Below are 72,089 nucleotides of genomic sequence, written 5' to 3'. Positions count from 1 at the left end.
GTTGTCGCCTGGGTCTGAGGCTGACCTGGCCACACCCACAGAAGCACTGAACCTCTCTGAACTTGTGATTCTCACTCCTAAAATGAAAAGAGAAGCTGGGACTTTACTGTACTTGTAAATACTCCTTTAGTTCTAAAATCTAGGGCTTTAGAACCTCTCCACTTCTGGGTGACTCCCTTCCCATCAGCTGGGATTCAGTGGTGGCCTTCAGTGGGGTTGGTGACAGAACTCTGAGGACTGGGTACAGCTGGGAGGCCTGACTAGAAACACAACCCAGGGTGGTAACAGCAGCTGGCAGAGCAGGAAGTATGCTCTGGGGAGCCCTTACCCAGAGGCAAGTTCCAGGGCCACAAAACCCTCAGGGCTTTTGGTGTGTTTCCAAAGGACTGGCCCTGGGTGGGAGTTTGTTGTCTGGCTTACTTGGAGGGACTGTGGTCATCCTGTCAATCTCCCATCGTGGTCACCATGATAAGGTGAACGTCACAGCTCCCCTATCCTAACCACCCCAAGACCAAAGGACTCCTCTTCAGACTCAGCTGCTCAGAAGAGTGACACCCAGTAACTGCAATGGCCACTGTGAATCCTCCCTGAGGGCAGTGCAGGGGCGGGGTGTGACTGATGAGCTGGAGCTCCTTCCCAGCCACAGCGGGCAGGACTGGGAGGGGCTGACCTCTTTGCCCACTGCCATGCGTTGCCTTTCAGCAAAAATATGCCAAGATGAAAGCGAAGATCAAGTTACAGGGCAACCAATAGAGACACTGGGTAAACGAGGGAAGAGATTTCACATGGGCCATGGTTGACACGTTTTCTTATTTGTGGCTTGCGGTGGACAGACTCAGGAGGAGCAGGTCAGAGGGCAGATCACCAGTGGGGACACATTCCAGCCGGTCTTTCAAGTGGCGTTTGTTCTCCGAATGTTACACTGGAAAGGGATAATTGGAGGGTCTGGGTAAGCAGGCGAGGGAATCAGAGCTTCTCTCAAGGAAGATAAAAGCAACGAGGCGGCTCTCAGCTCGGGAAGCCGGCCGCCCTGTTTCTGCAAAAATAGGCCCTCTACCATGGAGGAGCAGAAATCTAAACCTCCTTAAATCCCCTCAAATGTTTTGAATAGAACAAACACCCATTTCATGAAAGAAATACATTATCAAAGATCCCAGCAACAGGAGACACTAGCTGCTTGGTCACCTAAGTGTTTTTGGAAAAGGAAAAGAACTATTCAGCATTAAAGATTCAGGAATGTCTGTTGACATATTAAGGAAACAACCTCAGGGGACAGCTGACAAGGCTCCAAGAAGCATCACCAAGGGAACAGTGACGCAAATGCGTTCCGTTTTTTACAGGCTGGCAGGCTGCCAGGCTCCCTGGCCAGCCGGCTGATGTAATGCTAATCCCTATCTGGGTTAGTGTTGCTTAGATAGCAGCTCAGCGGCTCCGTCAGCTGCAGTCAACAGCAGCTCTTTTTATAGAAGATAGTAAAAAAAAAAAAAAAAGTACATGTATATAGAGGGAGATAACTCCAAATTCTGATGCGTGGAAAACCTGCATGTTAGGGAAAAACTGGGAAAGGAAAAGAAAGGAGAGGCCAAGCCTTAAGTTAGCATACTCAGGTGTTTCTGCGTGGAGGAAGTCTAATGTTGTTTCCTAACACAAGCTCGTATGCTTTTAAGCATAACTAAGCAGCAGGTCTAATTCCCAGCTGAGCTAAATAATGATGAGAGAAAACAGTAGACGTGAGGTGGGAATGTGGAAGTAATGACCTTTTTCATCACTGAATAAATGGGCTGATTCCCTTTCTCCTTATGTGTAAAGTATCGCTTCTTAAAAACTTCTTGCTTTGCTTTGAGATTGCTCCTTTTCAGTTATTTGATAATAAATAACAAGAATAACAGTTATGCAGATTTTAATCGTTCTGGGATGGAGTGCTTATGTGAAGTGTCTCCTGTAAGGTGTCAAGGGGCCCCTTTCCATCTCTGTCTTAGCCATGGTGATTTTAGCTGGCCAAGAGCATCAAGGAACACACTTTAAAAACTCACCTCAATTACGTGTAGGGTTATTTATTTGCTGGGTTATGTTTAGATGGAAGGACCAATGTTGCCCTATAGAAGATCAGTACCAAACACATAACTGGTTTCAAGATTTTCAGAACACAAATCATGAAACCTACCCCCCATCCCCTCCAAAAAATACAGCCCTGGGAGATGGAAGACAAGCTCCACTACAGATAGCAGAGTTATTTTATTAATAACAAATGGGTGTTATGGCGATGACATGGAGAGAAGTCCTTAAAAATGCAATGACATGCTAAAAATGACATTTTATTAATCTTTTGCATGTATATGGCACATCTCTTTCGAGGTAAGTTTGATTGCTTTGTTTTGTTTTCAACTTATGGGAAGTTTAAATATAAATTTAGGTCTATAAGCCACCTGATTTTATACGAAAAAGGAGTAGGCATGTACAAGTTTTTCTGCAAGGAGTGCTCATAAGGTTTCCTTAACTTCTCAAAGGGGTCCAAAAGTCACCCCTCCACCAAGGTACCAGGTTACAACCGATGAATTCTAAGGAGTTAAAATCCTTTAGAAATTGGATCTCAATTATCCTCCACCTTCTGATGAGATAATTGGGAAACTGAGAGGCTAAGTTGCTTGCCCAAGGTCAAAGAACCAGACAGTCTATTATTATCCAGGCCACTGGATCAGCCAGCCTCCGTGTGTGGGTTTCTGTGGCATGTCCATTAGTCAGGGACACCCTGGTGGAGCAGTGCTTCCTGAGAGAAGGGCAGAGGAGCTCAGGACACTCCTGATGAGCTCAGTTTCAACTCAGCAGACACACACAGCTCAAGAGCAGCACCGGGTCCACCCTTTCTCCCCAGGTCTTGCCAGTTGCCCAAGAGTCCCTTCAATCCAGCCAAGGCGAAGCTCAAGATGCCACCATGGTATCCTGGCATCCTCACAGTCCTGCCTGTGAATGGACACTTAGCATGGACTTTCTTCCATCAGGCAGTGTTGGCTTTAGAAACTCTAATCTGTTCATGTTTGGCAGAAAGGATACAGAACAGGAAGCGAGTGTGCACAGATTGGAATTCCCCCGTGCTATTGAAAAGAAGATGTAGATTCAGCTCTCCAGACTCGTGACCCTGTCCTTTCCATGTGGACGGGGCCTGTGCAGTCGAGAGACACAGTCCTGCACTCTGATCGCAAGTCTTTGTGCCCACAGGAGAGCCCCTCTCCTGCTTCCGCTTCCCTAAGGGGCTGAGAAAGAGCACACTGCAAGCGGGAAGACCTTGACTCTTCTAAGAAGTAGTAATATTTAAAGTCATTTTTACAGTTATAAAACAGTATCTGCTTAGTGTAGGAAATTTTGGGGGGAAAAAAGTAAAAATAAGAGGAAGAAAAAAGTCTGCAGTGCCATCTCTGCCAGATATCATTCTAAGTAAATAGCTTGGCCCTCAGGATCGAGCCCCCACTTTCTCACTGTACTCTGAGCATGCCAGGAAGACAAGACTGATGAAACCTTTCTCATCTGCCTTGTGGGGCACCCAAATAAGTTTATGGATTTGAAAATGATTGGTTAATCCCCCAAATCGATAGCACACGGGTAAGGGACTTGTACTGTTACCCTTAGAGGTTTCTCTGCCCCATCCTACTCACAGTTGCTAAAAGCAATCCCCTAACACACTGCTTCCCATGATAACTGCCTGCTTTAGAATTTTCCATAGCTGGATATGGTGGAGTATGTCTGTGAACCCAGCACCTGGGAAACTGAGGCAGAAAGATAAAGAATTCAAGCTCAGCCTGGGTAATTTAACAACTTAACCAGCCAGTGTTGCAAAATAAAAATGAGAAAAAAATAAGGCTGGGGCCATAGCTCAATTTGAAGGCCTGGAGTTTATCACCAATTACCCACGAGTTTGCCATAGTTCCCTAGGACTGTGATTTAACCCTGAGATCCCTGGAAAGATCTCTAGGTGCTGTCTCAACTCAGAACTTGATTTTGCTTCTCACTGATCTTTGGCACAAACTACTCAAGTAAATCTGAAGATCTGGCACACACATTGCTGGTTTTGTATTCTGAAACTCCCTTTATGCTTTCTCTCTCAAATGACAACTCAGCCCACCTCAAAATGCAGATCATGTCTAATGCTTCATTTAAGATCACTTCCATCCATCAAACAATCCATCAGGGAAAATGGGGTAATCCAAAAGAAACTTCTCAAATACATGGAAATTACATGACGTGTCACTTAAATTTGCATCCATCTTCTGATTTTTCTTCCCCAAACTTTTGTTTTCATTCTCTGCATCCTTTCCCAAAATGCTTGGAAAATAGATTTTACAAAACATTGGACATGAATGTCATTTGTTGTGTATGGATTTGCTAAGAAATAGAGTTTACCACAGATGTTATTTTATCCACATATCCTACTCAATCTGTCATACATTTACTGTGTTTTATAAATATATGGCATATTTTGAAATATATTGTTCACATATCTTGCATGTTTTCCATTAAAGGCATGCTAAAAATATAAGGATTAGTTTGTCAATATGGCTTTCAAAAACAACAAAAACCTCTCAGTCTAAAATTCTAAGAAAGTCCATAGTTGAGGACAAGTAGTTACTTCACTTCCCGTTTCTTTGCTCTATTTACACACATCTCTGCCTCACATGTAATTAGTACTTGAAGATCTCAGATACCAAAATATCCAATGTGTGACCCAAAAGCAGGGTGGGTTACTCACATTGCTTCATATTCTAAATGTGTGTTAATTTTGATACAGGGATGCAAGAGAAAGAATCCAGGCTTGGCTGGGCATTGTAGCCCAAGACTGTAATTCCAGCAACTTGGGAGGCTAAGGGAGGAAGGTAGCAAGTTTGAGGCTAGTCTGGGAGACTTAGTGAATCCTCTCACAACATAAAAATAGAAAAGGATCTGGGTATGGTGGCGTACAGCTGGAATCCTAGCACTCTGGCAAGGCTGAGCAAGGAGGATTACAATTTTAAGCCCAGTTTGAGCAATTTAGCAATTTAGTGAGAACTTGTCTCAAAATCTAAAGAAAAAATTTTTACAAAGGGAAACAGTACAAAGATAGTGGGTTCAATCCCCAGGACAGCAATAGACAAACAAATAAGTAAAACATAGAGCTGGGACTGCAGCTTGGTGGTAGAGTCCTTGCATGCCTAGCATACACGAAGCCCTGGGTTCTACCTCCAGTCTGGGGAAAAGGAAGGAAAGGAAGAAAGAAAAAGAAAAAGAAAAAAAGAAAGGAAGAAGGAAAGGCAGAAAGATACAGAGAGATGGAGAGAATCTAGGCTTTCTCCTAAGTGAAGGTCTTCTCTGATGAGGCAGTAACATTGCGTGCGACAGCGCTGTTGAGATGTGTCCACTGGCCAAAAGCTTTGAGGTTTGCAGATCATAAGCCAAGCTGACTCCATAGCGTTGAAAACACTTGTTAGCTTTTTGTGGAAACAGCAACCACCCTGGACTGACACTGAACTGCTGCAGCTCCCTGGAAAGTTCAGAACACAGGCTCACCCTTGTGTCTATGATATTTGGGAGCACTGAGGAGAAGCATAGGAGTTATGCAGGGTAGAAACTAAATATCATTAAAAAAATAAGAACAAACCTATTTGCCCTTTCTAAGTCGAAAGAATAAGGTAATGGTTAAAGTGGGGAAACCAGTAACCTTCCTTTGATGCTTTTCATTTTTAGATTATCTTCATTTTTATAAAGTACATCTGTCATTTCTTTTAAGTAAGGGCAAAATTATCCTAAAAAATCCAAAGCATAGATTTCACATTTTCAATAAAAATAACCATTGCAATGATAACCATTGCTATTACAGGAGCATTGTTTGTCGCATATTTACTTCCTGCATGAATCTAATCTTGGTGCATTAGTAGCTGAGGTCTTCCATTGCAGGACAGAAGTCTGTCCAGCAGGCTGCAGAGCTATATCTCAGCCTGGATTGGGGAGGATTCTCACTTGGTGCTCTGATCATGCACTGCCTTTGGGCATCTGGCAGAGGCACAGAGGACTAGGGTAGAGTATCTCTGACCCAGAACTCAACTTTGGCTTACAGCTTTGGAGGGTACTTTGAAGAGGCTTTGTGTGCGTAGGAAACACACTTACCTACTTGACAGGAAAGACTCAGGCTTTCCCAAGAATGTTTCCCTGGTGGTGACTGAAAAACCCCAAAAGACTGCTTCTCTGGGCTGTGACCACACATGCACCCATAGAGACAGCAGCGTATCATTAAATGCTGGCCCCGTCACTGTCTGCGTCAGGACAGTATGACCTTTGTGCTCACCATTTGTTCTTTCCGGCCCACTCAGCCCATTGCCTCAACTTGTCTGCTCAGCAGCCCGGAAGGCAAGGCGGGACTCTCCTCACCTCTTACATGGGGAGAGGGCACTTTGCCTTCCCAGGAGGACCTTGAACCTGGATTTCCCAACTCACTTTTTTCCCCTTTTACTCACCTGCTTTTCTTTTTTTTTTTTTTTTTTTTTTTCTCTTTAAATTATTATTATTTTTTTAATTTTTTATTTAAAGAAAAGGAAACAAAAGAATATATGGAGATTTTAAAAAAGGGTAGAAATGATACAAACTTACAGAAAAACAAACGGTAAGAAATTGCTGGTTGATAAGTTACACATTGTCATCTTAGAAGTAGCTGTTCATGTTATGGAATTAAAGCATTTAGAATGACATTCATAAAGTGACACTACCAACCCTTCTGCTCTATGATCAAACAAGAGCTCAGTAATATGGTTATCAGTCCTACACATTTGTTTTACTTCTCAAAGAGGGTAAGATTAAACATATCAAAACAGAACATAGCAGTTAAAAAAACAATTTAAAGAAATACAGATTTCATAGGAAGCCCACTGGAGATCTTGATTGTCTATCTAACTGTCTCTAGTTTTTTACAAATAGTTGTCTCCATCTTCATCCACCTTATATACTTAGTGTATACTATAGAACTAATCAAATCATTGAAGACTTTTTAGGTCCTCAAGTACCAAATTAGGGAAGACAATAGTAACTACCAACTCATCTCTCTTACTCTTTGTGATAGCTGTCCCCATCTCTACATATGCTGAAATTGAACTCAAGAAACCAGTCCAATGTCATTCTAATCAGCAAACATTAGTATTGCTAGAATTTCTATCATAATGCTACTAAATTAGCCTCGGGTTTCTTAGTGTCTCTTCCTCAGAGTATCTGTTCATTACATCTTACATTATATAATCTGTTCCCATAAATAATTAAAAAGAAAAAAAAGAACCCATGTGTGAATTTCTACATATATATCTATCCTCTCTGTGTTATAGGGAATACCAAGTCATAACAAGACAGCAAAACAATTTCCTAGAAAAACATGCAATGGATAAAACATTTAAGACCACAATATAGATGATCTTCCATAGTTACTATGTTTCCTCTTGTTATTTTCAATAGATTTGACCACCACACTGGCTTATTATAGTTAAATATAGTATCACCTATTTTTATAAAAACTTAACTTTGGCAGCATTGTAGGGTTTGGAAGCTGTTACTAATTAATACCAGTATGGATATTCTTTACAACTTGTCATCCTCAGAGTAGTTGCCTCTACTTTTAGGGTTGATACTGACAAGCATACCAATTTCAAATAAAATCAGCCATGGCCAACCCATAGACTTACGATTCAGATTCAATTAAGATCAGTCATAGTAAGACAATGTAAGTATTATAGGATTTCAGTTTAAGTTAATAGGAAAGTAAGGATAGTTACCATGGTATAGCCTGCTATTTTTGGGTCAAGATGTCTGTGTCCTCAAATCTGACATGAGCAGACAGACCAGAACAAATTAAATTCAATCTAAATATGGCACTAGGGCTACTGTGTCTTTTAAATCATTATACACCATTAGCAATGACCTCTGCTTTTTTTTTTAAATATAGTTTCAGAGCTGTCTATACTAAAGACTAGCTTACCGTCCCTGCCTCATGTCTGCTACTCCACTTTTCTGCTATAATTTGTCCACCTTATTCCCTCATTCCATTGTCTGCCCCGTTCACTGAGGCCTCTCTGCCACTGTTGCTGGAATCCTGGTATCTCTTCCTCTCTTTCTCTATAATGTCCTTCAGCGCTCTCTGTAGGGTTGGATTGGTGGCCACGAACTCCCACAGTTCCTCCTTGTCTTGAAAGTATCTTATTTCTTCATTAATTTTTAGAGAGAGTTTTGCTGGATATATGAACTTTGGTTGCATATTTTTTTCTTTCAGGACTTGGAATATTTCTCCCCACTCCCTTCTTGACTTAAGAGTTTGTGTTGATAAGTCTGCTGTTATTTTGATAGATTTCCCATTATAGGTAACCTGCATCTTTTCTCTGGCTGCTTTTAATATTCTGTTTTTTTGGTGGATTTCTGGGATCTCGATTATTATATGTCTAGGCGTAGATCTGTTTTGGTTGTAGGTAACTGGTGTTCTGTATGCTTCTTTTATCTGGATATCACTTCTTTTTGCTATATATGGGAAATTTTGCTTTAATATCTCTGTGAATATTTTTTGTATTTCATTTTTGGATGTTCCTGCTTCCTCACTCACATTCTTTATTCTTAGGTTATGTATCTTTTTGTCATCTTCCAGTTTTAGAATTGCTTCTTTCTGGTTCCTTGTTATTTTTAAGAGGCTTTTTCTTTCACGTTCATATGTCCTAAATCTCTCTTCAAGTTTCAGAAGGCTGTCTTTAGTTTCTGTCAAGGCATTTTGCCAATGTTCAATGGAGTTTTTAGTTTCCTGATATTCTCTTTGGATCTGTTTCATGTATTCTAGGTTACGCTTAAATTCTTCTTCAGATGCTTCTCTTTCTTTTCTGATTTCCTCAGTTCTTCCATCTGTGTTCTCTTGGGCGGGGCTTGTCATTTCTTTAATTAATCTCTTTATATCGTGCCTCACTTGGATCAGGAGTACAGCTTTAAATTCCTCTATGAGATCATGTAGGTACTTTTTAATTTCGGCTGATGCTGTGTCGAGTAGTGGATTGTTACTGTGCTTGTTCTCTTCAGTGTTTAGTTCTCCTGGGCTTATTTTCTCCTGTTGGGCAGCTGGAGATTTTTTTTTATTTTTATCTCTTGTCATGTTTCTGGTTTCTTTCAGACTGTCCTGGAGTTCTCTGGCCCTCTCCGAATTGCTTAGGGCCTTTCAGAAGCGTGCTGGCTTGAGTTTTTGCTGTCCTCCCCAATTTACTGTTATCTGGGGTAGACTGGGATGCAGGGGTGGTACAGGCTAGTCTCTAGCCTCTGTGCCAGTTAGTTCCTAAATTAGGCTGTGCTTTCTGGTTGTCACTGAGTTGTGACTATTTTGTATCCGCTCATTGGGCCCCAAGCAGAGGCTTGGTTTAGCCCCAGTATCTCCTGCCAGTTCTCTTTGTACCAGAAGCAGCTGACTAATGTCACTATGGCACAGGGTCCTGCCCAAATCTCAGCTGTTCTCTTCCAGACCTCTCTGTGTCAGGAGCACCAGCACAGCAGAACTGCCCAAACTCAAGATGTCTCCCACCAGTTCTCTGGATGAGGCTGAAGCCAACACGTACTCAGGCTCTGCCCAATTCCAAGATGCCTTCCACTAGCCCTCCCTACAGGGGGCTCAGTGACGCCACTGAGCTGTAGGTTCTGCCCAACTGTAAAATGGCTGCCACCAGACTCTGTGTTATTGATGTTCCCGTGGTGGTGGGCACTGTCCCGTTCCAAGATGTTCTCTGGCCAACCCTGGCAGTCGCAGGGTCTCCAGTACTCACCAGGGTCCACGCCGCCCACCTTTCCCACGTTCCCGGCAGAGCGCGGATCGGTCAGAGATCCGCGCAGCGTGCACTCCCGGTACAGCACAGAACGGTCAGAAATCCGCGCAGCGCCTGGTACAGTGCAGAGTGGTCAGGAATCCGCGCTGCGTGCACTCCCGGCTCAGTGCGGAACCGTCGGAAACCCGCGCGGTGTGCACTTGCGGCACGGTGCGGAGCAGTCAGAAATCCGCGCTGCGTGCACTCCCTGTATGGCGTGGAGGGGTCAGAAATCCGCGCTGCGTGCAGCCCCGGCTCAGTGCAGAACTGTCGGAAACCCGCGCGGCGTGCAGTCGCGGCGCGGAGCAGTCAGAAATCCGCCCTGCGTGCACTCCCGGTACGGTGTGGAAGGGTCAGAAACCCGCGCGGCGTGCCCTCCCAGCACAGTGCGGAGCAGCGTTTGGCTTTGGAGCTCGAGAGTCTTTCACAATCTCCTCTGGTGTAGCTGGGCAGCCAAAAGCCAACACAGCTTTTCCTGTTGCGTCCATGGGTTAAACTGTTGATTTAAAGGTGCGGGATTTGCATCTTCCCGTTTTCAGCCTTCACAGTCTCAGCACGACTTTAAATCCTCCAGCTGCACTGTCTTGGTTAATACGAATCGTTATCCATTTGTCTGGCCCTCTCCATGTTGTGATATTCTAGCTTTTAATATGATTTCTCCGGAGAGACTCTCCGCCCGATCCTCTAGTTAGCTGCCATTTTCTCGTTCACCTGCTTTTCTTTTGACGGCTACTGGTCCACACTTCTCTCCACACCATTCCACTGAGACCCACTGAAGAAAAAAAGTGATCTTTCTTAGGGTGTGCTCCACAGGAAATTTTGTGTTTTAAAAACATTAACTGGTTTCCAATCACTAAATTCTCCATGCCCATTAATTATTTTTCTGGTGTACACCTATTGCTCTGCTAAGCATAGGATAGAACAAAGAGTATGCAAGATAAACTTCCTGTTCATAAGTAGCTCATTGTGGTCAGCAGAATTCTAACACGGCACCCTTTCCATGTCCCACTACCTCTGTGATTCCCTCCTCTTGAGAATGATCCGGACCTCAATTTGCTTCTCACCAATAGGATATAGCAATGGTGAGGTGTTACAGATTCCATGATTATGTCATGTTATAAGGCAAAGGTGAAGGTGTTTTGCAGATGTAATTGAAAGCTCCAATGCATTGACTTTGAATTAATCAACTAGGATACTATTCCAAGGACCTAATCAGTGAGCTGTTTAAAAGGAGATCAGGGTGGGTATGTAGCTCAGTGGTGGAGTGCTTGCCTGGCATGCTCTGGATTCAACATCCAGTATGACAAAAACAAGCAAGCAAGCAAGCAAATAAAGAATCACACTTCCATCTGAAACAGGGGGTTCTCTTTCTTCCTTGCTGACCTTTAAGAAGCAAACTGCCCACGCGATGTCTCTAACTCCAAGAGAGTGAATTGCACGCTGGGAGCTGTGGCAAGGACCCTGAGCTCACACAAGACCCTGTCCCCAAGTGACATGTCTCTGTGAGTCCCTGAGCAGAGGCCTAGCCAAGTGTCCCTAGCCTCCTGGCCCTGGACTTGGGGACATGACCTTTGGGACTGCTGCTTAAACTGCTTGTGACAGAGTACTTGCCATTTAGAAGAGAGCTGCTACTCAACTTTGTTCAGTGTGTATAAAATCCAAATTTGTAAAAGAAAAACTATTTAGCTAGTGGGAGCATTTGGGTAAATGAAGTAAAGGTGACATGCAACACTAACAATTATGCCCTGATCAGAAAACCAGTGTGGCATTTAGCAACAATGGTGATAGCTGAATTCCTCTTCCCCTTGTCTCACACACACACTTGGTTTTTTTTTGTCTTTTTCATTTTTATCGGTACCGGGGATTGAACTCACGACCGCCTGCTTGCAAGGCAGGTGCTTATGCCGCTGAGCTAAATCCCCAGCCCCCTCACACACATACTTGCTCAGCTGACTGCCACTGGGGGACCCTACTGCTCACACCAAGACGCTTTCAGATGCATCGGATAACAACTTCAAGGCAGCATTTTAAATTTCTCTCACAGGTAGAGCTGTGACCTGGACAAAAAGAAGTGCAGAATCACAGGAAGATCTTTCTCTACAACGCAGGCTTTCCCAACCTACCTACACTGTTGCTAAGCACCAGGACTCTTCAAGGCATTGCTTGGCACTCAGAAGGCCATGGAAAGCACACAGTAGACATTCGGCAAATGTTAAATGTAAAAAACTGGCACTCATACTTGAGAATAATCTTCACTTTCAATGTCACATAAAATAGTTAATCTGAGCTGGGTGTGGTGGTGAATGCCTGTAATCCCATCACTGCAGAGGCAGGAGGTTTGCAAATTTAAGCTCAGCCTATGTAATTTAGCAAGACCTTGTTTTATAAAACATAAAAAGGGTCAGGAATGTAGCTTAGTGTGAAGGCTTTGAATTCAGTCTACTGTAATTTAAAAAACAAGAATGTCTATTAACCAATTATCAGTGGATTTGACTAGGAAGCTTGCATTTTAGTGATTCTTTTTCATATTAACCTTATTAACAAAGTATGGAATTTTCTGGCAGTTGTGGTAGCTGGAGGGTAGGATGCAGGAGAGCAGGGCAGAGATGGATGGGGTAACACAGAAACCCTGGCCATGCTCAGGCCTGGTCTGTAGAAGTGACAATTCAGCTGGGAAGACAACAGAGGTGGAACAGCACAGTACTGACAGAGCCCTTGTGCAGAGGGGAGATGTTGAAATTTGCTTAAAATATAAAAGAGAAGGGAAGGCAGCTGCCTAGAGGCAGGACTGTGGCCATGCGGGAGCATCACAGAGCCCCTGAGCTCGGGTCCAGCATTTTCCAGGCATGTGAACTTGGTCAGGCGTGTGACCTGCTCAGGCTGGGTGGGATGATTTTGGCTCTTACCTCATGGTGGCCACTTCAAGGACCCTGTAAGACATGAGGCACTGTCTATAGAAAATACAGTGTATGTTTAAGTGAAATTTACTACAGTAAAAGATGCCTTGCTATTCTCAGAACACTCTGCTTTGCTTTCAGACACATCCCATTATTCTTGCCACTTCTGAAGCAGTTCTGGAAGTTCTCTTTCATGAATGTCTTTAATTCCATTGCCACGACTGCCTCTATGTTCCAGAAAAATCATAAAAACTTATATTTCACGGTCATTTTGACTTTGGAGAGGAATCAAAGTCACATGGTGCCAAATCTGGTAAGTGGATGAGGACACTATCACGGTTTCACAAGCCTGCCTTTCTCTTGGATGGCACTTGGCAGCAGCGTGCACCGTGACTCTGATCACACCTCTTAAAGACACTCACGAAAGAGGACTTCCTGAACTGCCTCAGAAGTGGTGAGAAGGAGGGCATTCATGTGTTTGAAGCAAGGGGATGCCTTTTTAGGGGAGTTAATGGCAACATATCTTTTATGGTAATTTTAAAAAATTAAACATTCACTATATTTGTTGATCACTTCTTACAGTTCATGCAGAGACACTAAGAGATAAAAAAGTGTGCAGTAGATATTTCTGTGTAAGTACTGCATGCTAACTGATTGCGCCATGGAGCTCCTACAATAGATATTTCTGATTACTGTTTGCAGAGGTAAACTGAAGCGCTAAGTGACATGGGAACTTGTTGGAGGTTCCACTATCTGCAGACTGTGTCATAGATCTTCATCCTGGAAAATTCTATGCTTGTCTTTAGGATCCCACTCACGCCAACGCCCAGGGAGGAAGCGGCGCTGGGCAGGGGCTGTCTGTTGTTGGTCATTGTCCTTGCCTGTGAAGTCACTGGCAGTGGCTTTGTCCTCTTCTCCACCTTTCTACTTCTCCTTGTCAGCTTTCTCCTCCCAGGCCCAGCAGTGGCTTTCTGTGCTCTCTTTTGTTGGTTCGTCTCTGGGGGACCTCAGCCATCTTGCGGTACAGATCTGTCCCTGTATTCTGGGAGCATGGGTGTTGGTGGCTGAACGGAATAGCACTGACTGGGGAGCCTGAACAAGGAGAAAGGAGGGAGCCCCTCCAGCTGAATGGAATCCAAACCCAAAGCTCTGGGCTGAAGTGAGGAGGCTGGCGCAGAGTGTCTGCAGGAACCGGGGCACAAAACCCTTCCTGGCTGACTCCCCTGACTCCGAGCTTCCTCCAGCTCCACAACAAAGGTCCAGGATCACAAGGAGAGGAAACTGAGAAAATGTGTCCTGTGCTCCAAATTCAAGCCAAGAACAGGACAGACACTGGGAGCCAAATAGAAATGAGGCCAAGAGTGCTTTCTTGGGGCCCTGGCTCCCCACCCCCTGCCCGACAAATGCCAAAACCTGGTTAACTGCTTAGTGTGAACGCCAGTTCTGGGAGACAGTTCACTCTGGGAAAGGAAATGTAATCAACACTGGTTACCTCACCTCCATTCTTAGGACAATATAGAGAAACACACATTCACAGTGAAAGCTACCCATTGATCACTGAGAGAAGGAAAAGGGTGAGACAGAGGGAGAGAGAGAGTGAGAGAGAGAGAGAGAGAGAGAGAGAGAGAGAGAGAGAAAACAGTGCAATACTTTAAGAATTAATTAAAGAGGTCACCCTACATACTGCAGGAATCAGTGGAATCAGTTCTTGTCTCTCCCTGCTCACCCCAGTGAACCCCAAGATTGCATTATGCAAGCTGTTTCCACCCATATTTGCTACGTTGTGCATAGTAGTTTGATAAATTTCTTCTACAGCTTGGACTGAAAAGTAACAACCCACACTTGCACAGAGCTTTATGGTTTGCAAAGCAATTGCATAATTGTCATGACGTTTTGTCCTTTGTGACTGTGCTATATAGGAGGTATTCCTGTCCCCAGTTCAGAGGACAAAAAGATACCAGGATCGAAGTCAAAATTAGATGCCAAATCCCATGACTTCTCTTTCTGTGTACTGAGCTCATCACGGCCTGGGAGAAGGGTGATGTGCAGGTACAACCTTTCTCCCAACAGAAAGGGAAACTGAGGCACTGTCTAGCATAATGGCTTAACATGAAGGCACAATTGAAATCATGAGCTCTTAGTTTGAACACATCTCAGAGTTTTGCTTTACTAAGATGCATGATTTTCGAGGATAAAAAGCCCTCCAAACACCAAAGGACAGGGCTGTGACTCAGAGGCACCATGGAGAGGCCGAATCCAGATGGCACGACACCAGTGAGCTCGGGAAGGATCTCCGTTTGCTGGGTCTCATAGTGTGCTTATGTGATTATCTCATCTTGGCTATCATCTGCGCCTTACGAATAATGTCATTTCAGGGCTTCTGGAGTAGAGCTTGGAGCTGCAGGCCCACAAACAGTCCTGGGCAGAGTATGAGTAATCGTGAACATCTGAATCACAAGAGAAGACCCGTCTCCCTTTGGAATCAGAACTACATGATGAAACATTGCTGAGCCCTGTGAGGAGACAGCACAGGCAGGACCTGCTGCCCTGAGGGCTGGCTGCTTCTCTGTTGCTTGCTTTTTCCCCTTGGCTTGCTTGGTACACCCTCTGGGGCCCGCCCTCCACTTAGGAAGTTGCCTGCAGGGCTGGCAGTCTGGGGGATTGGGAGCAGGAGGCTGAGCTCCACGGTGAAGGTGCCTGCAAGCAGCCTGGCATCTCAGCCCCAGAGAGGCACCTTTGCTTGTGGGGTGACTCTCTACTTTAAGCACAAATCTCAGTGAACAGACATGCCATAAACAGCGTGGGTGTGTTCTCTCCTGCCAAACCCTTTTGTTGTACTTAACTGTTTTTCCTACATAGATATTAGGCTGTCTCCATGATGCGAGACATCCTTCCTTTCTAGAATTTCCAGGAAGCATAGTTGGCTCCCACACATTAGATTTAATGTAATTCAAACCAAGGTTTGAGGCCATCTCTCCCAATTCAGGAAAAGTTGTGATCTTGGCAATCCAAATGGAAAAAGACACACACACAAAATATGGTAGTGGATTCTTTGGGTGTTTTTCTCATTTAGATTGTGTGTGTGTATTTCATAAGGCACATAGGAGAATTAAGCTCAAAAAGCAACTGCTTGGAGAGATAGGAACTCTTGTAATTCATGTTGTGCATAATGGATTTGGCAGGCCCAAGCACAGAAATTTCCAGAAGTGTTTGCGTGGCAGCAATTCGTAGCCAATTCACATTTTTTAGCTGTTCTGGCCAGCTTCCCGGCCTGCAGAAAAAGTCTTGTATCTCCCCAAGATTGGCTGGCCCCACTGATGAGTTTCCAAACTGCACAGCAACATTGGATGAGCTTATTTTCAAGTGCCAAAAAACTCCTGCTACTTATATTGTTACTAAATACCAGATGTGCTTAATAAAGAGCAAGCAGAGCCAAACCTAGGGTAATCAAATAACCTATCATTAACATTTTCTAAAAACAAAAAATGCAATTGGAACACCAGATTACTGTTTTTCTTTGTTTGCTTTACGCCCTATTACTGGAACCCCTGGAGTGACAGGAACAGGACACAGGCGGGGAGGCCCGCTCTGAAGATGCTGTTTACAATTGCACCCCACACACATCTGAAACATGTGTGAGAAAGTCAAGGCTGCACAGATTTCCCCTGGGTTCTGGTCCTCACGACACCCTCTCCCCAACACCCACACCCACACCCACATACACCCCCCCCCCACACACACAGATAGACAGACACAGATAGACAGACACAAACACTGACATCCCCCTACCCTGCCACAGACACAGACAGACAGACACAAATACAGAGACACACCCACACTGACATCCACACACAGACACACTCACTTGTGCGCATGTGCACAGAGCGAAGAGGCCCTCTGGACTGAGACTGTTGCAGGCTATAAAGCACCGAAAGGTTGAGAAGTGAAGGAATTTGCCCTGAAAGGAGAGATGAGCAGAGGAAGGCAAGAGGGAAGCGTCAGGGAGTTGGTAAGAGCTGGAAGCCATTGCTGCTCTGGGAGAAAATGTAGTGTTCTAAAAGGCTCGAAGAGACAAGGGGAAGCTGTGAAGCTTCGCCTGTTTCAACTGAGAAATCTTAAAGTATTTGTTCATACAAAAGTCTCCAATTCCCTTTGCCAGCCTGTTATTACCTTTTTTTGGTGGGGGAGGGGAAAGATAAGTTTCCTGGGAACCCAGTGGGAAAAGATGGGCTAGAAGATTTTTGTCTTTCACTCCATGTGAGGTCATCCCGTGCCACCAATAAGATGAGGGTTCTTTTGTTCATTAGGGATGAAAATCATGAATTGGCAAAGTGCAGCTCTGTTGGCAGATCTCTGCTCTGAGTGGTGTAATACTGGTGGCCTCCAGGCCTCAGTATTACAGATTTGGTCCCCAAGTGCTCTCAGCTCCCAGCTCCTAGTTTATGGTTTCCAGCAGCTCCCGGTTATCTTCCAGCTCCTCAGCAGCTGGCTCACAGCCCCTTTGGTAGCTTTCTGGCTTCAACTGCCTCTATGGGGTTCTCTACCAGTCTCTACTGTAAGGTCTCTGGAACTTTTCAGAGTTGGAAGCCTCTAGTATTACCAGTGTGTTTTGATGTGATCTGCTCTGTCCACATTGCGTGAGATACGAATTCCAAGTAGGTGGACAGGGTCACCCAAGAGAGGCTTTATTGGTACCTGTGCTAAGCACGGGGGGGGGTGGGGGTGGGGTGGCAGCCAGGAGGGAGCCCCTTTCACTGAGCCCGGATGGTGAGGAGCTGCTGACATAGTATAGGATCGGGCCACACATATGCAGTTTCTGCATTTGCAGATCTGCTTCAGAACTTTAACAGTAACAGAGCTAGGTTGGACTAGGACATCAGGGTTCATCTGGAACAGGCCCAAGGTTCAAGCTTGCTGTGGCTCTGGGAGGTTTCCTGGAGCAGTGGGAGTGGAAAAGGTATCACTATCCACCAAGCCTAGCTCCTGGCCTAGAGGCCCTACAGTTCCCCAGTGATGATGGGAGCCCCAGGGGAGGTAGCCTGGCCACTCCTGGAGAAGGGTGTGATGGATGCAATTTGTCCCGGCCCCTTCTGGCCATCAGAAGGAAGAGCAGAGGGCACCCTCTTGCTTTTCCACCTCATATGTTACCTGGGCTCCACCCTTGCCCATCTCTACCACAGCGATGGTGAATCTGTTAGAGCTTTCAACGACACAGACAGCCTACTACAGCATGTGTGCCATTGGCTCGCCACTGCTGCTCTAGGGCCTTCATTCACCCCTGTCACCCGCTTCTCTGTCCTTCCTCCTCAAACTCCCAGATCCAAAGAACATCCCTCTCACCCCAGAGAAGGTGGGTAGCCTTGGTAGATGATGAGCAGAGGTGTTTAGAGGCAATGAGAGAGAGAGAGAGAAAGAGAGAGAAAGACAGAGAGAGAGAGAGAGAGAGAGAGAGAGAGAGAGATGGAATATGACAAAATGAAATTTTTAGATGGGATCTTGTGATAAGAAATCCTAGAGCCAGAAGTTCTTTTGAAAATATTTGTTATCTGTATGTATGTAATAAAGGAGCCCTTAGAGGGTTCTTTACTACAAGTACATTATAATACAACTGTGCCTCGAATGCTGTGTGCCAAGCCAAACTCTGGGCGGGCAGACACAGTGTTTCTCTGTGGTGAGAAACCATGAGGGGATAAGCCAGCCTGCTCTGCTTAGCAATGAAGGCTTTGAAAATGTTTGGTTGGAGTGGAAGTGAATTGTAAAATCATGTGATGTCTACCACCCCTTCTGAACTCGCCATAGTCCCATGTGCTTTGCACTCCAGATGTGATTTTGGAAAGTGCAGTGTGAATCCATATGTGACACAGAACTTAGTTTTATATGTCCCAGTGATAATCCCGAGGTCCCAGGGAAGAGGTTGGAAAGGGTAGAACGCGACCTCATGCCCTGTCCCTGGCCCAGACGAGATACCATTAGTATCCGCTTCTTTCCTTTTCTCTGCTGGGATGTTGAAAGGAAAGGGCTGTCTCAGAGAAAGGTCAGAGCAGGGCTGTTTTGTTCCCTGACATGCCGGAGGAAACCGCCCAGGCGACACTCCGCAGAGGGCAAGTGACGGCTGAGTCTCCAGAGCAGCACAGCCCATCTCCTTGGAGCTGTTTATGTTGCATAACTCAAATAAACACAGCCGTGCTGTAGCTGCTCCTGGTGGGACCAGGACAGGGAGCAGCAGACAAAGGGCATCTCTTTCAGAAACAGCTCCTTTAAAATAGTAAAAGTATTAATACTCGGGATACACCAATATAATCCAGCACAGTAGCATGAGAACATTAAACAAAGGCGTTGCTCAAATTAGGACTTCAAAGGTTCCTTTGTTTTATTTAGTGAAGGAAATAAGCCCTAATCAGAGCCCTAGAGAGGCCTAGAAATTGATTCCAGATTTTGTTTGCAGGGTAGGAAGAGGAGAGATCCCTGTGGATTGTCTCGGCACAGGGAGGTGCAGGAGAGGTGGCCAGGAGTGTGTCCGCTGCTTTCTTAGCCATTCAAGGGCCTTCTGAGACTCCAGGTCCTTCTCAGCCCAGGTGATGCAGGGCTTCCCCTGCCTTTTGGAAGCTTTGGGCAGCCGACACAGTCTGTGTGAAGAATGAAAAAACATTATCCACTGCGGGCCCCAAGCCTACCGAAAGCCCTTGCTGAAGTTGAAAGCAGGCGAGACCCTGGGAAGCCTCTTTCATCAGCACCCTGCAGTCTCTAGGGAGGGCAGCCTCTTCGTCGTCTGGGATAAGAATAGAAATACAAATTGAGAGCACTGCTCTTAGCTGGGGTTGATGGCATCGGCTGCCAACAGTTGTCCCATTAGTAGGCTATGGGGACATGCGAGGGAATAGTCTTTCCACGAAGCTTGTGTTTAAAAATGCATCTTTCTTCAAAGCTGGCCCCGGGGGTGGATGAGGCCTGGGAGACTTCTCTCTGCGCTGATCAGGTGCAAACATACTCTGTGATTTGCTGAGGCTCACTTACTTCTGTGGGCGGGTTGGGGTTAGGTGACAACAACAGGGACCCTGTGTCACAGCAAGTTAACGTTTTAGACAACTTCTAGATGAAAGCCATGCTTCAAAACTCTTCCCTCCAGGGAGCCCACCGGGTACCCAGGGGGCCAGGAGTGAAGGAGGAGGTGGCTCCCGTGGTGTTTCACTGCAGAAGTCTGGCACCTCCCTTCCACAAGTGTGTCCCTGAGACATGGCTTTGCTGCTAGCTTCCTTTTTCTCAAAAGCAGTACCATTCCTCTCCACCTCCCATGGCTGTTTTGGAGTAATAGTTAATAGGTTAGTGAGAAGCACTTGGCAATGACGTTCAGGCCCCAGTGCTGAGTGATCTAATGATTTCTCCCTCACACCAGCCTCAGGCACACAGTACCCTGTCATCCCTTCCATGCTGTGCTGACAGATGGCTCTGTGGGCCCAGAGATGGTCTGTACACAAAATGTCTCAGCACCTCCAGAGAGATTTGCTTTGCAGGAAACTCTGAAATCCTTGCAGGTCCTAACGTGTGCTCTGGCTAGAAACAACAGGTGATGAACTATGAGGCCAAGAGGTTGCCAGGACCCCCCATGGGCTCCTGCCTTTGGCATCTTTCTGGGGGAGATTCAAGTGAACAGATCAGCACAGAGGGTCAAGTGCAAGTCTGCCTCCATGAAGCCCTGGAGACTTTCTTCTTGAAAAACAACTGGGACAGTGTGACAGCTGTTAAAGGATGCCAAAGACAGAGGTCCTGGGGGAAGTTTCCCCAGAGATAGGCCAGCTTGCAGGAGTCTACTGTGAGTGACAGGAAAGAGGTGACAGGAGGAAGGTGGCCAGGCCCAGGTGAGTGTTCTAATTAGCCAGTGCAGAAGTACCAAGCTAAAGAAACTCTGGAATGGTCACTGAAGGAACGGTGTAAATTTAATAATAATAACAGATTATTACTGTTGTCTTTGGGGCTGTGGAGCAAAAGAGAGCCTGCAGGCTGTGGTGGCCCCTGTGAGAACCTGGAGAGTTTACCTGGAAATTCTCGACTCCCCTTCAGTGGTTCATCTGGGGTCTACAGAAGTAAAATGCAAATCAGATTCTATGTGGTAAAAAACAAGCGAACATTTAAATTAGAGTAAAATTTGCCACAGTAAAAGATGCATTGCCATTAATTCTCCTCAAAATATCTCCTTTCACTTCAAACACATTTATTCTATTGTTCTTGCTACTTTTTGAAGCTGTTCTGCTAGTCCTTTTTTGTTGGGTGTCTTTTGTTGCACCCTCGTTGCTACCTGGATATCTTGAACTGATTTGAAAATATGTACCTTTCATGGTCATTTAGACTTCTGGGAAGATCCAGAAGTTGCGTAGTGTTAGATTGGTGAATAAGGTGGATGAGGATTTCCTGCCTTTTGATTAGATGACATTTGGCAGCAGCATTCACTATATTTTTGATCAGGTTTCATGAAAACACTCACAAGAGAGGATTTCCAGAACTTCTCAGAAAGTGGTGAGAACAATGGATAAATATGTACCAAGGGAAGGGACTATTCTGAAGTAGATTAATGGCAATGTGTCTTTTACAATAATAAACATTTTAAATTTAAGCATTCACTGTATACTTTGATCATTCGTGTATAGATTCTAGGTAAATGTTTGCAACCACTTTAAATTCTAGTTGGTGATATGAGACGGTGTTCCTCATGGCAAGTGGGTGATGGCCAAGGAGAAAGGAGGGAACAAATCTCCACGTGGGGATGTGAAAGCAGATCACATTGGCCTGAGAGTCCTGCTTCTGGAAGGCTGGGGAAATTCCTTTCATGGATGCCACTGGACTTAGACCCAGCCACCTGGCTCTGGCTCCTGGCATAGCCCCTTCCTAACAGTGCTAATGGGGCTCATGTGCTAAGCTCCCTGAGACCCCAGGCCTCACTCTGGAGCTGGAGTCCACGATGCTCACCTGCCAGGTGGTTACGTTGTTCCCACCAGCAGCACAGTGCATGTCATCTGTAACAGCAAAGACTGAGTCTGGGTGACGATGAGGCCTCCGGCCTCTGAGAACACTCAATATGGGGATGGGTATCTTCAGGTCCCCTTCTGTCCCCTAGAGCAGGGATACAGAGCTAAAAAGTCAGCCTACCTTTGCCCTCTGCCACAGCCTCTTTCTGAGCTGGTCACAGAGCCAGGAAAGTGTCACCTATCATCTAGGACACCTGCTATCAGGCTCTGTGGCCTTCTCAGCAGCTCACCAGTTGGCAGATCTGCTTCCATTTCCCACGGGCTACACGGCTCTGGCTTCTGAGGGGCACTCCCTCTTCCTGTCCCCGGGGTAGCACCAGGGGCACTGAAGGCCCAGAAGGAGGAGATGAGCAGGGACCCCAGGCACCCGGAAGAAGGTGACTGGTTGTATTCCTTCTAGATGAATCTCCAGGCTTCAGCAGCCCTGGAAAGGCCCAGGCCTGCAGCAAACCTGTCTGCGTGGCGCTGTCTCAACATGCTCTTTGCAAAGTCAAGGTCTGCAGTGTAAACTTTGTTCTCCCTTCCCTTTCTCTGGTGATTCGCACATGCTGCTCTTTGCTGCCCTTCCTCTCTGCGTCTCTTTGGTGCTGAAACCTGAGGTCACCCACTCCAGAACACGCTATCTCTGTGGGAACAGGCCCGCAAGGCAGCCATCCCATGGCAGAGGGCAGCGCAGTGGGCGGCGCTGGCTCCCAAGCCTGCTGTGGCTTGGGCTTCTCAGTGGCACTATTTTTGGCAGATATTTTTAATCCTTGCTCTTTATCACAAGCCCGCCGGGCAGAGGACAGCAGAATTGCAAGCTTGAATGGGCTTGTTTGACAGGCCAGCTTTCACCCTAGATGCTGCTTCACACTTAAAAGGAGCTCTGGGAGGAACAGAGTAATTTCACACTAATTCCTCACCATAATTTGCTTTTGAGATCAGAACGTTGTGTGTCTATCTCCTCAACTGTGCGAGGGAGAAGATAGGTTGTGTGGGGTCACTGTGTTTGCAGTAGATGCACTGAAAGACCATCTTTGCTCCAGAGTCCCATCCTAGGCACACAGATCGACACTTCAAGTGAGCCTCTTGCAAGGACAATGAGTGTGCTCAAAGGGATTCATAATAAACTGCCAGCATGAGCAGAAATAAGGAGGCGCCTTTAATACAAAACCTTACATTCAACATCCCTGTGATTCAAGCCTTTCTTGGGATATCTTCCTCCTATAGGTTGTATTAGGTGGAGGAGTTGGAATAGATTTAGACAAACTCCAATGTAGGAGGATCTGAAAGGCTGGTTGGATCTGGTACTCGGGGACAGACCAGATCCAGCCACGGAAGGCAAAACTCAGCTTTGAAAAGGAGTTAATGGCTCCCAACCAAAAGGGAATAAAAGTCCACTGAGTCACAGAAAGTGGGTGAAGTTGTGCTTGGTGCCCTTGAAGGAAAAGGACAGAGGCTCAGAGCAAGGTCACTGAGCACAGCCTGCCAGGCCCACTTCAGCAGCAGAAAGCAATTGCTTTTCTTGCTTTACAAGTCTGCTCTGGGAGCCCCTAATCCCACCCCTCACCACCTCTCTCCACATGTGCTCCCGTGCTCTCACGGCCACTCTGCTTCCTCCAGAGGGTGGCCACCGGTGTGTCAGAGACTTCACCTTGCACCTCCCCTGGATTAGAAATTCTTGAGATCAGGAACAAGAAGCAGCCTCTGACTCCTTCTTAGGGATCAGTAACTACCTGGAACATTTTGAAGACTTGCCTACATTGCCTAGCAAACTTCAGAGAGGCTGACACTATCCAAAAGGGGGCCTTTCTAGGGGGCCCCTCCATCCTCTTCATTGAAACATCGGTGCCTGTTGGCCCCTGCACAGATTCTGTATGTGGTGTGATGGAAGAATGTAGTGAATGTTTAAATTTAAAAAATTATTACAGTAACAAATTCCTTGCCATTAGTCTCCCTCAACATACTTCCCCTTACTTCAAATACACTTACCTTGCCACTGTCAGAGACAGTTCTGGAAGTCCACTCTCACAGGTGTCTTTAGTTGTGTGCCATGGCTGCCTCAGAGTCCTGAATCAATTCAAAATATTTACCTTTCATGGTCATTTTGACTTTGGGGAAGAGCCAGAACTCACATGGTGCCCAATTCAGTGTATCAATGGATTAAGCCGCAGTGTGGTATTTTTAAGACTCTGCCCGGCCAGTGGATAGCGTTCACAAGCATCACATAAGGGCTTGGTCACATCTCACTAGGACTGTCATAAAAGATAACACCCAGAACTGCTTCAGAAAGCAACAAGAATGATGGGATATATTCAAAGAGAGGGATAGTATTTTGAGGGATTAGTGGCAATGTTGTTTATTGTAATAAATTTTAAAAGGTAAACATTCACTGTATATTCTGATCACACCATGCATTCTTCAGACCAGCAGAATTGAGAGCTTCGGAGCCTCTGTGAATTTTTGTGGCTGTGCCCCCAGCCTGGCTACTCTCATCTGTTCCCCCAGTTGTGTCTTTTTTTTTTTTTTGTCTTTTTCCTTTTTATTGGTACCAGGGATCGAATTCACAACTGCCTGCTTATAAGGCAGGTGCTTATGCCGCTGAGCTAAATCCCCAGCCCCTCCCAGTTGTGTCTTACTCTTTCAGCTCTGGGTCATGTTTTCCTTCTGAAACTGCCAGATAGGGCAAAGTAGGTGGTGAATCTGTCAGGACCCAAGGTTGCTGCTACACCTAGGGCAGCACGTGGCAGCCAGGGCAGCACGTGGTCCTGGGGTTAGCACTGCTTGGTTGACCAGTTGGCCTTTTCTCTTTGGTTGGGGGTACCTGAGGCCAGAATGCCATTCTTCTTCTCCACTGCTCCTGACTCCACTGGAGAATTATGGAATGCATGTACTTCCCACATCTAGTGGATCATAGGGCCCAAGCACACCACATAGGGACCAAACCAAAAGGAACACCCTTGTGCTCTGGGGCAAGCCAGCCAGGGCCTCTTGGTGAGCTAAGATACGAGTCCTCAGTTGTGATCTTGCTCTCTGGAAATCTGCCCTCATTGTGTTTACTTTTGGTGGTGGTGGTGGTGGTCTTTCCATTTCCTGTGTTTGAATCTCCATACAAATATCTTTTTGCTGCCTTCGTTTATCCCAATTGAGGGTGACTGATGACTCTCCAGATAGTGGGAGTGGAGGTATGTGGGGGTGCAGCTTGGGGTCAGAGGAGAGGGTGTGGGAGGCAGGGATGGGTAAAGGTCATAACGTGTCTACTCACTGAGCTGCAGCTTTGAGCCTTCAGGGTCCAGTGACAATGGGATGAGTTGTGTGACCTGAGACACGTTGCCAATGGCTCTGCTTGAGTTCTCTGGTCTCTGAGCTGAGGATGAAAGCTGGCTATGGTGAGGATCAAGGAGAAAATGGAAGTGAAGGTGTTTTGCAGGGTCCCAGGTCTTTTCTGAGACCATTGCTAAGGTATCTGGAAGAAAGCAATGGAGGGTTTGGGGGATGATGGTGCCTTAAAGATCCTGATAAATACGAGCTGCCTTTATAGAGTTGAGACTATCTATTAATCATACTTTAATTTCTGTAAAGTGGTGCACTGCTCTCTACTAAGGGCCTGTTAGCACACCAAGATTCACTGTGGTAGTGGTTAACTGTATGTCAACTTGGCTGGGCTAGGGTGCCAGATATGTGATCAAACATTATTCTGGGTGCTTCTGTGAGATTGTGATTCAAATAAGTGGGCTTTGAGTAAAGCAGATCACCTCCTGTAGAATGAATGGGCCCGGTTTAATCAGCTGAAGGCTGGAATAGAATGAAGAAAGAAGAAAGGGTGCCAGCAGACTTTACTTGCCAGATCAGCTCCTCTCTGGACCTCTAGCCTGTTGGTCTGCCATGCAGACTTTGGACTTGCTCACCTCCATAATCACAGGAGAAATCCTTATGTCATATTTTCTCTGTCTTTCTCCCTATCTGTCCCTTTTCCTCTCTGTGACCCCACATCACACAACAGACACACACAGTTTATCAAGTCTGCTTCTCTGGAGATCCTCACTGAAGCATCCTTAGAAATCTGGAGTCCTGAGATAGTTTTGGACTATGCTCTTGAACAGTCACAGTAAATGCGGGGTTTCCAGGGGTGCCACTAGCCTAAGCTTGCTGCTTCCCAGGGAAGCTACCGTAGTATCGAAGTGGGTGATTTGCCCCCATCATATGGTACTGGATGCCCCAGCCCTCTTTTGGGTGGGATCTGGGACTGGGAAAAGTGGAAGTCAGTTTCCTGAGCAGCTTGCACCAGAAGTGTTTTTCACATAAAACAGAGATCACCACCATCTTTACAAATGTGATTCCGGCCCCTCTGAGAGCTCACAGAGGAACTTGGTCTCAGTGTGGCAAGTTTTGTCCAGATGAGGGGCAGCGTTGGCATTCTAGTCCTCCAGGTGGAGAACTGGCTTGAATCATTGGGGGCCACAGAGTAGGTACTTCCAGGAATGACTCAGTCTCAGAGCCTTACAGTTTCACAGGCTGGGAGAAATCTAGCAGATCATGTGGGTTCAGTGCCCTCATTTTAAGAAAGACAAAACCCTAGTTTAAGTAAAATCTTCCATTCATCTGCAATCCCTGTTTGGGAGACCTAAATAAATGCTAACTAGAAGACTGGTTTGAAGAAAGCTTTGACTACAGCCAGGGTTCATTTTGCAAGATGTCTATCTGATTCATTCACTGACATCCGCATGCTTTCATCCATCTACTCCTTTCCCCAGTAAGAAGCTGAGGCACATACACAAAAGCTCAGCCTTGTTTTTCCTTACTCCTTCTCTTTCCTTTTTGTTTTTCTATCTGCATTCTAGCAGAGCTTGGTGCATGCATGGATGAAAGAGAAAGCCCACTTGCTGTCAGTATCCTGGTGATGCTTTGGAATTCTTTAAGTTCCTCCTCGCACGCCGTGGCGGGTACCACATCTGCCAGGACTTTGAATCCCTGACATTGAATATGTGAGAAGAGAGCTTTGTGGAAATATCCAAATTAGCAAAGGGCTGAATACGAGCCTTCCCTGTCCTCTTGGCATCTTCCAATGCCAGAGCTGGGGCAGCCAGATGAAAGCTAAGGACAAATAAATGTAAATAAACCATGCTTGGGAGCTGCAGCTTTCCCATTTCCTGTGGCCTGCGATGGGTCACTGAGTTAAGTATTACAGCTAACTATGAGGGGGACTGAGACAACCCAGGAGCAGTAGTGACGTTGGTTTTTACATGAGCTAAGAGAGGGGCAATTAAATCTTGTGCTTCAGGCCATACAAACTGATCTCCACAGGAGGGCAGGAAATAATTTAATTCTACCCCCACACCCCCCCTCACCCCTCCACAGCTTTGTATAATGGACTCAGTGCAGGACAGGGCAGACAGAGGGAAAGCTGGAAGATGTGTTCCAGGCACCAGGTATTAACCGCTGCACATACTGGGAGCTTGAACTTGATGGGCTGCGGGGCTGATCGGGTGCGGCAGATCCACAGCTTCTTACAGCGCCTCTCTGTCCTTGGTTTATTGCACACAATCTGTACAGGGGCTGTTTTCACACTTAATGGCAATACTGAATCACTATCTATTTCCCATCTTTGCCTGCAAAACAGCAACCCAGATCGAGGCTGTACCATAAATACCCGGCCCCATAAAGTCACTGCTGTAGAGATTTGCCTTTTTGTGTGTGTGCATCTGATTCACGAGTGCTTTGGCAGTCTTCCAGGCTAGAAGAAAGGGGGGAAAAACGGCCGAGCATCCCAGCAGCCTCATTCTGATCTGTGATGCTGAGCAACTCATTTCCACTTCACGGTCTCTGCTGAGCTATGCCTCGGGAAGACAAGTCCCAGCCGTGGCAGACAGGGAGGAGGAGGAGGAGCAGCGGGAAGAAGAGGAGGAGGAGGAGGAGGAGGAGGAGGAAGAGAAAGAAGGGGGCAGGCTAGGAGGGAGGACAGAGCAGGAGAGGGAGGGAGGGAAGATGAAAGCACAAAAGGGCTGTATTTATTAAGCTGTTTTTCTTTTAGTGAAAAGAAACATTTATCAGTGATTTCATATATCATGTGAGAGGTGGCTTCCTGCCAATTTCCAAGAATCCAAACAACCCACTGACATCATCTGCTAAATATAGCCCGGCCTTTGCTGGAGGTGAATAAATAATGTGGCTGGAAAGGAATAGGTTCTCCTCAGCTATGTGTTTATTATGGTCAGGCTGTCAGGCTTGTGTAATCAAAAGAATAATGTCCAGCTCCTAGGAGGCACAGCGGCTAAGCATCTTCAAACACTTTTGGCAGATGACTGATGATTCCCCTTCCTATCACCTCCCCAGGTCACCAGCTGAGCCTGGCCTTGGCAGGGATGGTAGGCACTTCCACTGTTGTATCTTCAAAGCCCTGACGTGTGTGTGTGTGTGTGTGTGTGTGTGTGTGTGTGTATGTGTGTGTGCATGCACGTGTGCTGGGGCACACTGTATTTCTATCTCTGCCCTGCCCTCCAAACCAGTAAAGGAAGATGGCTGGTTTTGTCAAAGGAAACGCACAGAATAAAGACAGACATTCATACCCACAGATGTGGCCGTGAGGTCTTCAGAAGTTAGGGTCGTCAGTGGAATTTGGTGTGAAGATGCCAAGGCTGTTGCTGTTTATTCTGTAAGTTTCCAGATAAGGGAGCTTGTCAGAGGGTGATCGGAGAACTGCCCTTACCCGCCAGGGCCAGGTACCTTTGATTCTAGAGGGTCCCTGAGTGCTTTGGGTTTAGGGGCTGGTGCCTGTCCTTCTGTCAGAAGCCACTTGAAGGATTAAGATTTCTAATGAAACCTTTGCCTCTTCTGCAGCCTCTCCATTTTTCTCCTGCCTCTCTCTCAGGGAAGAGGAGCCTTCTGGAGCTTGCATGTACTTCGAGGAAGGAGCAGCTCCAGAGAGAAGAAAATGGCAGGAAAATTAACACAGGGAGTTAAAGGGACTGTGCATCCCAATAGCTACGGGAAGGTGTTGGATCCTTATGAACATCTGCATGATTTCTCTTCACAGTCAGGGATACAATAGAGGTGGTTACTATGGAAACCAGTGTAAAGGCAGCACAGAGAAAGGAGTGTGCTGGCTAGAAGGAGGGGAGAGGGAAAGACACATAACATAACACTTCTAATCATCAAAGAGAAGTGCTATCGCACTCCTCGTTTCCCATGGGAGAAAATAAGTCAGGAAATGGGGCAATGCTGTGATCACAGGCAGGGTCTGGAACTATTTGGCACTATGATTCCTCCATTCTCTTCCCATAAACCTGAGTATTGAAACTGGGCACTTACTGTAAAGATCATCAGCTGGAAAAGTTATTTCCAAGCTGTTCAGGGTAGTTGGCTCTTCAGCAGACTGTCTGCTGTGCTTGGTCTGCCCATCGCCTTTGGGAACAGTCTTGGAGACAGTGGGTCATTTTTCTGTGGCACAGTTTCATCACTTGGCATCCTCTGCAGAGTGCCAAAGCATCTTACTCAGGAAAGAAATGATAGTGCTGCTTAAGGCAGAGATACTCCAGTGCTGGAAAAAATTGTGTCACTTTTGCCAGAGCCCAGAGGGGCCAGAGGGAGGCTGAAGTCAAAGCCATGTTCACTCCTTGCTGGCTTCATTCTTGTTTCTGTGTGGACGTCAGTGGGGAGGATGTCTTCTCAGGCCGAAGGGGCTTTAACCAGTCACTGGCTCTTTTCTGCAGACTCAAGCATGCAGTCCTTTCTCAGGCCAGTCTGTCCAAAAGTGCGATGCCAGCCACGTAGGTAATTCCAGACATTCTGTTGGCCATGCTCGAAAGGCAAAAGGAACAACAATGACAACAAAAAGTTTTAATAAAATTTATTTAAGCCAGTAAACCCGAAATATAATCATTTTAACAAAATCAATGTGGAAATTATTAAGGAGATATTTTATGGTTTTTTACATTAAATCTTTGAATGTCAGTGTATTTTCTAGCTGTAGTATATCTTAGTGAGCCACTTACATGAGATCAATAGCTGTGTGTGGCTCCTGTATTGATTGCTCAGCTCTAGACAAGGAGAGCACAAAGAAGCCAGAGTAGAGGGCTGGAGCTGGGCATGGTGGTACAGTGCTCAAAAGGGGTGGGAGTTGAGGCAGGAGGATCTCAAGTTTGAGCCCATGCTGGGAAACTTAGTGACTTAGCAAGATGCTGTCTTAAATTAAAAGAAAAAGAGCTGAGGAGGTAGCTCTGTGTGAAGGCTCCTGGTTTGATCCTCGGCACAAAACAAGAAGTAAAAATAAAAACAGGTCTTTAACTCAGGTAATGACTCTAACCACAGGCTTCGAGGTACTATGGAGCAACAATTATGCATGCATCTCTTCTTCTAACAGGTGGTCATTCTTAAATGCTTTTCTTTGCCGCTGGACAGAGGCCACCATGGAAATAAGATGAAACAGTTTCCAACTAACACTGCAATCTAGGGCCAGGACGAACCAGCTGACAACATATTCTTTCTTTCCAAGTGGGCAAGGTGATACAAGTACCATGTTAAAAAAGGTTTTTAACGTCTGAGTTTTCCTCGGGGTAGAAGGGACTACTATTAGATAGGGCACCAGTGGTTTTTAGGATAAGATCATAGCCAATACCAACTCTAGCACAGAATAGGTGTTGATGCAGAGAGCTCCCTTCCCATGCCTTAGCTGCCAGCTCTGGTTTTCCAGTCTCTCCTGAGTGTTCAATCTTCCCAAGTCCCCTGTGCAGGAGAAAACCAGAACTGTGCATTCTTTAGGTGATCAGAAAGCCTGAGTTTACTGCATAGTCACTGCAAGCTGGCAGTTGGGTGCTTTCCCTGTGCAGGAGGATACTAAGACTCACTTAGAAAAACTCCTGCTTTGGAGTTTTGGACATAGGCTACATGCTAAGACATTTAGAAAGATAATTAAAATATATCCTTTACCTCCTGAAGCTACGTTGGTCAATATAATAGTCATCAGCCATATATGGCTAATTAAATTTACATGAGTAAAATTTTAAAAACTCAGTTTTCCATCACAGTGGCTGCACATCAGGAGTTCAGTGTCACATATAGCGAGTGGGTCCTGACTGGGTAGTGCAGGTATAGTGTATCCAAAATCTCAGAAGGTTATACTTGGCAGGACCATTCTGGAACTCTGGTCATCCATTCAATATGCAGCTGTTTGAGATACAGAGACAAGAGGACAGTGTGAGCAAGCTGATCTAAAGCCAGCCAGGAGGGCTCGGACCTCTACTTCCCTGGTTTAGAGATATGTCAGTTTAGGAGGGTGTCTTAACCTCTCTGTGCTTTAGTTTCATCATTTGCAAGATGAGAATGTTCTTAATAGGACTTAATCCAGAGAGTGCTTGCATATATCAGGGATCTTCAATCCCAGGACCCTAGAATGATAATAGTTTGGGCCAGTTAGGAACCAGGCCACAATAGAAGGTGAACAGTGGGTTAGCAAATAAAACTTTGTCTGCATTTACAGCTGTTCCCCATAGCTCACCTGAGTTCTGCTTCTTGTCAGATGAACAGTGGTATTAGATTCTCATAGGAGCTTGAGCTCTACTGTGAATTGTGCATTTAAGGGATTTAGGTTGTATGTTCCTTATGAGAATCTAATGTGTGATGATCTGAGATGGAGCTGAGGCAGTGATGCTAGTGCTGGGAATGTAATTAGTATATATTACAATCATATACTAATAGAAAAAGAGCCTAACTCCTCATTCATAAAAAAATTGTCTTCCATCAAGCTGGCCTCTGGTGCCACAAAGTTTGGGAACTGTTTGTGTACAATAGTGCCTGGCATATTGTAACTTCTCAATAAATGATACCAAGTATTTCTAATCACATTAGCTTATTCCAATACTGGGGAGGGACAGGGTGATGCTGAGAAGTTGGAGGTGCCCTCTTTAACTTTAAAGCTTCTTGGGAGAGGTATTGTATCCCAAAAAATGAGCCCCCAAAATGGTGTCCAAAAATGGGCAAGAAGTCTTTTTTTTTTTTTTTTTTTACTGGTACCGGGGATTGAACTCACGCCTGCCTGCTTGCAAGGCAGGTGCTTATGCCACTGAGCTAAATCCCCAGCCCCAAGAAGTCTTTTTTAAAGAACAAGGAGCACTTTTATTTATTCTGGCACCAGTGACACGGTGCAGTTGGAGTTTGCAAGGCTGTGTAACTAGCTTAAAATTTTGACAGACTTTTATAGAAATGACAATTGCAAAGTAAATGATTTATGAATGTGGATGAGGAATGAGGAAATCCTTTGTTTCCCTTTGCTTGAGGACAGAGAAGATTCCCAGGAATTTATAGTCCTTTGTCAGCTAATTTCAGCACTTAATTTTAGATAACATCTGTCCTTTGCAGAGGGGAACAATGGTTAACATCTCAATCAGGTCATGCAGGAAGATGGCGCATACAGAACAGTATGATGGTGCTATAGTTATTTTATAACAATGTGGTCGGTGCCCCAGGGTGTCCAGTTGTAGAAAATAGTTGCATTTGCAAAGGGAATTAACAAATAATTTTGTCATATAACTTGGGCATTGGCAAACATAATGAAGCTCTTTTTTGATAGTGTACAGCAAGAGGTGAGGTAAAGAGTTTCTCTGGGTTCCAAGCCCTCATGATGTATTTGTTGGCCACCTCTTTGTATAGATTACTGCTGGAAATATAATGATGATGCCAGAGAATCTTCCACATAAAAGTCCCAGATCTGAAGAGGGAGAAAGGCCAAGCTGTCTGAGAAAGGGTGGTGAAAGATTCATGCTAAGTGCTTGAGCTAGGGGGAGGAGTCTAACCCAGGCAGGAGGCCCATGAAGATGACAACAGGTGACCTCTGTAGGACCTTGCACCAACAGGAAGTGGCAGAAGACAGCATGGAGGAGAAAGCAGGTCTTAGGAGTTGATCAAATTTATAAATCTTACACTGATTCTTCACAACAGTTAATTAGCTAGGTGACAAGAGGCTTATGAGCTGTGCTTAGCACTGCACAGAGCAGCCCCCAACCCCTGTGTAACCAGTGGCCTGGAGACTCAATCCCTGTGCTTACTGCACCACAGGAAACCTGGGAGATCAACCAAAGTGCTGCCCTCAGAGACAAACCCAAGCTGAAGAGTCGTGAAGATTGGCCCATTATTATTCTGGTCATTGATTGTTCCTACAAAGTTGAGATGTTAGTGTCTACCACAGTGGTTCATCTAAAGAGACCTAAACAAGTACAAGCTGTGGCAGCTCTAGAGCTAGGAAGGGCCCATTGGTCTAATGTGGAAACATCAAGGCCATATTTGCATGCAAACCAGGTCAAAAGAAAATCCAGGGCACATGTTTCTGGTGGAAGGGAAACAGAGCTGCCTGAGTCACCAGGCTGTCTGTGCTTTTTTTATTGAGCTCTAGTGGTAATGGGGTGCAGGAGGTGGTAGGAGATGTGCAGAGGGGAATAGAATGATTCTCCTGCGTGGCTGGAGCTGATGGCCAGGAGGGATTAGGCCAGCATTGCTCCCAGCTTCTACAGTTTCCCTTCCCGAGGCCCTGGAGGTCCCATAATTCAACTCTTGAATGGGTGTAGGATGGAATTCCAGCACACTTTATGGCCAAGGGCAGAAACACTGTACTTCCCTTTGGCCTTCTCTCTTCCCACCCTTTCCCACCTTTTCTGTTCTTGCTTAGGGCAGAAGAGGCCTTTCCCAGAAGTGCTTTTTGCCTTTCATCCAACAGGACGATGTTCAGATGGAAGTTCTCCAAGAGTGACCACAAACAGGTTTTTCTGGGTTTGTGCAAGGAAAGTCCCTGCATCCCAGGAAAGTCCTAAATCCTTGACCAGCTGGGCCTTCTGGTCACTTGCCCCATGTCCAATTATTGAGGGCTCAAAGTCAGCGTTTGATCTGTACAGAAGCCACATCAGGATCCATCCTTCAGTCCCAGCAAAGAGCTCTACATGTTTAAGTAAGCACAGGACAAGCAGAGTGTCGTCATTTATGCTGCCTCCTTCATTGCCTGACCAGGAGTTGGGTCTTGTCAGGAGACACAGAGCTGCCTGATCTACCATAGTGCAGATCTGAGCTCTGAGTGGTTGGAGGCCCAGGTGGTAATGGATAGATGCAGAGGAGGTGGTGCAGGAGGAGACATAACATCCTAACTGCTGAACTTGTGTGCAGTGGTGAGCTGGCAAATGCTCATTAGTTGACTCCCTGGGGCAGGTAGTAGAGTGAAGCCCTGGATTGAAGCCCTGCATCTGCCAATTTCTTTGGTGTAAACACTTCCATGGATGATTTTCAGCCTGCAATGTGATTCTACTGAGTGCTGCATCAGATGGAGGCTACAACTGATTCCCAAATCAAGGCAAGCTGAATGCTTGTACCCAGTGTGTAACTGACTATGCCCACTGAATGACACAGCCAACTCTCTGCAAAGCATCCAAGATGGAAGATTGTAGGGTGTTACAGTGAGGTTTAGAGATTTGGATATTTCCTGAATGCTGTTCATTGGTACCATAAGCTCACTTCCTCTGACATCGTCAGCATTCAGGTGAGCAGTCCCAAGAAATAGCAGCTGTAAGTGATGGGGGTCAGGTATGAGGAAATGAACAGATGTAATTGTGAGTGATTTGGGATGTCTTCTGAAGCAAGCTAAAGTTGCATTGAGTCTATTTTTTGGGTACAAATAATAGAGAAGGAGGGAAACTAAATGATACTCACTGAAAAACAAAATGGAAAAGGAGAGCAATTGTTGTTCTTCACCACTAGAAAACATTATTTATGTGGATATAACCCAGAATCAATTATTAAATGTCCCTTATAGATAAAGTATAACTTGTAGTCAACTGCAAAGAGGGTTATTTGTTTCACTTAATGATAAATCAAGTGGTGTTTGACCAATTTGATAAAGACAATAAGTCAAACTTAAATGGCTTGGCAGTTGGTGTTGCTCAAACTACAAATCTTATTAAGGAGCCTTTTATATTTAAAATATGCAAAATGCAAACAAAATTTAGTAATGAAAGTAAAACTAAATATTTAATGACATAATTAAGTCTTATTAATGGTATGTTCTTTATTTTGCAGATTAAATATTCACAACAATTATCATCTCTTTCATCTTTATTACTTAAGTGATACGTTTTTCATAATTATTTGTTAGGTATTTTCATTAACATTTGATGAATATTAATAGTTAAAATAAAAAGACAGTTTTTATTTCTGTTGCAATGACTTCATGGTGATAACAATATATAACTGTTTATAATGTGCTCTACTTGTTAATATTTAGATTACTGATTTTGTTGTCACATAATGGAAATGTGGATCTTTGTGGGTGACAAATGACAATCATCAGATTCTTCTATTATTCTTTATTTATTTAGTTAATCTACTATTTTAATATAGCTTCATTGTGGGAGAAATGTGAACTGCAAACTTACAACTAACTAGGAAGTCATATTTTAAGCTTAATTCCTGCTCTTGTGTTAATAATGACTCACATATGCTCTTGATATCCTCATTCATTTCCCATTTTTACCTCATTCACCTTGCAGTTTTGGTCCCTCAGAGTTTATACCTCCTTAGCACGTTATTCCTCCATGACTGTGAGGTTTAGGCTGATGGCTGCAAAGATATTTTCCTTCTGGGAAAAGAACTGGGGTTTTCCATCCTTGACAATACGAAGCAAATGCACAAGGCTCTCCTAATTTTCCAGTTGGGCAGTGACTGCTGAGAGTACGTGGGAATGGCTCCAAGGGACGTGGGCCAAGGATGTGGGATGCATGTGGTGACCATCCCTCCCTGGGCCAAGTGTGGCTGCCACGTTGCCTTCAGTGATACCCTCGAAAGCCCCACTGCAGGCTGGTGGCTCTTGCCAAGGCTTCTGAAAGCTGAAGTGATGCCTTTCAGGAAGATGAGGGTGATGTATTTGAGTCTAATAATCAGGCCCACAATCACACTTCAAAGCAGCCTCTGCATCCTGCTCAGCACTCTTTGATGGATGTGGGTGCAAGCATTAGAGTCCAGACAGAGATGGTGCTAATCAGAACAGGATGCCCTTTGGCTTCCTCTTGGGAAAGCTTTTTCCCCTTTGCAGGAGCTATTTGCATTTTTAAAGCCACAGCCTGTTCAAAAGAGCATTGAGCCCCAGGAACAGATAGCAGGATAAAGAGAGTTCCTAGACATTAGTAACCTATAGGTGAGTCTCCATTTCCATGTGGAGGATCCTTATTTGTTTACAAACAGCTATAATGTATTGAGGCTCTATCATGTTGGGTCTTTCCAGTTCAATTTCTGAACCTCTCAAAGCCCCTGCTGAGGAGGTGGAGTTACTCAGATTGTGAATGTGCAGGTGGAAGCGGTGTGTCAACCTCTCTTCAATGTCTCTGGGCTAGTGAGGGCATGGCTGAGATTCCAAACTGGATCTTCCAACTCAAACAAAATCCTGTGCACTTCTCACCACAGCTTCACACCACTCCTTCGCTGCCTTTTTTTTTTTTTTTTTTTTAAGGTAGCTATGTAGGACATTGCCTCCAGATAAATAGCATTGTTACGAAAAGTCCAAATATTCACAAAAACAAGCCCAGTGTGATGGCACATGCCTGTAATGAGGCAGGAAGATTGCCATGAATTTGAGGCCAGCCTGGGCTACATAGTGAGTTCAAGGCCAGTGTGAGCTATATAGTGAGACCCCGATTCAAAAACAAAACAAAACTATGCACAAAAATACGGGTCCAACCTCATTTACGAAGTAAGGGATAGAAATTTGGGGGTGGGAAGATACCCCTGCATTGTTCCTGATCCTGCTATGCTTACTATCTACATTGACTATTTGGCCTGGAGTAGAAAATGTGTTCACTCTGGATCTTTATGTGTGAGTGTTTGCCCTTCTAGTCAAGCTGTCCTCACACCCTCCTGAGATGGAGCCAGCCAGAAGACAGTATCTCTCCCAGGATACTGAAAGGATAAAAGGAACTGGCCAAGGGTAACCAACACCCAAGTCTTGATGTCACATGCTTAAGCCACTTATGCTACATGACTCCCCAGCTATAGCCACATCCAGGAACAACAGCTGCCCTCACTGCCCATGGGTAGGTGACACTGGGGGAGCAGGTAAAGAAGGTCATGTAAGGGTTGGTCCACACCATACCTTGGGGAGCCCTAGGAGTAGGCAGTGCTAAGATAGCACCTTCAACATGGCCTTGGGAAACCGACCTCAGTTTCTACCTTCTTGCTTTTAGCCCATGAAGGAAAAACACATTAGCTCACAAGGCCAAACATAGTCTCCCAAAGCCTGCAGACCACACGCAGTGGTGACCACACATGGTGACGTCAGCTGCCCAAGCCCTGTCTGTAACATCTCTTCTTGCTGAGCCGGCAATGTGACCATTGTTTATTACCTACTGAGCCCAAGCTCCATATTTGGCTCTGCATGCAAGATTGATAGATTCTTCCTGTCACCGGCCTCACTCTGGTGGCAGCTCTCCAGGTCTCTTCTGTGCCCCCTCCCTTCCTTCACCTTCCAACAATCCAGGGATAGAACTGGCCTCCCATGTTTCCCTGCTGCTGTTGTGGCAGCCCCTTTTAAAAAAGACGTTTCCTTGGGAGGATGGAGCTGATGATGGATGCCCAGCCAGCCGTCACGCTCAGGAATCTGTAGGTCGTGAATTAGCTTTGCTAGGGCAGCTGCTGACAGTTCATGGGGCCTTTCTGGAATCATCTCCCTTCCCACCTGCCCTGGTTCCCTGTGTCTTCAGAGAACAGAGGCATTAAGACTGGAGGCTAAAAGTTGGGCACACACCACATGTGGTGGGGGGAGAGGAGTTTGGATGTAATGCCCAATTATCTTGCCTGGGGCTGGGGGGATCTGACTTGGAGTATGGGATGAGGGTAATGTAGAGCTGGGAACCAATTTTATTTTGTCCTAAAGCAAGCTGCTAAAGCTTCATGGGAGACTCAATCTTGTACTGGTCCTATAGAAATAAGTATTATAGCTTCAAATGAGGAAAGATGTTTTGGAAGGTTGGAAGACAGTAAGGCATAGGGACAGTGTCCCAATCACTGGGTTCTTGCTCTGTCACCAACTTTCTTTATGACCTCCGGTTTTGTGGCCTTGAAGGCCACGCTCACCTTCCTGACCTAGGGAGTGTCTGTTTCACTAATTTGACTGAAGATGGAGAGGTTGCCAAGCTATAACTGGAGATTGAGTACCTGACACTGCAAAGAAGGGACAAAAGCATGTGTACCACCCACTCAGTGGCCTGATGTCTTAGAACTAATGGCTGTCGTCTTGCCCTGGACCCAGGAGGCTTCTGGTTCAGTGGAACTACATAGTGGCTTTTCTTTTTTCTTGTCTTTTTCCTGGTACCGGGAACGAACTCACGACTGCCTGCTTGCAAGGCAGGCACTTATGCCACTGAGCTAAATCCCCAGCCCCTATAGTGGCTTTTCTAACTACATCAAAGTCATTCTCAGATTCTTCAAACACCAACTGGGTGTCCTACAACTCAGCTCAATTCTGATACTAACTGCTTGGAATTAGCCCAGACTGCTCCACAGGTCTGGTCTTTTTTCAGATGCAAGCTATGGACAAGGTCTCTAAGTGTTATAGTTTTGGTTCCCCCAAATTCATATATTGATAACTCATTTTCACTGCAATAGTATTAAGGGGTGGGGTCTTTGGGTGATTAATTCTTGAGAGTGGAGCCTTCAGGATGGGATTTTATTTATTTATTTATTTTTTTGTCTTTTTCCTTTTTATCGGTACCAGGGATCAAACTCACGACTGCCTGCTTGCAAGACAGGCGCTTATGCCACTGAGCTAAATCCCCAGCCCCAGGATGGGATTAATACCTTCACAAAAGAGGCTCAAGGAAGCTCATTCACCTCTTTAGACATGAGAGACACTCAGAACTTGCTATGGATGTGATCCCTCACTAGACATGGGATTTACTGGTGTCTCCATCTTGGACTTCCTGGCCATCAGAACAGTTAGCCATAGGTTTCTGCTCTTTATGTAAGATGCTGAGATATTTTGTTATAGTTCTCCTAACTGACAAGATGTCTGTGATTAAATTGCTGGTCATGGCTGATTGAGCTCTAATCCCAACCCCTCTTTCCTCTCTGGAGATAAAATGGGGATGGTGGGATTAAATCCATTCCCCTTGTCATTTGATAGGTTTCTCTGGCACCCCTCAGCAAGATATTTCAGGAGTTTAAACTTAAATATGGTCCAAAGGGACTTATGATGAATAACAAAAGACAATTCTTTCACTTAGGAAATTCTAAGGGGTTTAGGAGCTCCATACCCGGAACTGAAGACAAAAACCTAATATATACAGATATATTAGATTGCAGGTGGCTAGAAATGCTACATAGAGCGCATCCATAACAGGAGAGGCTGAAAGAGAGTTTAGACCCCTTGAAAGGAGCTGTCTAGGTTAAGGTTTGCTTATTGCTGTAGCGTTGTGCTAGTCTGAACACTTGGCCAGGTTACACATACTTTTGAACCTTGTTCATGCCATCCATAAATGGTGTTGAGAATTGCAGTACTTCCAAGTTAATATAATAAGACTAAATTTTTGCACTATGTTTTGTCCTGTGCACTATGCTTTGCATATATCAAACATTCAGTTAACCTAAGCTATTCTTCTTGGATGATCATGGACATGAACAGAACTAAGGAGAACCTCAGGGAATATGAACAAATGCATGTGGCTCAAGCCCTGGCTGTGTAATTGACTGATTCTCCTGTGCTCATCTACACCAGGCAATGGGCTCCTGGATAACTGCTCAGTGGTCTGTGAGGTGACCTGTCCTTCTTCACACTGAGGGTACAAGAGGGCTCTTCTCCCAGAATGAGGGTCCTGGAGGCCTGTGGATTTTGCCATAGAATGCAGATCTGGAAATGCCCCTAATTAAAAAAAAAAAAAAGGTCCACTTTGAAGCAACCACCATAAGATGAACCAGAATATTCTTGCAATAAAACCAAAACATTTAATCAAAACATGAGAGAGGGCCATGTTCTTGTGACCAGGTCTTTCAATTTTTGATATTTATGCTCCAAGAAAAGATAAGAAAAGCTGGTGCTCTAGGGTTCCAGATACCTTAGAAGAAGGTGTGAGGATCCTCAAGGATGGCAGTGGTTGCTTTGGGGGATCCTATAGGGCTGGAGGATGTTTTTGGGATTGCAGCCAGCTGGTCGGTATGCGCTGAGCCAAAGGTAACCCAGTGTAAGGACCAGGTTTGCACCTCAATGAATATTAGCTCTATGAGCTATATCTGCCACTATAACACCCCACCAAGGAAAACAGGAGTAGACAGTGGCTGAAGACTTCACATCAACTGTTTCCTTCTGCATACCCAACACCCCAGTGGGTTCTTTCCTGCCCTGCCCTGCAAAAAACCAAACCAAACCAAACCAAAAACACAGTACCCTGTATTAGAACCTTATGTGGGTCAGGTCTGTCACTCACATCTCTGCAGCCTTGTGGGTGCTGCTATGTCTCCCCAAGATTGAAGGGTCAGGGATGCAGCTTCCTGGACTTTGTGACTAACACTTCTGACTATTGGTCCAGGCCTGGGACAAATATGTCCACAGCCCAGCTGCTGCCCTTCACTCTGGGTGGACCCACAGAAGCCAGTGCCAGGCTGCCGGGCTTGTAGTTCATCGCCTATCACTGCTCAGTTAAAGGACAAGAGGGAGACTACCGAAAAAACATGGCATTTTGGAACCTTGTGGTGCTCTTTGTAGTCTCCTTGGCCTGAAGCCTGCCTGGAGATGCATAGGAGGGCTCCCAACCACAGAGAAAATGAGATGCCCTCTCATGTGCACAGCTGTGAAGACAGCTTGTCCTCCCTTCCTTCTGGAACTCCCTGAAATCCAAGGCACACACTTGGTGTCTCTCTTTGGGGCTCAGAATAATGAAAGTCAAGGATCTGCCACACACCAGCTGGACTTATCAATCCCAAGGGTCACCACGGGAGACCCATTCCTGCACAGGCTGTTCCAGCCATCAGAGTCTTGCAAAGTGTCATGCCTGAAAGAAAAGGGAGGGTTCCTGAGAGAACATGGGGTGTTTGTGATAAACACAGGAGGTTCAGGGTGGGATTGGGGTAGGTTAACTTGGTTCACTGAGAATTCATTACCATCCAGGAAATGCCTGCTGGGCTCTCTTCTAGGTGAAGGGGAGCTGGAACCCAACAAAGACTTTGACAAAGAACAATATGTCAGGTACATTTGGTCTCAGATCTCAGTGCGCAGACAGCTCCATCTGGGTGTCCCAGGACAGATTCCCAGCCTGCCTGGAGGGAGGGCCAGAACCACTTGTAATCTACACCCTCATGGCTGCCGTGGGAGCTGTTGGATTAGAGTGAGCTTGGGGTCCAGCTGGGGCCTGGCACCGTGAGAAGGAGGCTTAGGGAGGCTTCTGGGCATCAGTACCAGAATGAGTGGATCTTGAAGATGAGGTGGAGTGAGGAGTGGAGCTGAGAATGGGCTAGATGTTCCAGGCAAACCCCACAGGGAGAAAGGAAACTGAGAGAAGACCCCTTGAGGATCAAGCTGCATCCATGGGGTGTGGCCAAACCCGTTTTGTGCTTAGAGTTTATTGCATTGCAGTCACAGTTTTGAAACCCTTAATAATATTATCTTTTAATTTGTGCTTGGAGCTTTGCAATTTCACTTTTTAAAAAATTAATTTTATTCCCTAGAAGAGAGAAGCCAGAAAGTGCCTCCTGTGAATCGACAGAAGACATGCTGGGTCTGGGAGGAACCCATCAAGAAGTAGAAGCCAATTAGATCTTCCAGTAAGCTATGCAAGCAAGCCATGTGGGCCAGGGAGAGAGAAACCAGAAAGCACCTCACATGAGCTTACCAGTGCGGGCTGAGAATCAAAAACTACTCCCCACCCCTCCCTGGCAAGCAACTGGCTGGTTAGGAGGACAGGCTGAGTTGATAGCAACCAAGATACAAAAAGCAACTGAATGCTTGTGACTGAATGGTTGACTTTGCAGGCCTGAGGCTGGTGGTCTCAATATCTATTGGGAGGATAACAGTATACAGTGTGGCAAATATGGGGAATTTCTTTCTGTCTTGATTTTGAAATCTAATATTGTTCTGCTTTGTTTTGCTCTGATTTACTGTTTTGCTTTATTCAATGTTGTTTTGATTGGTTTTCCTCGATTTGGTTTGATTTTGCTATTTCTGATGGAATGGACAACTATTGTGAAGAAAACAAGAAATACTGTGGTAGACATTGTTGATTTCTTATTATCCGTACCAATTTCACAGCTTTGTTTTGATTGGATTTTACTTTTGTTGCATTGGGTTTTGCATTTTATATATATAATAATATATTTATATGTACATGTAATAATAGCATTTGTTATATGGAATTTATACCTGTACATGATATATCTTAATTTTTCTTTTTAGCCCCTTTCTTTCCCTTCCCTTCAACTCCTTTCCCTTCTTATTTCCAGAAACTTTGTTTCCATTTTTTCTTCTATTCTCTTTTTTGCAATTTCACTTTGTACTAGGTCTTGTCACTTATAGACTTGGCCATGATGAGTACAAGGAGTTACAGGAATATCAGATGTTACTGGGGTTTGAAACAGGAGGGATTGTAGCAGAAAATACTGCCCAGGTCAGTATATTTCAGTTTGTTAGTTGCCTGGGTAATAGTTCTATACCAGTTTCAGTTGCTTTTGGTCTCTTAGAAATGGCTGGTTACTGTGATGCATAGCTGGTCACTATGATGCATATTATATAAAATCCACAATGGCTTGCTAGATTATCCATTATAAGCCCTAGACCACCAGAAATCAGGACCTGATATTTTGGGAATGATCACAATCAGTGTCTGTCGACATAAATAAATCTGTCTCCAAATCCTAAGTGTTGTTTTGGTTTTGCTGTTTGCTGTTGCATCCGATGCATTAGCTGGGAAGACCAGCCATGCTGATTTCTTTGATCACTGGTGCTGGCCCTTGCAGATGGAGCAAGAATGTCTCCAGATCCCAATGAGAAGACACACCCCTGAGATTTTTTTGAGTTCCCTCAGAGCTCTCTGTTCAAGCAGTTCACATCAGACCCAAAGGGAGGAGGATACAATCTGTTTATTTGTCAACTGCCTACCTGCCTGATTCTAGTAAGACCCCCTGGGGTACCCTAGTTAGTCAGTCTGTCAGTCCTGCTCAGTCCAAGCACAAGAGCTTGAGCAATTCTTGTTAGTTAAGGCACCCCCAAGGAAAGATGGATTGGGATGTTTAACTTCTGAGTGCCTGCTGAACAAATATGTGAGTGAGTAGACTGGGCAGTATAAGCAATAGGCTGCTCCATCAATGTATCAAGACTGGAAAGCACTGGTTGTAATGGTTGATTTGGCCCTCACTTGCAGGTCAATGGCAATTGACATATGGCATAACAGAGGTCTTACACCCTCCTTAGCTAAATTGTGCTTAAATCCCTATGAGGAGCATGGCCAGGTGGGCATCCAAATGGTCTCTGTCTGAGAGGTACCCACACTTTGTCTTTTGTGCCATCAGGTTCAAGGATTCACAACATACACCACAGAGATAGGTGGGAACTAATTAGTTGAAAACCACAGCCCTTGACTGCAGGGAAAGATCTTTTACAGAGTTAAAAATGAAACCAAACCATTCCTTGCATTTTAAAGGCAAAAAAGGCAAAAAGAGGCCCATTTTTCTAGAGAATTTTGCCTTGGCACTCTTGTGGGCTGCTGCCAACACTTGTAATTTCACTCCCTGCTCCTGACTTATCTACTTCCAGCCAATTTAACTAGTTACAGCTAGCCATTGCCTGTGTTCAGCCACAAAGGCTGTCCCTCCAGAGCCTTCTTCTCACACCCCTATCCTGCTCAGACGGCATCATAAACACCCATCTGAGAAGACTGTCAACAATTTCTTCTGAGTTCTGCATTTTGACTGATGAAAAATTGGGCTGTCAGCCCTAACAAATGAGTTGTGCTCTGTTAGGCCTGAATAGATAGGACAGACTGAGTTCTGTCAAATTGGACCGCATGGTTATTGCAAAAGCTGGGGGTAGACGATGGGATAGAACTCTCTGCCTTCAAAAGTTTTCTCTGTCAAAAAAGTTACCATCACTAGGGCAACTGGGACTCTTGCCTCTCACCCTTTCTGATAGGCACAAACTTGCAGCCTGGGAGGATATTGCCTTTTCATCAAGTCAGTCAGCCTCCCTTTCATTTAACCCTGAACTTTCAATTTTGACTGTTTGCCAAGAAAAGGCCTGCATCAGCCTGAGACAGATAACTGCAATCCTCAAGTCTAAAAATCCTCCTCTCAGTGATATGAACTAAAGAATCACCTTCAGGCCTGGCCATCAATCATGCTACCTCACCAGGAGCCCCGTTGCTGTCAGATGTCACAGGAAGCATAAACAGGCATCCAGCCACACATCAAACCTGATAGACTATTAATCATCTTGGGCAAGATCTCTGTGCTATCAAAGTGACCATCACCTTGCACTCTGCAGTTCTTGACCCATACACCCCTTTTGGACTGTTCTAGATTTTGCAGATTCTTTCCTCTGTTTGTGAGTTCCTCTCATAAGCCCCTTCAACTGGGAAAATCCTGAGACAAAAGATCAGTTCACTTGGACTCAATTGGTATAAGGGGTTAAAAAAGCTCTCTCATCTTGGCTCTGCACCTGTGTCCTGTATAACAAGAAAGCCTTCTTAGTTGTCAACACAAACCCACAAGGCTATCTGATAGGCTCCTAGATTCAGCCCAAGAAAGAAAAATTTTATCCTGTTCTGCTCTGGGATCCCAAGTCTGACCTGCCTCCTCCTTACACTTGTCAACCCCAAGCTGCTCAGCCAGCCATGATGCCACCACCGCCAGTTCTATCTCCTGTACCACAGCCAATGTGAATAAATCTGCCACCAAACCCTGGGTGTGCTACTGTCAGCAACTCCTTCTGACTCTGTTTAACACGAAAGAATGCCATCCTATTTTAGATGGGGCCAAACATGGTTAAAGTCAAAAGTGCCTGCCATTGTGGTTGATCCTGCCAACTGAGTAGACACAGTCCTCTCCTGAGTACATCCTACCTGGGGCCACAAAGCCTTAGATCAATACCATACTGCTCTCCTGTGCAGACCCTGAAGAAGGAAGCAAGCAGCCATACATATGTCTAAAGTTACTGAAGTTACCCACTGGAGCCCCCACTAAGAAGTTGTTCTGCCAAAGCAGATCCTATGAGATCTATGGGCACTTTATGAAACATGAATTGCTGCACATGCTTGAATGTCCCATATCTCTCCTGGGATATGAATGGTCTCCCTTAAACTTAGGTCTACTGTCCCAGAATTGATCTAGACTCTGACTGTAACCCAGGAGGAGCTATCGTGCTTATATCACCTTGAAATGCCTGACAATTATAACCCTATAGAAATAGCTTGTAACCAGTTGAAAAAGACCAGCTATATCCGTGCACATTCTTGCACACCTATATAACCCAGACGCATATTAACCACTTCTACAATTGTGCTTCAGAAGTCTAACCTTAGATCCACTGAAAATTTTATCTGGATAACTCCTCCCAGGCTCACTCTGCAGCGACAACGGACACTGACCCTTCCATGCATGAGCAAAGCCTGAGGACACTCTTCACAGGCTTGCTCTATACTTATTCCCCTTGATTCTTGTGTCTTTTCAGGCTGCTTTTCCCTGTCCTTGCTTCCCTGCCCTTCTGCTAGCTGTGGTTTTTTAAATTGACTTGCATTTTGCTTTTCCCAGTCTTTGCTTTCCCACTCTTCCAGCTGTATTTTTTTTTTTTTTTTTTGCCTTAAACTTTATGGATGGTTGCTCCAAGAGAATAGAACAATCAAACACTTCACCAAGATTTGATGCATGTCAAAGACACATCGCACACTCTCCTAAATCAGATTAACTCCCTCACTACCTTGCTAGAGTGATAGTTCAAAACGAACAGGCCTAAATTTTGCTTGGTCTTGTCTTAGAAGATCATATGTAATACACCTAGCAAAGATTTGCTGGGAAAACTACAAGAAATGGCCCCCCACCCCAGCCAGGATATTTCAGTTTATTAGCTGCCCAGGTATTAGTTCCTGTTTTAGTTTTAGTTGCTTCTGGTCTCTTAGAAACAGCTGGTTACTGTGATGCATAGCTTATCACTACGATGCACATTCTATAAATCAGTCCCGAATTGCTTGCCTGCTTAACCAATATAAGCCCTAGACCATTAGAGATCAGGGCCTGATCCCGATTAGTGTCTGTCAATGTGAATAAATCTGCCACCAAACCCTGGCTGTCATTTTGATGTTTTTGCTTGCTAGTGCAGTAGGAGTGTTACAGGTAACTAGAGAGATAAACACCACATGCTACATCTAGGAATAGACATTTTGTATCAGAAAGGAAAGGATTTAGGAGGGAATGGAGTAGTTAGGTTTGCAATTCCCAGATCTGCTCTGAGTGTAGGGCAAAAATTTCTCTCTGGACAGAGTGTTGAGGGTTAGGAGTCTATGAGGACTGAGCAGGGATGCCAGCAAATGGGTGTAGGAGGGATGGTCTGGGGAGACGCTTAGAGATGGTTTGGTGTTGGAGGTGAGGTTGAATGCAGGAAAAAAGTCCAGAGTAGCTCCCAGATTATGGCCTGGGGAATCAAATTTCTTACAGAGCCACCAACTGGGATATTTCTTTTTTTATTTTATCTGCAGTGGTGCTTACTCTGTAAACACATTGGCATTGGTCATATTTGTCAGTGAAAATCTTTTTCCAACGTAAAATTAACTGTTGTCCTTCAAGACAAGAAAAATGACAGGGAAAAATGTAACCTGGTCTTAATTATTTGCCCATTGTTTACTCAGGAGAACTAGTGCGGTGGTGGGCAGGTGGGTTTTGCATAGAACAGTGCCTTAAAGGGGCATCTGTGCAGTAGTTTACCACACAGTCAGCCTCGACAGCTGACCTGGCCATGTTTTTGGCTGAAACCCCAGTACTGACCTTGGAACCATCATTCTTGTTATAATGTATATTGGTTTTTATCATAGACATCAGTGCTTTAGATGTGACCTCCAGACACCCTTGCTGCAAAAATAGTGACCTGCAGAACTGAGTGGAGTTGGGCAATCAGCCTGTGGATCAGCCTGAGGTGGGGAGGAGTTTAAGTGAAGCATGTACTTGGTTGGGCCCATTTTTAAAAATTTTTATTTTAAAGGGGGTAAAATTAAACACACACACACAAAAAAAAAACCCAGAACAAAATAGGACATAAGAAAGCAATGTAAGAGATATAAATTTCAAAGCTAGACAACCTGAGATCTTCACTGTCTATCATATTGTCTCTTGTTTTTTCCAAATAGTTGTCCATGTCTTCGCATACAGAGAATTCATAAATAACAACACGGTATAAAACTGATCCGAGCAGCATGAGGAAGGTGTTTTAGGTCTTCAAAACCAGACAATAGGGAGGTCACTAATGGCTGTTGTAGAGTCTCTTGTTCTCTTCAAAATAGCTGTCCATATTTTCATGTATATTGAAGCTCAACAAAAACAAAACAGGCAGAGCGGGGAGGGGTTGCTTGGTTTCCTTGCGCTCCAAGTCCCAGCAAGGCGTGGGTCCCAGTAAATGTTAGAGGTTTCCATCCTGGGTTGCCGGAGCCTGGTTGAGCCCACTTAATCTAGAAAACTTGAGTGATCTTAGAAGACCCAACTGGGAATGTTCAAGAGTTGCCTGGCTTCTGTTGCTATATTTGAGAGCACGGATCTCAGGACTTGAGTTTTGACTTACTTGGCTGTTACAAATTAAAGTCACCCTGAAATACAACTGAAAGAGTTTTAAAAGAAGTTAGATGTTCACAATAGGAACCAGGAGACTGGAAACAGGGGCTTCCCTTGAACTGGTCCGGTTATCTGCAAGATAAACTAAATTTGGCAAAGAAAAAAGCCCAATCCACCAGTGCTCATAGGGGCCAGTGAGAAAGTATCACTGTTAAAAACAATCATTATTAAACAGATACTTGAATAGCATTTTCCCTCTACAAAGGCAACACAAACACACTGTGGAAATTATGAAAATACAGGGAAGTATGAACTGAAACAGTGAAACCACCCACAGAGAGCCCCACACGGACAAGAGCACCAGCATTTGGAGTATTTTCTCTCAGCCTTGTTTCTATCCTTCTTGAACTGAGTGTTGCCTAAGTAGTTCCATAGCCATTTTATAGAGATCATTAATTAAATTATAATGCTTATTTGAAAAGTAGATTCATTTAGTAGTACATTTTAAAATATTTTTTTCTAATTAAAAAAAATGAAGAAAGTGTGTACAATATAGAAAAACAAAAGACAAGAATCACTTGGATTCCCACCAAAGGAATTATGTTTAGCATTTTAGTATATAACCTTCTGTATTTTTTCCATGCATACATGTATATTTCTCATTTATTAAACATAAAAACAGTACATCATTTTTATGATATGTATTTTTCACTTAGTGATATAGAATAAACACTTACCATAAAAATAAATGTTCTACAGCATGTTTTTTAATGACTATCTAGATGGAATTCCTCCATACAGATGTATCATAATTTACCTAGACCTTCTCTTACTGTGGGGTTGGTTGCTTGTCTGTAATTTCTCATATTGTAAACAATTCATAATTAACATACTCATGAATAATAATTAACTTTATAAAACAAATTCCTAGAGTAAAAAGAAGATATAAATACACATGTTATTTTATAGAGAAAAAGTAATAAAAACAATTTTATAGAGAAAAAACAATAAAAACTGATACAAATTTCAAAGCAAGATAGTAGGAGGGTAACAATATTGTTATCTTCAAAGTAGTTGCTCAGATTATGATATAAGCATGAAAAATTAATTAAATAATATAAGCACAAACCTTTCTTTTCAATGAACTGAGAGAAATTAGTAGGATAAGTATCTTAACTATCATATATATATATAGATATATATTTATCTTTTTATTTTTCCTTTTCCTTTCCTTCTTTTCTCTTCCCCTATCCTAGTTTCCCTTTACTTTTGAATAGTTTCTTTCAATTTTCCAATATCTATTGTACATTTTGGATCTTTTTCCCCCCCTCAAATTCATTTTATTTCAAAGAGAAAAGAAGAAGAAAAACCTCCAAAATTTCAAAATACATCAGCACATTTTGGATCTTATTTACTCTTTTAGCTTCTTACAATAGGGAGACAAGATAATGTTTACATATGTGAGTCTGATTTATCTCACTCTCAAGTTGTGTCCATTTACCTATAAAAATCTTGGACTTCCGGGAGAACATGGTGGATAGATAACAGCAGCTATGGAGGCTCTCTGAGATAGCCAGCTTAGAATCCAGGAAAGGTACGGTGTGAGGAGTCCTAAGTAAGGGGAGATATACCCTGCCGACCCAGGAATGAACTAAGCTGAGAGAAACCAACTGGAAATGCAATCCTGGTGCTATAACCGGAACAGATTAAAATCTCAGCGCTGAAGCTGGAACCCACACCTCTGGAAATCATGATTTGAATTTCCTGCTGCTGCTGCAGCATCTAAATCGGCACTGCAGGGACAGAGACGCGAAAGCTCTGAGAGTGGGAATCGGCAACAGAGTTGAGAGCGGGACTGGCGGGGAGCCCTGCATCGACCTGTGGTGAGTGAGAGGAATAGGGACCCTTCCATAGACTAGGAGGCTCCAACAGAGGACATTCTGGGACCAGGCAGACTAGCCAGAACAGGACGCTGCAGTGACTTTAGTCGCATATTCCCCTCTCAAGTGGGATTGGTGGGGAGCACTTGGCCTGGGTGACGCCGTGGACTAAGACCCAGTAGGCTAGCCCAAACCAGGTCCCAGCGCTGGTGGTGCACCCTAGCAATGAAGCCTTCAGTAGGTGGACCTGGAGGGGCAGGCCCAGTAGAGGCTGCCCAGGTCTGTGTCTCCCTAGTACACTGCAGTGGGCAGGAACACCTAGCCAACGTGATTCAAACAAACTGTAACCAATAAAGAAAGAAACTGGGTCTCCTATATACACCTGTATGGAAGGAACAAAAAATATGAGAAGAGGAGGCAACAAGAAAGGGTCCTCGGCCCCCAATCCTGAGAACACTGATCCAGGAAAGGTAAATGCAAAGGAGAATGAGGACAGAAAACATGCAATATCAGACACAGCACCAATAGATATAAAGTGATATCTCTGGAGCCTCATAGACGAGTTCAAAAGTGAAGTATTTAATGAAGTAAAGCAAGATATAAGTAGAATAGTTAGAGAAATGCTAAGCACCACTCAAGAAAAAACAGATGGTGGAATGGAAGAACAGAAAAAAAGGGGAGAATTGTTTGATGAAGAAAATAGAGAAAACATAGAATACGTGAAGCAGGTTCAAGGAGATTACCAAGAAACTAAAAACTCTATTGAAAGCTGGCATAACAGCTTGACAGAAACTAAGGTTAGATTATCTGAACTGGAGGACAGATTTGTAATGTGGGAGCATGAAATGAAAAGCTTCTTAAAAATAACAAGAAAACAAACAGCAATAATACAAAGGCTAGAAGATGATAAGAGGATCTATAACTTAAGAATTAAGAAAAAAAAAGAATTAAGAATGTAAAAGAAGAAGTAGGGACACAAACAAATGAACTACAAAGGCTATTCACAGAAATAATCCAGGAGAATTTCCCTAATTTAGCAAAAGGTAAAGATACTCAGATGCATGAGGCATACAGGAGTCCAGCCACCTACAACCCAAACAGAAATACACCCAGGCATATAATAATCAAAATTCCAGAAATTCAATATAAGAGCAGAATATTAAAAGCCATCAGAGACAAGAAACAGGTCACTTACAAGGGAACATCCATCAGAATTACAGCAGACTTCTCAGCACAAACCATCAAAGCATGAAGAGCTTGGGGGGAAATAATTCAAGCTTTGAAAGATAATAACCAAAAAAAAAAAGAAAGAAAGAAAGATAATAACCTCCATCCAAGATTGATATATCCTGCACAACTGTCCCTAGAAATTGATGGAGAAACAAGGTGCTCCCAGGATAAAGAGGAACTAGGGGAATTTGCAACCACCAATTCAACTCTACAGAGAATACTGTAGGACATCCTAAAAAAGAAAAATACCATGATTCCAGAAACAGTGGCAGAGAGGCCACAATGAATGGAGCAGAAAGCAAAATGAAGAAGACAAACTGACAACTAATGACAGAAAAAGATCTCAACAGAAATGAAGCAGAGAAGGTTGGATGGTAGGAACAGCTATTTTGGAGAAAACAAGACATCATAATAACTAGTGCTGATTTAATATCATCTTGTTTTGAAGTCCCATCAAGCTTTTGTTCTTCTTTCTCCATCGGTCTTAACATATTGTATCTTATTGGATTTTATTATATGTGATAATATAAATAAAAACTTTTATAGACAAGGAGATTATACAGAAACCATTGTTCATTTTCTGTTAGTTGATTCTAAATACCCTGTAATACTGGCATTCTCTTGAATGGTTTTACATTGTCTTGATATGTTTGATGGTACAGTATAAGAAGTTATACTCAAAGATTTCAAGGAAAGAGACATTATGGTAACTACTTTTATGTTGGGATATCTTGTGGTGAAACACTATTTTGCTTAAATGGTTATGTTTTGACCTGCGCTGTTTTGTTGTTATGTCCTCTTTAATCTCAGTATCCTTTTTAATTATTTACTTTTTACTTTTATCTTTTTAATTAAGGGAAAAATAAATAAAAAATAGCAGGATATATTATAGTAACCCACTTTGATTTCCTATTAACTTGGTTTGAAACCCTGAATTGCTCTCACCATCTTGTTTTGACTGATTTTCCTCTATTCTGTTTTGCTTGCTAATACCAAGTTTGAGAGTATAGGCAACAACTGTGAAGACAATAAGATCCATTATGACACCCATTCTGATTTGACTATTATCTTCTTTGAAGTCCTGTAATGTCTCCAATGTTTTGGTTTTATTGGTTTTGTTCTTTACTGTTTTGTTCAATTTTATTATAACTGATGATATAGGCGATTCTTTTTAATATAGCAAGAGGCATTATGGTAAAACTTGTACCCTTTTTCTATTTTTTTCTTTTTTTCTTTTCTCCTTAAATAAATTTTTTTTAAACAAATCTCACAGTTTTCCTTCTTTATAACTGCATTAGGCCCAGATCATATTTTGAAAAACATGATCCCAAACCTCATCTCACAGATAAGACACTTGGTTTACAACTCTGTGAGGTAAATACCTTGGTGTTAGGTAATGGGTTGGGATCTGGCTGTATTCAGCCTTGGATTTTCCCAATCCTATGCCACCACCTTCACTACTAACCAGAGGGGATGGGTGGATAGCCAGATGGACACATAGATAGGTGAATAAACAGCGGCAGATAAATAAACAAACTGATGGATGGGCAGAGATTGATGAAAAGAGAGAGGTACAAATTTAATTGTACCATTAAAGCCATTACAAAAAGGAGATTATGCTGAAAGACAGAGTAGAAAGAGTGCTAGACTACAAGAAATGTCTAGATTCTAATTCTGACAGGGTGCTAATTTGCTGTGTTACCATGGGCAGGTTCCTGAGCTCCTATGAATCTCAATCAGATCCACAAAAGGAGGTCCTGCATGAGAGTACTTGGTTAGTTGTGATAGACTTAAGTTAATGAATTTATGATGACCTCCTCTGTTCAAGTGTTCCTATTCCAGTGTTCAAGTGTTCCTATTCCAATGGAATTCCTATTCTCCAATGGTGGAGGGTAAGGGCTACTCTCATGCCTTTTTGTCTGATGGTGCAAGAAGTTTGATGGACCTATCCAAGGTAAATAAACACATTAATAGAATAGCTATCATGATTAACACACAAGTGTTCTTCTTCAACACCATGACCCAGCTTTGCTCATTGTTATGGCTTGTACCTAGATTCCCTCCAAAACCTCATGTGCTCATAGGTGGGGCTTTTTGGAGGTGACTGGATACAGGGTGTGTGAAGATGGATTAAGAGTGAGAAGTAACTAAATTAGCCCATGGATTGCTTTAGCATATTTCTGAGTGTGGATAATGTGTGGGAAGGTCCACTGTGGGTGTGGGTGGCACCACCCAAAATGTTTGTAGCCTGAATGGAATAAAAGGGAAAGGGAGGCTCAGTGCTGCTGCTTTGTTGCTTCCTGTCTGCCTCACCATTTCTTGTCTGCATGCCCCTCTCCTTGGAACGAGCCAACTATGGACTGAAACCTCTAGAAACTGTAAGCGAAAATAAATCTTTCCTCCTTTAACTTGTGAGTATTGAGTATTTTGTTTCAACAACAAGAAAAATAAGATGCTCCTGGACATATCCAATCAATATAGAGGCCACACTAAACTAAGAGAAACAGGGAAGCAGGGAAATGGCCATGATCACTCTGTGGCTTGAGGGGTTTCATCCTGATAAACCCTGGCTGCTGACCTGGTTTTCTTATCCTCTTGTAGTGTCCATCTCATATTTGTTTGTTTTTTTCTTTAACATATTCACATTTCCAGTTGTCTTGGAAATGTGCTCACTTTAGAAGATATATATGTAAGAAAGAAGACATTTGCGCTCTACTTTGTATACTATCAAGAAGTCAATTCTAGTTAGATTTCAGGTTTAAATGGAAAAGAAATTCTTTAAAAATTTTTGATCAAAAAATATTTCTCATAAAAAGATTAATAATTTAAAATCCATTAGAATTCTCCTCATTAGAGACTGGGCTCGTTGACACTTTAATGTAAGAAGGAAGTTAAGCAGAGATGGAGTGGGTGGGGAGGTGAGTGAGTGCCACCCCCAGGGATTTTTACTTCAGAGGTGAGATATGTGGTCAAAGGTTTGTGCCACCCCCAGTCTGGCAATAGTGTGATGAAGATTTACCTGGCATGAGCTTCACATTCCCACAAGGGTATCTAGGTGACTTATGGACAGGGTATCGAGTGTGAGGAAGCCCTGTAAATCTTTTGTTACTTGTGAAAATAGAATTTAATATACATACCTGACAGATGTGTCACAGATATCTTGGCAGCATGGATCCTAGCTGATTTCCCTCTTCAGGCTTTGGGTAGGTCTGTTACGTCGCCATTGATATAGAAGGGGAAAGATCATCTTCTTGATACGGGAGAACGGAATTCCAGACCTACTAAGTGTCTGGTACAAGTTTGTGTTCTCTAAAATTGAAGAATGAATTTTAGGAACAATGGAGGTTAAGAGCAGAAATACTTATTGAGAGAAAGAAAGTTTCTGTCTGAGAGAGACTGAAGAGGTCCCTAGAGGGTTACCAAAAATTCTATATTTTATAGGGATTTTTAGAGTAAAACCATGAGGTGAGGCGGGCCTCAGTGGGGAAAACTGGGAACTCACAACCAATCAGGTTAATTATTCAGGTAGAATTGACCAAATCAGGGACAAATTGGGAAGTGAGTCACATAACAAGTGGGCATTCTTATGGATCAGTGACTCTTCCTGTAGGGAGTTGGGATGGTAACTCCTAACTTCTCAAAGTGATCCATACCTAATCCCTAATGTTTATATTAGGGTGTGGTTGCATTTGTTTTGCCTTGTGTCTTGAGATCTGGCCCACAGAAAGAGGTGTATGTCTCCTCAAAGGTCACAAGACATTTGGTCCTGTGTGCTGGCTTCTTCAAGGGCCCAGCCCTGTCTTACTACCTATAATATTTCTAACTAGCTCAGCTGCTTGTAACACTCCCTTGTACAGGACCACAATTCCAACCACATTTTTGTCATGGACCTCTCACTTTCTTGTTTATTACTCTGGACCTGTCCTCCCCAGTCTCAAACACCCAAAACCAAAAGCCATCAGCAGAACAAGCTCTATAAGAGTGACAGCAGTCTTATGTTTTGCATTTTGTAGGCTATTTCCAAATATAACTTCTCATCTGGACTACAATAACCTGTGGGATCTGGTATTATCCACTTGTCTTTAGGATGAGGAAGCTGAAGGTTGGAGAGGTCATAGGACTTGCACAAGTCACACAGGTGGCAGGTGACGGAGCCAGGACTTGGAATCCAAGGTCAAGAAAACTCAGTGGGAAACAGAAGTTTGTGACTAAAAATAACCAGTGGAATAGGATAAGATGAAGAAGATGAGGCTTTTGTACCAGATGTGTATTCTATTTCACTCTTGGATTTTGTAGTATCATATGAACTATCAAAGTCCAGGGGCAATAGTTCCTCCTTGGGATACTTGTTGAGACCCTCCAGGCTGCAGACTCCCCATCTCTTGTTTCTGTGTCTGACTTGATCTCCCTAACACTTAGCACTCTAAGACCTCTTAGAGATCCCTAACTTTAGGAATGGGACCCAGTCTTCCAGTATTCTTTTAAGGCCACCTTCCAAGACTGGTGATCTTTTTATCGTAGTTGTTACTAATAGCGAAAATGGTTCTCACTGCTGCCCTCTCAGTACAAGGAGCTCTTCTTGCTATGGGAAGGCACTTACCCATTTCCCCACATTGTTGGATTGTTTCACAACAGCTCTGTGAGGAAAAATGCTATATTTATCTCTATATGACAAATAAGGAAGCTGAGGGATAGAGAGATGAGTCATTTTGCAAGGTCACTCTGCTAGAAAATGGAAGGCTGAAGACCACAGTGCCTGACCACAGGCTGCTTACACTTACTATACTCCTACCACTTCTCCCTTCCTCAGCTGCCTGTCTTGGGCTCTCTGGCCTTGTTGGCCTCAGCTGCTGGCGTTGCAACACTCTTAGTCTGATGGGCTCAGAGCACCATGTGATAGTACCTCCCTTACTGGCCTTTCTGCTGGGTCTCGGAAGGAAGTGATGATCGATCAGTCACTGGGATACCCCCAGATCTCTCTTTCATATCTGGGGTCCTCACTCTCTAGCTGCTTCCAAGGTGGGCTGCTGAATGTGCACAGCTGAGCCCCTCTCAGGAGATGTCCCTGCCTAATGGGGTGACCCAACCCAGGTTAGGCCCCTTCCCAGAGCCCACATCCAGTGACTGCTAAATGTGGGATAAGAAGACTCAGTGATCTGGCTCCCCTAGGGCCAATTCTGGAGTACCTGCCTGCCTCAGAGCTCCCTGGGACAGGATGAGTCCTCAGTGTACCTCACGGCATCCTCTCACATCTTTCTGCTTCCCCACTTGACAGGAATTGGTTCCCAAGTCCCTGATAAACAAAAAGTCCTGTGTGCATTCTACAACCAGACCTTGATTCCCTTTAGAGGCCCTTTTCCTGTCCTCATTGCAGTCTAGGAAGTTTATGTTTATAATCTCTTATAATGCAATCATAGCAAATTAATTCCAATCTACCACTGCCATTGCAACCATGGCAAGAATAAAGACACTAAGACGTATTTACAGTTAAGGGCAGCCAAGGGGTCCTAAATCTAGTCCAGATGAAGGTTCACGGAACAAACGCCCCAACCGAGGGCTTAACCCAAATTTTATTAATTTGTGAAAAAGGCAGTGGCTAAGAATGAGTGACTGTGAGAATGATGGGAATTGTGTAAGTACTGTGAGCTGAGCTTGCTAGGAGGCCAAAAGCACCTCTGCAATATGCAGGAAGAAGGGTATCCAGAAAGACCAATCTGCATAATACAGTTGAGTAGGATTTATTGTTTAGGGGGCTTGTGCTTTAGTTCTGATATGTAAGCTTTTTTCTTACCCTGGGAAGTCAGAGCCTCTTATCTTGAGGCTCGAACCCAGTTGGCAGTCCTGGAGCCTTGGCTCTGCCATCCCACTGTGCTCAGCCATTTAGAGGGAGACACTGATGTGAGCAAACAGAAGACTGTCAGCTGGCTTCAAAGATTATACGTCAGTACCTCAGCTAGTCCTGTTTATGTTGCTTAGAGCCAATGGAAGAGAAAAGGAAAGAGCTTAGCCAGCTCTGGACATATCACTGCACGGAGATAGGACCAGGTTTAGCTGAAGTGGAGGTAGTTGTTCTTTATTCAAGGAGAGCTGTTCCAGTGGACCTCTACAGTTTCCAACCTGAGAAGTGACTCAGCTGTCCCTAGGCCTGGCCTGGTCCTTCTGGTGGCCAGTGTGATGCCTCAGCCAGGATGTGGGCTCAAACTCTTCCCTGAATTTCCATTTCCCATCGGCCTGAGGTCTGGCACCATTTCATGCATACCAACTCTTTCTTTGCTGTCCTATGTTCAGGGGACACACTGCACCTTCAGCCATGCTAGAACCAAGTTTCTAGGATAGATTTCACCTGATGTGACATCCTGTCATTCCAATGATGACTAGAAGGACCCAGCCTGGGGCCCAAGTCCTGCTGGCCAGTTTCTAATGTGGCCCTCATTGGGAGGCCAGCTGCATCGGGGATGGAAATGCATGTTCACAAAGCATGCTGGGAAAAGGTGCAGAGGAGCAGAATATCACCCAGTCCTGGCCCTGTGTGCCCCTAGAGGGAAACCCAGGAGTCTCGTCTCTGAATCCTATTTGTCCTCCTAACTTTGACCCTCATTTCTTTTTTTGTTTTACAAGTTATACAGAATTTCAGAAAAAATAAACAATAGGAAATAACTAGTTACTAGATCACATATTGTTATCTTAGAAATAGTTGTTCAAGTTACAAAATGAAAGCATATAAAGTGGACTTTCAAACAGTGAGACTGGAAACAGTTTTGTTCAATGATCCAACAAAACTCAGTAATATGGTTATGTATCTTATACACTTAAATATATATGCGGTTATATTCTTTAGAGCACTTTCTTTTCCTTTCTTTTGTACAATGACAATTACACATTTTGGGTTTTATTACTCCCACAGTTCTTTTTCCTTTTTATCGGTACCAGGGATCGAACTCACGACTGCCTGCTTTCAAGGCAGGCGCTTATGCCGCTGAGCTAAATCCCCAGCCCCCACTCCCACAGTTCTTAATACTTTTTCTGAAGAGAGTAAAACCAAATGTGACAGAACAGAGTCAGTCAAATCAAAAGGATGGACATAATAGATAATGTAAAAACAAAATACAAGGTGATCAACAATGGTCAGTACTGGGGATCAAACTCACAACCGACTGCCTGCTTAAGGCAGGTGCTTATGCCACTGAGCTAAATCCCCAGCCCCTGACCCTCATTTCTTCTAGGCCATTGTGCTGTTTCTTTGTCACCTCCTCCCTGCCCTGTATCTGCCCTGCATGCTGCTGCTTCTTTCCTGTCCTTCAAGAAGGTCTCAAGTTTCAGTCCTGCCCTGCTGTAATCCTAATGCTTCTCAATGCACACCTGGTCATGACAGAAAGGGGTGTCCTTGGGCTCCCTGCAGAACTTTCTGACCTTGTGACTGGGCTCATTCTTTCCTCCTCAGACACTTTAGCCATGAAGTGCTTCTCGATCAAAGCAATGAGCTGTGATTGGTGAGGACCACACTTCTCCAACTCTTTCACCTTGTCCTTGATTTCCTGCTGGCCGCCTGTGTGCTTTGTCTCTTCCTCCCGGATTACAGGCAGCTCAGGAGATGTTGCACAGATCCCACAATATCACACATGCAGGAGGCTCTCAGGAGAGAGGATCAGGGCAGTCTATCATTTCCTGGTGGTTCTAGATCTATTCTCCTTCCTCCCCTGTGTCCCACTCGTCTTGTGTGTACTTTCCTGAAATAAAGATATATTGATGTATACAATACAGTTACTTCATCATAAGACAAAGCAACATACATTGAGACCCTAACCTAAACCATGCCTTGAATCAAGAGGGCTGAAAGACTAAGGTAGATATTTAGTAACTACAAATTGACAATTTACAATAAATTACCAACCCAACAAGAAGAAAAATTATAATTTTGAAATGATGATCTTACAGTGGGCTAAAGCCAGGGTAGACTCTACAAACAGTGAGAGCTGCCTGGACTTTGAAGATAATCAGTGGTAAATATATAAAAAACTTCTAGTGAAAAAGGTCACCATTTTATTAGAGCAATTCAAGTGTGGTGCATTACCTAAGGCCTTTTGTAGGCTGATGGACAAGTGGCCAGTCCCTGACTGACCTCTAGACCAGGTAGTGTAGGCCACTGTCCTATTCTCTGCCCTGAACTCAGAGGCACAGCTACACACAGTGATATCACTGTGTCCTTGCATAAGCTACAAGGCTAACCTTTGAATTTGCATTCAAAAGTGCTTTCCTCTTATTTTCTTGTCTTGCTCCCCTAACAAAGACCTAGAAGCTTCTGATAGGAAGCAAAGTTCAGATGAGCTTCAGAGATAATGATAAAGAGTGTATGGTTCCTAGAGATTGTTAGTACAGTATGGCCTATGAGTTGCAGTTTGACTCTTTTCTTTTTCTCTGCACTTTTGTCCTCTGCTGTATACTCTGAGTTGTTCTTCCAAACAGGCTGTCCAGCTGTAGCACTGGCTGCCCAGTTCTGGACTTGTTCCTAGTGGGCAGCAAGAAGGGACCTCTCTCTCCTACCTGCTGTATCAAATTAATGTCAGGATGACATAGCCCCACTGTTTAAAAATCAAAGCATCCATGATGGGTAAGTTTGCAGGAAGACCTCAGACTCAAACTCAGACTTTCCCCCATTGAGCTCTTACGACAAAGATCTCTTTAGAGACCTCAAAAGTGTGTGGATTTTGCCCCACCAGCAAGCAGTGGACACCAGCTAGGTGTTCAGTCTCTAAACTAATTCAGAGACAGCATCAGATCCCACAAGCTGTCCTCAGTACAATTCTCTCTGACTTTATTTATTTATTTTTAAAAATATTTTTGTGGTACCGGGGATCAAACTCATGACCTCACACTTGCCAGGCAGGCATTTACACCGCTGACCTAAATCCCCAGTCCCAATTCTCTCTGACTTTAGATGCCAGTTACAAGTTCCAAGTTGCTTCACCTATGCTTCTGACTGACCTGCTGCAAAATAGAGTTTCCATGATCCTCTCCTTAGGTTCAATGAACTGCTCAAGTGGCTCACAGAACTCAGGAAACAGTTACATATATTCTTTCTCATAAAGGATGCAAATGGAGAGACACATAGGGTGAAGAGCTTTTGTGCTCTCTTGGGCAAACTGTCCTTCAAGAACCTCCATGGGGTCAGCTTTCCGGAAGCTCCTTGGGCCCTGTCCCTCTGGATTTCTATGGAGACTAGAGTGCACAGTGTGACTGAAGCATTGGTATCTGTGTTAAAAGTGCCTGGACAAAAAATAGACAGCACTAACAGACAGGGCGGGGAACCCAGCAAGGTACATCCTCAGCGTCTTCCAGCATTCTTTCCTGTGGGATGTAGTAGGAGCCCCTGAATGGAGGTCTTATGATCTACCATCAGATAAATTAGGTCAAAGAACTTCTTTATGATGAGTGTGTCAACAATGGGGGAGGATTATGGAGGACTATATTTTTATTAGCTATGATACAGCCTTAGGAAGAGAAATTCTAGTTTCTATGGCTGCCTTGGGGAAGCAATTGTGAGCAAGGAACCAGGGATGAAAAACCTAAAGAACGTATATCATCTCATAAAAAGGTACTGAGAATTGCTTTGCAACAAATTCAAAGTCATTAAAGGAAAAAATATGGGCAATAATATTTATAAGAAGAATTTGCACATTGCAGAAAAATTTATCCCAAGAAATATTTGTCCATAATATGTTGCCTCCCTACGTGAGTAAGAGAGACCCAGATCCTGGTTCTGTACTGTGAAAGAGACCCAGATAAATACCACACACACACACACACACACACACACACACACACACGCATGCATGCATGTATGCACACACACATGCAAATGCACCTGGGCACCCTGCCCCTCAAGGCAGAGCTCTCAGTGCAGACCTAGCAACCCATGTTCCTAAACATCCACTCTTACGGACAATGCTGCTCAGGCCCAGGGCCTCTTCTTCATCTTGTCCTTGACTTTGCATCTTGTCCTTGAAACTGAAAGTGACTGCATCCAGGCCTGAGAGAGCAAGGTGCACTACTGCCCATTTCCCATGTGGACACAGTTTTGGAATATGGAAAGACAGGTGCTGAGAGAGGAGAAATGATGTGTTCATTACCTTGTGTGATTCTTTCTGTCACAGGGCAGGGACATAATGGATTCTTGCATAATGGAGAATTATTTCCCAATAGTACCAAGAGTCCATTTTCTTGTTTTTCTTCACATTCCAATTAGGATTCCAGAATACTACACTGTCACACACAGTATTGTAGCAGCTAAACGTATATTATGCAGCATCACATTACGCTTTTCTTTCTTGCTTTCATATATAGATATAGCTGCAGATATGGCATATGAGGATAAAACCAGATCTTTACATTAGCAGCTGAATGGACTTTGCTAGAATTGCAAATAGGTTTATTTTTATAAAGCCATGCAATTAAATGTAATTAAATCTTAAATAAATTGAATAAAAACTTCAGATCTGTTTTGATAATTTTTAATAGTTACTGATTAATTTTAATTTAGGTTATAATAGATAATTTTGAATATTTTAGAAGAAAAACAACTTTTAAAAACACATCTAAAATAAATTTTAGTCTCTTACACTAACAGTGACTGACATATTGAAAATACGTTGACATTTTACATTTTAATATGATTATATTTATTTTTAATCTTTTCATTCAATAATTATTGCTATTAGTGAAACAGATTGCATAGTAATTTTTACTATGAGTTCCTTTAGTGATTTTACTGAAACAAAGGCAGGAGAGTGAATTTGATTAAGAAGTATGTTGTAATGAATATATGTGTTTACCCTTACCACTCATTCAGACGAGGCCAGATGAATGCTTTCCCATGTGGCTCCCAAATGCTCAGACTCCTTTCCTGAGAGTTTGCTAATTTCCCTCCTATTCTGTCAGCATACCACAGCTTTACATGTATTCCCCTTATCTTTGTAAAGAAATATTTGTTACGATGGAGGCATAGGACCTATTTTCTTTTACAGTCTATTGGCTTGCTTTAATAGCTGTTTAGCTAACACCTGCACATCTGGCACAGAGTGGTAGAGGACAACAGCTTACAGCAACCCTGCCCTCCCTGCCCGCCGGGCCCTGTGTTTGTTAACTTGTATTGAGCCTCACCCCGGAAGTGCCTTCTTTCTGCAGTTTCCTGAGCCCCCTCTGCAATCCTTCAAGGTGGAGACCGTGAGGACCGGGGATGCAGGGAAGCAGAGCCATAGTGCAAAATGAGGGGCTCTTCTTCGTGGCCTCATAGACGCGAACCCTTCTGCAGCTGGTTCCCTCGCTGCCTCATCCCTCTCCCTGGCAGATGCTGATGAACCTTGTCTTTGTCTACTCTGCTTTTTCACAGACTACTTGGCTCTGTTGCTTGTTATAGATCTCCTTAAAAATAGTTGGATCAATATATCTGTCATGGCTTTCAAGCTTGTTAGGTAATCTAAACACTTTACATGCATGTGCAAATAGGCGCCTCTTAAATTAAATTTTCAGCACAATTATATTTGTAAAACCTTCAAAATAACTTAATGCCTAATGCATTTAACTGCATTGGTAATTGAGTCAATAAACTTTTTTATAGCCATTGGAGGACGCCTATGCAATACACCATGCATGAAAATAATGGTTCTAAAGATATGATAACACAGAAATGTTATGACATTTACTTATGACAAATACAGTATACATTTTTAAAAGTACCATGGAAAATACATATATCACATGAAATTATGTAAAAAATCACAGATATATAAAAAGACACAAAGAAAACACAACTAAATGTTCTTAGTACTTGTGTTTAACATAGTGGGTAGCAATGTGATTTGTTTTCCCTTTAAATTTTCTCCCCTTTTAAAAATCATTTTGGGATTAGGTTAATCTCATAATGAAAAGCTAAATCTAAAAAATACTTATCTCTAAAAATGAAGATAAGTTTTGGCACAAGTTTATGCAACTGCCAAACAAACGTATCATCTGATCTTTTGTATAACACACCTGTCATCCCCTCCCCACCAGTCTATGTATTTTTTAAGATGAAAGCTAACCTGGTCTGCAGGGCTCTCCACCAGCCTATTTGTGCTGGCCAGCTGCCTTTTACAAGCGAAGCATTTTAGGCTTTGTCTGGTCAATTAGAAGAAGCAGAGAGGGAGGGATCTCAAGGCCTTGAGGCTTTCACACACTTCTGCAAACAGAAGAGTTCTACCATTCTCAAGGCATGCCTTCCATCCCAGGTTTCCCAGGAACCTGGAGCCACACATGTGGTCAGTGAGCTTGAAATGATAGTGGTGTTTGAGCAGAGCCTCTTGGTCTTGGGTACTCCCCAGCACCCAGAACTCTGGCACTCTCACAGAGGTCCACCCTGTTGGCAGTAAGGACCTCAGTGAATCTGCTGGGAAAAGCTCTCTTTCAAACCACTGGCCACCAGCAAGGCTGCATGACTGCTTGTCTGAGCCTATCCTAATTTCAATTCGTGGTTGATACGAAAAGGAAAGACTCACCTTGCTGAAAAGTTACCATCTCGCTCTTTCTCATCTCCTTTCCTTGCTTCCTCCTCAAACCTTGCGGGTGCCAGATGTGATGCTAAGCACTGAGAGTTCAAAGTTCATCCAGACAGGCATCAGCCATCAGGGAGCTTGAGGTCCACCTTCCCAGTGAAATGTTAGTCCTGGAACACACAGCACCAGCTTTATTTGCCTAAGAAGCTCATCAGAAAAGCAAACTCTCAGGCTCTACTTTATGGTAAATTTAACACTGTATTCGTCATAGGTGTCTTCATGTTGTTATACCTTTATACTGATGCAGAATCTGGATTTTAACAAGTTCCACAAGTGATTCTTGGGCACATTAAGGTGTGAGGTGCACCCGTCTATGGGCCTCCACAGGATGAATCAAATTTCTTCTGGGTGAAGTTATTATCGTCTTCTCAGCTGGCATTAGTAATGGTTTTCTGAGCATTTTAGCTTATGTTATGAATATCATCCGGAAATGTATGTAATTGTCACAGGATTCACAGGCTTGGTCATGAGGACGGTGCCCATGGGAGTGGAAAGTCCCCTGGCTGCTCCCGCCCCAGCCTGGGAAGCTTTGTGGAGGGGGATAGCAGTCAGGGATGGGAGCAGGGGAAAGAGGAAGTGGACATTTGTTCACTGAGGAGCATCAGAGAGGAGCTGGAGATGGTCAAGCATATTCACATGACCGGGGCTGGAGGAGACAATTCAAAAAAGGGATTTTCTTGGGGTACATCTGAGATATCCACTTCCTCTCAGGCTTAGAAAACCAAATGGCTCCCAATGCTTTGCCCCTTGGGCCTGCAGGCTGCATATGCAGCCACCCCACGAGGGAGTCCTGCAAGGGAGCAGGCACACACCAGGGGAGCAAGGGACAAGGACCCTAGTAACTTCCACCTGTCCTCTCTAATGTTGCAGAAAGAAGGGGTGTTAGGAATGGCATGGGGTTGGGTTTCATTATTTACTACATGACAGTTTGTGACATCCACAACTCTTAGAGGAGGAAAAGTATACTTTCCCTCACAGTTTTTGGTTCATAGTCAGCTGGCTCATTGGCCGAGTGGCATCGCAGAGAGACATGGCAATAGAAAAACAGCTCATAGTACAGTGATGGGAAGCAGGGAGAAAAATCAAGGGAAAAAGGAGAGAGCTATAACCTTCCAGGCCACACCCACCCTGACCTCCTCCTCTGAGCTCCCAACATCACGTTTAGCTATAAACTCATCCGTGGACTAACCTACTGCTGAGTGTCACAGTCCTATCATCCAGTTGCCTCCCCAGTTCCCCACCTGTGAGCACATGAGGCTTTGAGGGAACATCTAGATATAAACCATTATCAATTATAATCCTTAATTTACATTGTTTTGAGGAGGAAAGTCTTGTTTCTGTTAGGGCAGCCCTCCCTCACTTAAATTGGAGGCGATGTACATGTTTCAGAGAGGATGCTTCAGGAATGAAAGGGTTCTTGGACTTAGGGTACACACCTCCTATGGGGCATCCCTGGACTTACTAGCACCAAGAAGTGGCAGGTGTTTTCATTGGAGGAACTAGTGAGTAAAACAGAGTCCCCCAAGCTCCAGCATCACCAGGCTCAGGCCTGGGCAGGACATTTGCGTGGTGGAGGGTACCTGCGCTTGCTCCTTTCTTCCATTCTTTGACTTCCTGTTGCTCTGGGTAGAAACTGACTCTGATATTAGGTGTTATTTGGAGGACAATGTCGAGAGGGATAGATGAAGATTTGTTTAGATTGCCATGGGAAACCAACCCAGATGTGGTGGTGCATGCCATAATCCCAGTGCTCTGAGAGGCTGAGGTAGGGGGTCTCAAGTTTGAACCCAGCCTTGAGAATTGTCTCAAAAAAAAAGAAGTGGGGGGACCAGGAATGTGTGTCAACTTAAAGGCCCTGGATTCAATTCCCAGTAGGAAAAAAAGATTTCCACGGGAAACCACACGTAGCGATAACAGAGTTTATATTTTCAGAACATGTATATGGGAGTAAAAGCAGTGAGTTTCTCTCTCTCTCTCTCTCTCTCTCTCTCTCTCTCTCTCTCTCTGTTTTGAGACAGGATTTCACTATACAGTTCAGGGTGGCCTCAGATTCATAACAATCCTCCTGCTTCAGCCTCTCTGCTGCTGGGATTACAGGCATGTGCCACCATGCCTGGCCAAGTTTCTTTTTCTTGTGGTTCAGGAAAGAATAATCTATAAGTTATCAATGTCTTGAAATTTAAAACAATGCTTTAAAAGCTGCCCTCTCTAATGATAGACACACATACCACCAAAAGTCAAAAAGAGTCAAATCTGAGATATAATTCCTAAATTCACTGAACAAACTTACACTGGAGATAACAGTCTCCTGAAAACTGTACTGACATTTACTTGCACAGGACTTATAAAGACAAAGAACATTGTCCTCTAGGGCTGTGGCTATTTGTCACCCTATGCCACACTTGTAATCCCAGATGATGGTCATGGCAACCTAATGAGAAGCTGGGCACTGTGGCACATATCTGCAATTCTAGCGCTGAGGAGGCTGAGGCAGGAAGATTGCAAATTTGAGTCCCACCTCTGCAAGTTAGTAAGACCCTGTCTCCAAATGAAAAAAAGACAAGGGGTGGGCATGTAGCTGAGTTCTATAGCCCTGGATGAAATCATCAGTTCCACAAAAAAACAAGCAACAAACAACAAAAGCAGAATTGAAATAGCCCAATGAGACTCATACACCATATCATGAAGATAGAAAGTATATTGCTTGCTAAAAAATATAGATTAAATTCCCATTAATTTATCTTAAGCACCATAACGCCTTTTATAGGATAGTTTGGAAAATATTTTGTCATTCTGTACCAGAGACTGTAGATTCACTGCTCTACTGAAAGTTCTAGGAGACTGAGGAGAAGAGTCAAATGCACTGATCAGGCAGATCCTTAACAGGAGGGCAATGCATGGATATTTAAATGCATGTGAATATGCTGGTTCACCCACACCATGCCTGTTTAAATGGAAAATTAAACTCTTGATAGAAATACAACTTTCATTTATTCTAGCACATTTTAGAAGGCTTGCAAATGGAAAAACACAACATGAACTAACACAGGGTAGCAAAAACTATGCATCTTCACCACGTTTATCTGGGGCCACATTTTGCTTGGACACAACTGACCTAGGTCAGTGGTGGCAAACCTATGGCATGCATGCCACAGAGGGCTGTTTGTTGTGACTGAAAGCTCTAAAATGCTCTAACTTAGATTCTCTTTCTACATGAAACCACAGCTTTCCATTGTCTTTAAATTAAGGCAAAATACACAAATTAGACTTAAAAGAATAGCCACAATATAGGTTTGGTGCTTTTCTGACCTACCTTTGGTCAGTCTTCTTTATTTTTATTTTTTAAATTTTATTTTAGAGAAAACAAAACCAAGCAAAATAAAACAGAATAAAGCCAATCAAAACAACAGTGTAAGTGACAACACAGGATTTCAAAACAAAGTAATAGGAAATCAACAATGGCTACCATAATGCCTCTTGTTGTCTTCAAAATAGCTGCCCAAACCTTCAGACATAGTAAAATCAAACAAAACAGAAACAGGGCCAATAAAAACAAAATAATGAACGCAATACAGGACTTCAAAACAAGATAATAGTAAATCCAAAATGGCCTACATAATATATCTTGTTATCCATGCCATCAGATACATCAAAATCAAACAAGACAAAACAGAATAAAACCTAACCAAACAAAACAATGAGATTTTGAAACAAGATGATAGAGAATTAACAATGGCCACCACCTTCAGAAGGAGATCCCCTACTGCATATTGTTATCCTCTGAATAGATGATCAGACTCTCGGATTTAGGCCTGCAAAGTCAGTGAAACACTAGACACTACAGCATTAAGTTGTGCTTTACCTCATTAGCTACCATCACAGCCTGTGTTTCTCTGGATCAGCCGATCACTTACAGGTGGGTTGCGGGGCCGGGGTTGGGGGGCATGTTGGCTCTGCTCATCTCCCTGTCAGCGCACGCACGGGAAGGGGCTGGCATTTGGTTCTATCCCAGTTAGCACGAGCATGGCCTTGACTCACAGGAGGGCTTAGCTGTTTGTTGACTTCTTTTTCTCCTCCCAATGCTCTTTATTTTTCTTCCACCTGATCCGATATCTCTTCTTTTCTGAGCACGAGGTGCACCTCTGGTGAGTAGCAGCTCTCTCCTCTCCCTCACACCTCCACCCTCCTCTCCTGCACCTGCTAACTCCTGCTTACCCAGCGTGACCACATCAAGCATTTTCCCAGCAATGTCTCCCAGGAACCCATGCGCCCACGGGAGATGCGCAAAGTTGTATACGAACCACATTAAAGGACAAGTAAAGCTCTGAGGGAAGGTTAGTGAGCACACAGCAGCCAGTGTGTCAGTTAACTATCAGCAAGGTCTCAGGCACAAAAATCCAAAACTCGGGCTAAGGCTAGACAACCTTACATTTTCTAGAGTTCGTAAGAACCTAGCCAGACATTTATTTATTTGTATTTATTTATTTTACAAAGAAGAATGGAGTCTAAATATTTTAAAGATCTTTTAATCTGGGGTAACTCTGAAGACAAGTGAATAACGTATGTATGAGAACTGAGGTTAGGCTTCCTGTCTCTCACCTGTGCATGTGTTCTCAGGAAAGTTTAAAAGTTTATTTGATACCCTAATTATTCCTTATGCTCTCCTGGAATAATTTTCAAGTTTGTTTTTAAAGTCCAGGACCCAGCGCATAATCATCTGGCCTCTGAGCCTCTCTCTCCGTGTGTGTGTGTGTGTGTGTGTGTGTGTGTGTCTTGGACAGGAGACCAAAGGGACAGGGTGAGTGAGCTGTGTTTCCAAACATGGGCTGCACCTTGGGTCTGACGTGGACGCAGCACTGTGGCGCTGGAGGACTGAGTTACCCCATCAGTGACATCTTACACCAGGATTCCCTTTCACCCCCTGCAGGTAGAGCATAAAAATATCCCCGCAGGTGCTTCCCTCCCAAAGCGGGAGGCAACTCACAGTCCTGGGAAATGCTGTCAATTTAAATAAAAATGACCTGGGGAAGAAGGTTGGACTTCACTAAGCTTCTTTTGCTGGGGCACTTAGGATGGAAACTATGCCCAGCCGCCATAGGGAACCTAGAGGGAAATGCTGGCATCTCACAGCCCCTCCTTCCCTGGCCTGGAGGAAGGTGAGGTCCCCCAGTTCTGTCTGCTCCCAGTGGGTAGGACCTTCCCACCCCACGGAGTGCCCGGCCTCCCTTGCTTCCCACCACAGCTGCCGTGGCACCTTGTCCTCCCCTGGGCCAGCCTTATTTTCAAGCTACCCAAAAATAACAACATTTGATATGAGGGCTCTGAAAGCCTTGGCTGGGGTCAAGTTTCCAAATTCTTGACTCAAGTATTGTAAATGAGAACCAGTTTTTTTTTTTTCTTTCCAGTCAGGCTATTTTTTCCCTTCTTTTCTCTCTCTCTCTTGAGATGTTGGGAGAACCCCAACTAAGGGATCAGTGCTTAATGGGTCACAGGGTATAAATAGTGGTGTTGAGACCATAACACAAGGCTCTTTGTACTATCTTGCAACTGAACCTAAAAAAAGCTTGCAAACAGAGCAGTTAACATACCGGCTGGGGCTCTATGGGGGCGTCCAGCCTTGCTGAGCACAAGTTGCATTCTGTATTTGTCCACTCCAGCATTCCACTCCAGATATCTAGTTCCAGCTTTGCCATGTGCACAGGATGCCCTATTCATTAGGTATGTGCTCAAGAAAAAAATTCACCCCACATATTTGTCAGTGTGCTGCTGGTGGTTCACAGACACAAGCCAAGCAGAAGAGGGCAATAGGAAAGGGCTGGTCTGGAGCTCTGAGCCTGCACCCCTTACCCCTAGCTCCTCCGTATTTATTGCACCTCTTGTCAAAGCTCAGCAAGTCCTCTCTTCTCATCCAGAAAATGGGGATAAACACACCATTCATGAAAGGTTGGCTCTGAGCAGCACGTGGTGCTGCTTTGAAAATTAAGGCAGTTGCATCTGTGGATTTCTTTGCTTTGAGGCACTCTTTAAAAGAGCTATTATTCTAATTAAACTGATTTTTCATCATGGGGTCAGTTCCTTGATGAAGTTAAATGAGATGATCCAAAGTATCTATTAATTTCCTACTAGGCATTGTACTTGGGACCTTGGGGAATCCTGAAAATTGATTAATTCTGACAGGCCTGACGATGTATTTCTGGGTGATTATGGTGAGCCTTGGGTGGTGTTATGAGGGATGCCAATTTCTGTGTGACAGTGACATTCATAGGCTCCAACAGAAGTACTATTATCCCACAGGACAGGACCAGGCTGCAGGGCATGTGACTTAGCTGACAAGTGCAATAATTCTCAGAAGTTTGTGGCCCAGAATTTGTGCTGGCTACTAAGAACTGGGATTACAGAAATAGAAAGTTCAGGTTACAAGCCTACTGGGCAGGAACCCGAACTCCTGGTGCTGGCAGTGTGCCCTGGGCCCTCGGGATTGGGCCAGGGTTGTGGGCATCCAGTGTCCTATGTTTAAATTCTGAGCCTGTAAGCCAAAAAATGCTGAAGGGTTCTCTTACATTTTGGAAACTGAAAAATAAAACCTCTTTTGGCAGAAGGCCTCTTTCTTTTGTGGGCTCTCCTGCAGGGCTCCTGGGAAGGGCTGACCTTGGGGCTCCACCTCCCTCCCCCGCTGTCTGTGCATCTATCTTCCAGTGTGTGCACGGGGGTGGGAGAAGACATTCTTGTTCAAGTTGTTGGATTAACCAGAAAATGAGCAGGGAAACAAAGCATTGAGGCTGGGGCTGTACTGTGACCTGTGCTGTGCTGTGAAGGTAACTCATAGACGATTCTACCTAGTCATGAGGGTAGGATTTCAGGAGATGGTGCTTGAATTGGGTTACCAGGGCAGAGAAGAAACAAAGGGTACCAGCAGCACTGGATAGTCCCAGAGCCATTGAGACACGGTGACACATACACTTCTAATAATGCCATGATTGTGTATGAACATTTACCAGGCAGCCAGTCCAGCGATAAGGACTTTGTGCATATCATCCCACTCAGTGTGCACGGCGTCCTTGGAGACAGGTGTTGTCTCATGCCCAGTAAGGAGGGGAGCAGACTGAGAAAGTAACCTGCCAAAGATTAAATAGCTAAGTATGTGGTAGAGGCAGAATTGGGATCTGGATTTTTTGATGCCCAAACCCAGGCTACTAACAATCTTCTTAAACTTCATTCCTCCTCTCACCCTAAGCTTGCATGATGCATCTAGGACTCAGGGATGTCTCTGGGCTACAGTTGGCTCCCATCTCTTAAGTCTTCCCCAGGCTGTGAGTGCCTGGCAGTCTTGGTGGTGTGGGGGTGATTCTGAGCAGGTAAACTGAGTCAGAACCTCCTTCAGAAGGCACATTTTCCCTGCTGGGCTCTCTTTGCCCCCTGTCTGTATAGCAGCAGGTGGGCCTACTGGAAAGTAGCCTCTGCGTATGCTGGTGCCTGGAAGGCTGGTGCCGGACATGGAGCTAGGCTCTCCAAGGCAGTGGTAGGTGCAATTTTTGTCTGACTCTCCCTGTTGAGGGCACAGACTGATGACAGAAATCTGCATTTCATGATATCACTACACACCTATGATATACAAGGTGATCAAATTATATAGTGAATGCTTCAGTTAAAAAAGTGACAGGGGAAACACATTGCCATTAATCCCCTCAAACATACCCTTTTGCTTCCAACACATCGGTCTCATTGTTCCTGCCACTTCTGAAGTAGTTCTGGAAGACCTTTTTCCTGAATGTCTTCAAAAATTGTGATAAAAACATAGGGTGAGTGCTGCTGCCAGATGCCATCCAACAAAGAGGCAGGCTTGTGACACATTACAGTGTGTCCTCATCTACCTTATTCACTGGATCTGGTACTGCACGACTCCTGGCTCTTCCCCAAAGCCCAAATGGCCATGAAAGGTAGACATTTGGAGTCAATTCAGGATGTCAAGGCAGCTGTGAGAGCACAATTAAAAAACACTCATGCAAGAGGACTTCCAGGTCTGCTTCAGGAAGTGGCAAGAATGATGAGATGAGTGTAGTCCTCAGTCACATCACTCCCTGCTTTTGTTGCCCCTGCTGAGAGTTCCCAGAAGGTGGAAAAGAGTTCTGAAGTCTTTACCCTCCTCCGTCCTTGTTCAGCGATGTTCCTTTCTGAGGAACATCCCAAATGGCTACTTCTACTTCGAGTGGTTTTCTTGGACTTACTGCTCATGCCATGCTGAAAGTCTGGGACCTCCGCCTTCCCTGTGGTCAAGAGCTTATTGAAGGCCCGGCCCATGTCTTGATTTCTTCTGGCTTGGCCCCCTGCACAATCAAATCACAAGTGTTGAACAAATGAATCAGTGAAGATACGTGACCATTAATCATCGTGTGTCAACTTGAATGGCTTGGAAGCCGCCTAGGGAATTGGTGAAGTATACTTCTTGGTGTGTATGGGTGGGCGTGCTGGAGTGACCTTGGGGACTGTATCCAGACAGTCTTCCCTTCCTCTCTGGCACTGTTTCCCTGCTCTCTTCCTGGGTACTATAAGTGAATCAGCTTTCTTCTGCTGTATTCTTCTACTATGATACTCCTGTCTTGGAGACAGCTGACCAAATCAAACTGTGAGCCAAATTAAATGTCTTTTTCTTTAAATAGTGAGTGTCTGGTATGGTGTCTCAGCGAAGTGATTGATACAGAGAATCAATGGCCAAGCATTGCTTGTGCAACCCAAACACAAGAGCAACTCACAGACTAAATGATTGGAAACACTCCTCCATTTACCTTCCCAGCACCTAGAGAGCTTCTATTGGGGTCCCTCCACCCTATATCCTCCAGTTTGGACTCCCCTGGTCTCCTCCACTCCGGACTGCTGGGCCCCAGCTCAGCTCTGACCCTCCTGACTTCCTCTTTGACAC

General features: G+C 44.2%; 3 long non-coding RNA genes across 3 annotated transcripts; 1 reads left to right on the top strand and 2 right to left on the bottom strand.

Annotated features, from left to right (window-relative positions):
• Window positions 1–24,623: 24,623 nt before the first annotated feature.
• Window positions 24,624–31,058, bottom strand: LOC134478536 (uncharacterized). Its single transcript, XR_010051237.1, has 3 exons — window positions 29,032–31,058; window positions 28,290–28,373; window positions 24,624–25,189 (listed from the first exon to the last, which is right to left on the bottom strand). It is a non-coding gene; the product is annotated as an uncharacterized LOC134478536 (long non-coding RNA).
• LOC134478535 (uncharacterized) lies at window positions 27,864–34,905 on the top strand. The gene is made up of 2 exons (XR_010051236.1): window positions 27,864–28,375; window positions 33,380–34,905. It is a non-coding gene; the product is annotated as an uncharacterized LOC134478535 (long non-coding RNA).
• A 13,857-nt stretch (window positions 34,906–48,762) lies between these two features.
• Window positions 48,763–64,270, bottom strand: LOC106028426 (uncharacterized). The gene is made up of 3 exons (XR_010051235.1): window positions 63,404–64,270; window positions 63,116–63,282; window positions 48,763–58,312 (listed from the first exon to the last, which is right to left on the bottom strand). It is a non-coding gene; the product is annotated as an uncharacterized LOC106028426 (long non-coding RNA).
• Between the last annotated feature and the right edge of the window lie 7,819 nt (window positions 64,271–72,089).

The sequence above is a fragment of the Cavia porcellus genome, unplaced genomic scaffold (assembly GCF_034190915.1).
Source record: "Cavia porcellus strain 051 isolate PalLab524CR breed Dunkin Hartley unplaced genomic scaffold, mCavPor4.1 scaffold_13, whole genome shotgun sequence".
In the NCBI taxonomy this organism is placed as follows: domain Eukaryota; kingdom Metazoa; phylum Chordata; class Mammalia; order Rodentia; family Caviidae; genus Cavia; species Cavia porcellus.
The sequence above is the reverse complement of the archived record's forward strand: the minus strand, read 5'-3'. Positions and strand labels throughout refer to the sequence as shown.